Source organism: Periophthalmus magnuspinnatus, chromosome 20 (genome assembly GCF_009829125.3).
Source record: "Periophthalmus magnuspinnatus isolate fPerMag1 chromosome 20, fPerMag1.2.pri, whole genome shotgun sequence".
Classification (NCBI taxonomy): Eukaryota; Metazoa; Chordata; class Actinopteri; order Gobiiformes; family Gobiidae; genus Periophthalmus; species Periophthalmus magnuspinnatus.
In genome coordinates this window covers 26,440,039-26,512,127 of record NC_047145.1, presented here as the reverse complement: position 1 = coordinate 26,512,127, position 72,089 = coordinate 26,440,039, and positions in this window count along the sequence as shown.

Below are 72,089 nucleotides of genomic sequence, written 5' to 3'. Positions count from 1 at the left end.
AGAGGAGAGAAGCACAGAGAGAAGAGGAGAGAGGAGCACAGAGAGGAGAGGAGCGAGGAGCACAGAGAGAAGAGGAGAGAGAAGCACAGAGAGGAGAGGAGCACTGAGAAAAGAGGAGAGAGGAGCACAGAGAGGAGAGGAGCACAGAGAAAAGAGGAGAGAGGAGCACAGAGAGAAGAGAGGAGAGGAGCAGAGAGAGAAGAGGAGAGAGGAGCACAGAGAGAAGGGAGGAGAGGAGCAGGGAGAGAAGAGGAGAGAGGAGCACAGAGAAAAGAGAGGAGAGGAGCAGAGAGAGAAGAGAGGAGAGGAGCACAGAGAGAAGAGGAGAGAGGAAAGAGGAGCACAGAGAGAAGAAAGGAGAGGAGCACAGAGAGAAGAAAGGAGAGGAGCAGAGAGAGAGAAGAGAGGAGAGGAGCACAGAGAGGAGAGGAGAACAGAGAGAGACACCAGTGCTAAAGCCTCACATGTTTCCAATGTAGGCACAGTGCTGAGCACCCGGTGTGTGCGGGGCGCTCAGTGTGAGCTCGCTCAGAAAATAATTGCTGTGGCTCTTTTGCTCTGTGTCAAAGTGTATAGGTGTTGTCCTAGGTGTTGGTTATAGGTGTTTGTTGTCCTTTACTACTACTTTTACTACTAATACTAATACTACTACTACTTCTTTTTCATGTTCGTTTCTATCGGCACTATGGTTTAGGCACTATGTACTAATACCACTATTGTTTCAACTTAGTTGTTTGCAGTTTGCTTCTGAAACACTTGTTCAATTCCATGCAGTAGTTGCCATGCAACAACACCTAAAAGTACCACAAAACAAGTATTCATAGTAGTAGTATTTGTGTCCTGACTGAAAGCAGAATCCTTATATCTGAGTGAACATAAGGCAGTGTACTGTTCTCTGACTCAGCTCAGTCTGTTGCTGAGGAGGCACTCTGCACTTCTGACTTTGTGCTTTTGAGCCAAACCATTGGAACGGCAATTCAACCCACATCTGCTGCTTTGGGCCGATTTAAGTGAAGAGTATCCATGCAGGTTTTTAATACGAACCAATGAGGCAAGAATTACACATGGGACATAACAGTGCTGCTGTTTTATATCTGAAGAGTTAGTTGTAGTTTTTGGCTCAATATTATGGATGGGCCAATATGAATTTATTTTTAATTTTTTTTTGAGGCGATACCAGTAATCAATATTTGGGACTGGTAGCCAACATTAAGATATTCCAAAGCAAGGCTCACAAATGTTAAAGGCACAGTGCATAACTTTCTGGAGGTGGCATGAAATAGAAACATTCTCTATTAAGATGAATACATTTTATGCCATACCTTAGAACATTATAATCAAAGGAACAACATTTCCGTGGAAACAAGCAGGAGGAGGTCCTTTTCCACATCAAATTGGGGTTTGTGGAAATGTACTGTAAGCCCGCTCAGAGTAAGAACCATGGACTGTATATATAAATAGACATAGCTACCTGCTAGCCACCACATTCCAGAAAGGAAGTGATCATGGGTATGAGTCCCACTCTACCGACTCTGGCTCCAATTCACTTTCTATTGAAAAACTGTGTCCCCTCTCTCTAACTGCTGCTGTCAGACTCATCATTTTGGTCTTAACATGTTTGTATTAACCTGCTCTACGTGATCCTGGGGTTTTTATTTCACTTTTGTGTCTGTTGCTCAAGACATGAGCATTAATAACAGACAAATCAGAGGCTTTCTTTCCCTGAGGTTACTCCTGCTAACATTAGCAACAGGTTTGATTGACAGTGTCACTAAGTGTCCATTCCCTGCTAAATCAGCGGTGCAGGCAGGAAGGAGGCGATACCTTCAACAGCCTCTCTCTGGACTGGCTCTTTGGTTGCTATGATACTCACGGTCAGAATTCCTAATATGTAACTCTGCTCCAAATCGGCCCCTATAACTGCTAGCCTCGATGCGCTTCATTTGACTGGAGCTGAACGTTGTGAGTGACATCACACTCACTAAGTCCACTTCTACAGTAAGGACACCAAAATTTAAAAAAGTACATGCTTTAATTAAAATTTATTCTCTTAAAAAGTCTCTTGCTCTTCACTCAAAAACCTTTTGTCCAGTTGACTGACTGAAATTTTCTTTTACTACAAACCCATAGTGATATGAGATAAAAACCCACTTATACTGGAACAGATGTATGGCCCGTTCCCACTACATACATTTAATTACATCAGCTTATAATCACTGTCTTGGATAACGGTTTCAAAGTGCATATATTTTTTCATTATATCTTTACTTGGTGCTCACATAACTACAATATCACTTCTAAAAAAAGTCCTATCAAAGTACCATCTGCGCCCCGACTCCTCATTACCATCTAAATGTGTACATTCAAATGGAGCTGTAATTCTCACTGTAATGTTAATCTATGTTTGAATTCACAGATGTGGAGATTATATTTACTCAGATGCTGAAACACAAGCTAGCAACATCATTCAAAGAGGTTAGCAAACTGGCTACGCTAAGTTGCTAAAGGCTATTTGCATAACATTTGGTGACATCGAGGCACATTTTCATGCCGCTGATTTTGAAGATTATGTACTGTTCTCATTCACGACATTTGAAAAGCTTAAGACTTGCCTGGGCCATAGATCCGGCTCGTAATGGGCTTTTGATGGTCTAAGTATGCAAATATTTACATAGCACTAGCAAGCGTTTGTCTACAGGGTTTGATGTGTAATCCGTACATGTTTTATTCTGTAGATATGATCTGAGAGCCGTGTTGAACAATGACATGACCTGATTTGACTTTTAAAAGAGCATTCAGTGTCGGCCAGAGGATTAGGGACAGGCGTTCATACAGTTTATGCAAATGAGACGAGTTCATGTCAGAGCACCATGCTGCTTCGCAAACTGTGGGACGCACAACCCTGTAGTTGGACTTTACTTTATTTTGGAAATTCTTTCATTCGTTTTTTTGACAAATGTATGTCCATGGTGGTTCTCAAGTGTAGTCACCTGCCCCTGCTAATAGGCTACTAAAGAAAAAAACGGTAACTTTTTTCTAGAAGTGTAATAAATAAATACAGTGAATTAAATGGTAAATGGTCACATTTGTATATTTTCTACCTTCAAGTCACTCAAAGCACTTTACATCAAGAAACCACTCACCCATTCACACACACACATTCACACACCAGAGTACACAGACACTGGGGGCAGAGTGGCTTGCTCAAGGACACAACAACAGCATTCATCTGTGGGAGCTGGAATTGCACCATCAATCTGTATGTCAGTGGACAAACTCTCTACCAACTGAGCTACTGTTGCCTGTAACAACATGTATGTCATAAATGAAATACAGTTGTCCCTCGCTATCTCGCGGTTCACCTTTCGTGACCTCGTGGATTTTGTTTTGTTTTGTTTGTTTTTTTGTGCAATTTTGCATGCTTATTTTACAGTGTATGTCGCACATTGTGTTCTGCGTCCTGATTGGCTAAGGGACTGTAGACCATTCTCAATCAGTTTCCTCCGTGCCGTGTCCCCTGTACAGTACAGAATGTGTTCAGACAAATTTACATAATTGTTGGATTGACACTACAGCGGAGCGGCACCAGGACGAAGAGGCACGGTCAGAGGAACTGTGAAATACACGTGAGTCACTATCAATTAATTAAACAAGAGAGAAATGTGAGAAAATGTTAATGCCTGTGTGAAGTGTGTGGTCAGGGGTTTTGCAGCTGCAAAACATATATAATAATTGTAAAAAAATTAAACCTGACTACTTCACAGATTTCGCCTATTGCAGGTTGGTTTTAGAATGTAACCCCACAATATATGAGCGAAAACTGTACTTATTGTTTTTGTTAATAATGCCCAGAATTAAATCCTGATGAACTAGTCAACTATAGACCTATCTCTAATCAGCTCTGTTGTTGTTCTCATAAAATCTTATAAATGATACCATCATTTACCTTTTTGAAGTGTCCTGAGCAAACAAATCCACAAACAGAAAGCAAAACTATTATGCAACTTAAAGAACCAGACAGTGGAGGGACAGTGGCTCAGTTGGTAGAGCGTCCACTGATCATAAGGTTCATGGTTTGAAACTCTCTCCTGACATAAGCATCACTGGTTGAGCAGTCCATTGACCCACAGGTTGGTGGTGCGAATCTAGCTCCCACACATTAATGCTGTTGTTGTGTCCTTGGGCAAGACACTTAACCAACCTTGCCTCCAGTGTCTGTGTACACTGGTGTGTGAATGTGTGCGTGAATGTGTGTGTGAATGTGTGTGTGAATGGCTGGTGTGTGAGTGAGTGGTTCCTTGATGTAAAGAGCTTTGAGTCTTGAGTGACCATTTACCATTTGCCAGACTCACCACATAATACCATGTGGGTGTGAGTTGGTAATGTATCTATATCTATATATTGTGCTGCTTTGTGACTTAGCGGCAGAGCTACAGCACATATGCAGACCATCTCAGTTCAAAGTTATCATTTCCCGCTTGGAGAGAAAAACAAAGTCTACATTGAAAAGTTTATACTAGTTTCTGGTCGTATCTTTTCTACCTTCCAAACCATGTCGTTCTGTCTCTTATTGGCTCTCCGCCGCTGCTCCAATGTCATGCAGTACATTATGATGAGTGCATTTTGGAGGGACATTACCCCTCATTCATCAATGCCCCTCCCCCCCGTCACAGTCTTCACCGGGGGCCAGTCTCACCGGGACATGAGCCAATGCGAGGTTTGTCTTCACTCTATGGACCTATGCAGAAATATGACACTCCATTTATTTCCCATCATGCACCAGGGCAGTCCCACATGATTAAGAGACCCTTGTCCACTGACCCAGGACTGGCTGGTTTTTGGATCTGTTTGGACAGTGAGGACAGTAGAGCATCTAATGAATCAACTGATTTTTATGACATTTTAAAGAGGGGGTAGTTTACTTCTAGGGGGTATTAAAGAGGGGGTGTTTTACTTCTATGGGGTATTAAAGAGGCGGTATCTACTTCTATGAGGTATTAAAGAGGAGGTATCTACTTCTAGGGGGTATTAAAGAGGAGGTATTTTACTTCTAAAAGAGGGGGTGTTTTACTTCTACGGGTATTGGGGGGGGGTTACTTCTACGGGGTATTAAAGAGGGGGTATTTTACTTCTACGGGGTATTAAAGAGGGGGTGTTTTACTTCTATGGGGTATTAAAGAGGCGGGATCTACTTCTATGGGGTATTAAAGAGGAGGTATTTTACTTCTAAAAGAGGGGGTGTTTTACTTCTACGGGTATGGGGGGGGTTACTTCTACAGGGTATTAAAGAGGGGGTATTTTACTTCTATGGGGTATTAAAGAGGTGGTGTTTTACTTCTATGGGGTATTAAAGATGGGGTATTTTACTTCTAAAAGAGGGGGTGTTTTACTTACAGGGGTATTAGGGGGTTACTTCTATGGAATATTAAAGAGAGGGTATTTTACTTCTACGGGGTATTAAAGAGGGGGTGTTTTACTTCTATGGGGTATTAAAGAGGCGGAATCTACTTTTAGGCGGTATTAAAGAGGAGGTATTTTACTTCTAAAAGAGGGAGTGTTTTACTTCTACGGGTATTGGGGGGGGTACTCCTATGGGGTATTAAAGAGGTGGTGTTTTACTTCTATGGGGTATTAAAGATGGGGTATTTTACTTGTAAAAGAGGGGGTGTTTTACTTCTAAGGGTATTGGGGGAGGTTACTTCTACGGGGTATTAAAGAGGGGGTATTTTACTTCTACGGGGTATTAAAGAGGCGGTATAAACTTCTATGAGGTATTAAAGAGGGGGTATCTACTTTTAGGGGGCATTAAAGAGGAGGTATTTTACTTCTAAAAGAGGGAGTGTTTTACTTCTACGGGTATTGGGGGGGTACTTCTATGGGGTATTAAAGAGGTGGTGTTTTACTTCTATGGGGTATTAAAGATGGGGTATTTTACTTCTATGGGGTATTAACTATAACGCATAACATATTTAGATCGCCATGTTTACCTTTTATTGTTTTGAAAATGCTATATCGCTGAAAACAATCTGTCAGCATGTTTTATACATTTCACTTTCGCTTTTGTTAAAATAATTATTTATTTATTTAGTGAAACTTATAATTTTACCAGTTGTACACAGGCAACTGTTACCTATCAAACATAATGTCATGATAATGCTAACAGTAACTAGCATGCTAACAGCACGCTTACTGATTCTCAGACAATAAATGGCTTTAAAATTAGCACACTTTAAAACAGGCTTTAAAACAGCACACAGTGGACATATTTTGACCTCAAGAGCTGCTTATACAATACATCTGTTGTAAGGAAAGACACATTTAGCTCAAATACATGTAGAAAAATCGAGTACAGGCCCTTGAAATATAAAACATGACATGAAAGCAAAAGAAAACTACCTTTAAAATGAACAGCTTAATCCTAATGGAACGGGGCAGGACTTGTAGCCGCCAACACCAGTGGAATTGGAGTTACACTTTTGGCTCTGCTTATGAGAAAGATGCGCTCTATTTGTTATGCAGCCAAGTGTAGTGAAAACTCTGACACTGCTCCCCTCTGCAGCGATGTACTCCTGTGTACTCTTACAAATACATGCAGTACTTAGCCAGGTGGGTCTGCTGCTGCCAGGGAGGAAGAGATAAGGGACAGAGGGGAAACGGAACATATTACAGAGGAAGATGTAGTATAAAATGAGGATATAAACAGGACTAAATCATATCTGAAAAGCACATTCACATGGTGGTTTGGTTTGATCCTGATCTAGTCCAGGTTCAGTTCTGAGTTTGGTCCCACTTTGACGTTCCGACGGCCCGGTCGCCTTTACGTTACAACTTTACAGCAATGTACGTGTATTTCTGCGTCACCCACACAAACAGTCTACACATCAAATGAAAGCTACGGCATTCATCTTTCTGAATATGTAAACCATTTACACCTGTAATCACCACAGTGCTGACAGTAAAGACGTTTTTACAGAGAAGTCAGAAATGTGAATTTGGACATCACTTACCTTTGAGCGCTCTGGTTCTGTCAAACATCAACATATTCACACAAAGTTGGTCTCATTCATTCCGTAAAAGTCCAGAGAATATAATCCAGTCAAGAAATTATGTCCATAAAGGAAGTTAGCTCCCCCATGTCCAATCTGCTGCAGGAAAGTTTGCATTTCTTTTGTCGATTTCAAGCATAATAAAGTTCTGACAGCGCCAACTTTGTTCCTCAGTGCAAAACAAACTTGTTCGCTTGTGATTGACACCAAAGTTGGCCAATAAGGTGGGGGCTGTGGGTTACTGGAGCCGTGGACAGTGAATGAGAGCTACAGATGACTGAAAGAGTACGCCCCCACACTCTTTTTATAGTTATTGACCTCAAATTTGAAATGTAGGTGGTCAACAATCTTGTCAGTTGAGATATAGTGTATTTTTGTCCCCAGCTCCCTACTACAGCTTTCTACACCTTCATTTTCACAAAAAAAATTTAGGCAATGATAAAAATTTAGGATGAGAATTTTTTTTTTTTTTCATGTGTGTTCCAAAGTGTATAAATGCTCAGCAGACAACACCTGTGGGTAATACTATAGGGTGTTACCTTTACAAAGACCCCAAACTTGTGTATTTACTACTGAGGGTTCAATAATGGTGATCATTTTAATTTGGAGAGGTCAGAACAAAGGCAATTTCACCAGAATGACCCGGAATGTTAAGGGGTTAAATCTTAACTTAATCTTAATCAATGTAAGTAATAAAAATAAATAAATAAATAAATAAATAAATAAATAAATAAACAATAAACAAATAAATAAATATATACATAAATAAATAAAAATAAATAAACTTTGAAGACAAAACCAGCAGCACACTACCTAGTTCGCTGTGTCTCTTTTATTGAAATCGGAATACAATTATTATTATTATTATTATTATTATTATTATTATTATTATTATTATTATTATTATTATTATTATTATTATTATTATTATTATTATTAATTTATTTATTTAATGTAGAATACTTCAGGTTGTGGTGTTGTTTTAATATTTATTCTGCCTCAAAGTTAGCATTAGCATTGCGACGCAAGTATTTGTTTTACTTGTGTAGTAAAATGCTGTCTTCTATCATGACAAGTGAATTATATATGAGGCGATTCTATATTTGAAATGGAAAATAACCAGGACAAAACCACAACCACAGTAGGAAATCTGGGTATGAGACAAGACTAAACCATGTTTGAAACTATACTAGACCAGGGCTAAACCAGGACTAAATTGGGACGAAACATTATCTAAAGGTGATGCACTGCTCTGCACTGTACAATGAGTGTAGTCATTCAGATATATGCAGTACTCAGCCAGGTGGCTCTGCTGCTGTCACGGAGGAGGAGATAAGGGACAGAGGGAACATGGGAAATATCACAGACAAAGGTATGGCATTTAAATAAAAAGGACCAGGCCACTACTGAATAAGGAGTAAACTGGGGGAATATGTGAAAAAGGCTCTATTCACAAATGTTTGATCCTGATTTAGTCCTGATGTAGTCTTGGTTTGGTTTGTGGTTCAGTCCTGGCCTATTCCTGGTTCAGTTCTGGGTTTTGGTCCTATTTTGATTATGTTCAAATTGTTTTGTGTGAAAGTGTGAATGCAGCGTAAGGGATTAAATAAGAAAAAAAAAAATCTGAAATGGGACTAAACCAGGACCAAACCAGGACCAAACCAGGACTAGACATTAACTGAAGGAGATGTGGTCCTCTGCACTTTGAGTGTAACCATTGAGAAATCCATGCAGTGCTCAGTCAGGTGACTCGCTGCTGTCAGGAGGAGGAGATAAGGGAGAGGACATTTCAAACTCAACATGTTTGGAAGCTCTACAGTGTATTCCATATAGACATTTGTGTAACTAACAGGAAAAAAAACAAACAAACTACAAAACAAAAACATGGGCTTGTTCATATGTCTGATGCAGGAATAAACCAGGCTTAAAACAGGACTAAACATGAGGCATATTATAGAGTTAAAACAGAACTGCACCACATTAAAACTAGGACAAAATCTGCATTCAACTGCATGCCCTTTTTATGATACCAGGATATTCTGCATCATGTTAGATTTAAGAAAGGTATTACTTGGTCATTAGCATGTGTGCTAATTTCAAAGATGAGAATCACAGGTACCAAAAAATACCACAATACCTCTTAGAACTCACATGAAAGGGCCTGTACATGTGTGTTTTCTTTGTGTTTGAACGGAATTCATCTTGTCCCAGTACAGATATATTGTATAAGCAGCTCTTGAGGTCAAAATAACTCCTCTGTACACAGTCTGCATCTAGCTGTAAGACGTTTTATTGTCCAATCATTAATAAGTGTGTGTTTGCATGCTAGTTTTTAGCTTGCCCATGATGAAAAAACTCCTCTCTGGTCTCTGAAATTTGTGAAAAGTTCTTATAAACTCATCATTGTGAATAATTAGGATGTTCCGAATGCAAAAGGTGAGGAGTAACTTTGGATCACTGCAAATGTTAAATTTTAAATGAACAAGTTCTGTTTTTCACATTTTTAAGCCAGTAAAATCAGGTAGAGTGCCTTTAATGTAAGACAGTAGACTTCACAGGAGGGAGAGAAACGAGTTGATGGACAGAGCAAAGAGGAAAAAATGTGCCAATGTGACACAAGCTAAACTCAACAACGTCATGTAAAAAACTGAACGAAAAATCAAAACACAAATCAAAGAAGTTTTCAGAAAGTTCCTGTCTTTGAAACTGAGAAGAATTCAACTTTTTCGACATTAAAACCATTATTTCACCTGCTCCAGCTGTGGAGATACGAGGCAGCTCGTCAGAAGAAGAGAGAAGCTAGCAAAACAAGGCCATAATGTGTTTCAAATATGCTTTATTAAATGTCAATATCAAATTTCACACACAATCATTTTTCATGTTATTTTTCTGTTTCACTGTTTTTTTTCCAGATTTTATTGTTAACTCAAAATGATTAAAACTTGTATCTCTATTGGTGGAGCAGTATTGAAATATGAACCAGAGGGTTGTTTGTTCGAGCCCCACCTCAGCATATAGAGTTGTTTAGGGATGACGCCACTTCCGGTTTCAAACATAGACTGTATAAAGAAGTGGATTATGGGAGTGTGAAGTCGCCCACAGCGTTCGACTCCAGTCAAATGAAGCTCATCATCATAACCAAAAAGCCAATCCAGAGCGAGGCTGTTGAATGTAACACCCCTTTCTGCCCACACCACTGGTTTAGCAGAGAGAGCTTAGTAACGTCACTCAAACCTGTTGCTAACACTAGCAGGAGTGACCTTGGGGAAAGAAGGGGCCTGATTTGGCTGTTATTAATGTTCATATCTTGAGTGCATATGTCGATTTACAGACACAATGACAAATTAAAAACCCCACGATCATGTAAAGCGGGTTAATACAAACATTTTAAGATCGAAATGACAAGTCTGACAGCAGCAGTTACAGAGAGAGGGGCCACAGTTTTTCAATGTAAAGTGAATTGGATTCGATGAAGCTAGAAGCTCGCCCACGATCACTTCCCAATTGGAACGCGGCAGCTAGCAGGTCAGCTACGTCCATTTATATCACAGTCTATAGTTCCAACTGGATGATTTTTAGCATTTCTAGCTTTTTTATAACACTGCATTGTACTGCCTTTAGCTTTGATTATTGATTCACTGTGGCATTGTTTTGATAAGCTTCTACAATGTCACAAGATTTATTTCCATCCAGTGTTGCATTTTTCAACATCTTGCATTGATGATGGTAGAGTCTGACCATTGCACAAAGCCTTCTCCAGCACATCCCAAAGATTCTCAATGGGGTTAAGGTCTGGACTCTGTGGTGGCCAATCCATGTGTGAAAATGATGTCTCATGCTCCTGAACCACTCTCACAATTTGAGCCTGATGAATCCTGTCATTGTCATCTTGGAATATGCCCGTGCCATCAGGGAAGAAAAAATCCATTGATGGAATAACCTGGTCATTCAGTATATTTAGGTGTCAGCTGACCTCATTCTTTGAGCACAGACTGTTGCTGAACCTAGACCTGACCAACTGGAGGAGGCTCATACCTTTTTGCTTACTTAAATCCAGGTTTTTCGTTGGCCAGGCAGTGTATTTTGCTACAGTTCTGCCTGTCTTGGACACGTGAGTGATATCACACTTACTCTACTCTATAGTGTCTTTGTTTCTGGTTAAGAGAAATCACTTTATTAATAATACTCATTCTAATCACAATAATGAAAGGAAGGGCATCCAGCACAAAAATCTTCTGGCAAATATTTACCATAGTTTATGTTAGTTAAATGGGAGTTTGCAGAAAAAATGTTGAGAAGAAAAGTACACAAAAAAATAAAAATAAAAATACAGGAAGTAGTGCTAAGTTCTTAAACCAAATCCTTCAACCCATGTCAACAACTCTCATCAGTCTCATCCAAAATGCAGTTAGGCACAAGGAAGACATTTTTCCTGACAGTTTAAACCATCATTTAACTAAATAAAGGTGTTGTCATGTATTTTCATTTGTCAAATAATCACTATTGTGTTAACTAGACAAGCTTATTGACATTATGTTTGCTAGGGAACTGGAATTACCTCTACATATGTTATATCTGCTGCCCATGTCCATCTGGGAACTTCAATTATAAACTTAACCAAAATTGTCAAAATCTTAAATAAAATTGTGTTTACTACAATTTGAGATGTGTGGTCCAACCCATCATGAGGACTTTAACCACCGGGGGAATCTATCACATTCATCATTTGTGGATTTTGCTTTTTGGATTTTGAATACAAAGCCTCTGCCCCCATTTGAGAAGAAAACAGCACATTCTACAATCTGAAAACAACCAATATTTCATCTTTTTCACTTGGATTGTTGAGAAATTGTAAAACTTGCTCTTTGGCCGCTATCCTCTGTTTTATTTTTCGTCCTTTACAAAGTGTTACCCACTCTCCAGCGTTGCCCTGCCTGCCTTCCCAGCAGACACCCACTGCACAAATTGGTCATTTTAACCCTTTTACGCCTCTCTCCATTTTCAGTGACGACTTCATCGAGAACGCGTTCCTGGGTTTGGAAAATTCTCTTTCGGAGGCACTACATGGTTGACCCTTGTTGGTGCCCTCCATCAGTGGAACAGCAGAGGGAGGACACAGAGAGAGGAGGTTCAAAGGGCTGGGATGAGAGTCGGAGAAGAGATTACACACTCAGAGGAGAGAACATCTTTGTAACTCTAGAACTATTTTTTATGTGGGAATGTTGAATGGAAACTCTTTGGCGGAATTATGGCATGAAACATATTTAAAGCCAATGGCAGAGTAAACAGTGCATGATGTAAGTGGCTTGGATCACTATAGTCACATTGCACAGACACTGGGGCTAAGGTGGGTTAAGGGTCAGTGGATCTAACCGCTCAACCAATGATATTTATGCTGAGAGCAGGATTAGAACCACTAACTTTCAGATCAATGAAGAAACGCTCTACTAACTGAACTGCTCTTACGCCATCTTTATCATTATTTCTTTGAGATTGGCTCCACAAATTCACCATACAGTTGAAACCAGAAGTTTACAACACTGTATAAAAAAACACATAGATTTTTTTTGTCACTGTCTGACATGAAATCAGATTAAACCTTTCCTGTTTTAGGTCAATTAGTATTACCAGAATTATTTCTATTTGCTAAATGCCAGAATAATGATAGAAAGATATTTAGACAATTTTTCATGACTTTCTTCAGTCAGAAGTTTATATACAGTAAGATCACTATGCATTTACACAATTTGGCAAAACCCAGATGATGATGTCATGTCTTTGGAAGGTTTTGATAGGTTTAGTGACAATATTTGAGTTAACTAGAAACATACCTGTGGAGGCACACCTATAACACTCTGCTTCTTTGTGTAACATCATGGGAAAGTAAAAAGAAATCAGGGAAGATATCAGGAAGAGAATTGTGGACTTGCACAAGTTTGGTTCATCTTCGGGTGCAATTTCCAGATGCCTGAAGTTGCCACGTTCATCTGTTCAAACAATTATGCACAAGTATAAAGACCATGGGAATCTACAGCCATCACAACGCTCAGGAAGGAGACGGGTCCAGTGTCCCAGAGATTAATGTGTTTTGGTCCGAAATGTGCAGATCAACCCAAGAACAAAAGTTAAAGACCTTGTGAAAATGAGTGAAGATGAGGAGTGTGTCATTATTCAGAGTGAAACGAGGACTGTACCAACATGGACTGAAAGGCCACTCTGCAGGAAGAAGACATTACTCCAAAAGAAACATAAAAAGCCAGATAAATAAATCTGATGGTTAAACAGTTGATGGTTATTTATACGGTCAGAGAAGACATTCAACTTTGTGTCAGTTTTAGTTTCATGTGGATAGATCCAGTAATTACAGCGATATGAACCATAAACCAGGTCCACACATCTGTATCTGACACTTAAACAGAGAACTCCACCTGAGGACTCTCACCTGTCTCAGCTCAGTTTTAAATGTTCAGTATCCTAGAATGTTCTGATGTCATGTGAATATTAATAAGAGGTACCATCCACACCTATGCACAAAAGTCATTTGGCCCACCTTTTATTTTGAGTTATAATAGACATAGACCACCGAGGGTTCAGTCATCAAACCTTCACAGCTGTGTCTCCACGGGTCAGGCTAGGGAAATATAAAAGACATAATTATCTTGTACCTTCTGATGGAGTTAGACTTATCGCTATGGCGACGAGGGAGCAGGGGTAGTATCTGTGATGTTATGTGTTTAATAGAAGTCCACTTATTCATGGCAGTGGTCAGATCGACTGTGTGGGCTCCTGCAGAGAGGATTAAATGGAGATCAGGTCAGACGAGGTTCAGAGGAGATGGAACGACCAAGAGCCAGGAACAAGCAGGAGAAATAAGCCGTATTGTTCATTAGACAGAGCAGACAGCTGTGTAGTGAAGACCTGTTCTGCAAAATGGACTTCTCAGAACTTTTAATCATGTAATAATTGTTGCTGTATTATCACATGTATCGCAAACTGTCAGAAAAAATGTGTTCCTTGTGCATAAACTTTCGATTTTCTTTTAGAACTCACAGTTACTTCTGGTATTTGAGTATTTTTTCCTCACAAAGTGGCACTTAAAGCTACAATCCGCAAATTTATTATTAAGTGAAACCTGTTCCCCCCTCCCTTCTCGTGACTCCTCCCCCTCCCCTCACCTGTCCTTTGTACAGGCCTACCTGTGCTCTCTGGTTTTCCTCTGTCAGGACAAAGTTGGCACACTCTTAGACAGCAGCAACATAGACAGCATCTAGTGGTGGTATGCGAGAATACAACGGGGGAAGGTTGACCAGCGTAATTACAGATAGTAGACTAGACTAGAATAGTAGACTTTTGTAAACCTATGGTAAATATTTAGCACAGGTACTAACTCACCAAACCAAGAATTAACAAAAATATATAAAGCTGTCACATTCACTTTAAACTTGACTACAGTGTTTAAGCCTACAGATTGAACTAAACCCCATGAGTGTGTGACAGATTAGACCACAGCCTGTTCTTAAAGTGTTTTTGGCAAAGGCTTAGACTTAAACCTGATATTTAGCAGACTAATACAGGGATAGAAGCCGCTATTGTCACATTATGGTACTAAACAGGTCCCACTGGAGGAATAGACATTTAACACTGGATTTAGCTACCAAAATGTCTCATTCAGAATGTAAGTTTTAGCTAGTATTTATCTTATTGTGGGCTATTTCACAAATATCATAAAGTAATATGTATTTAACAGTTTAGGAGAAGATGAGTTTTCACTGTATTTGTGAGCACAGCAGCATGCTAGCTAGCTCTCTGTGTCTCAGAGTTAACAGTCACGTTTATTAAAATCGGAAAACATAGAATAAACAACTTATTGAAATTCAAATGAAATAAAGTAAAGGCAACCCAATTATTTTTATTTTTAGAATACTTCAGTTTGTGGTGGTGTTTTAATATTTATTATGCGTCAAAGTTAGCATTAGCGTTATCACTGAAACAAACAAAGATGTCTCTTTCTAAACACAGAGGTGTCTCTGGTGAAGTATTCATTTTATGTGTGTAGTGTTTAACATGTTGTCATTGACATCCACCCGCAGCTCCCTGTCCACTGTCTGACCCTAACCCCCTAACCTCTGACCCCTGACCCACCTGCAGCTTCCAGTCCACTGTCTGACCCTAACCCCCTAACCTGTGACCCCTGACCCACCTGCAGCTCCCTGTCCACTGCCTTATATTTTAATATTTATTCGTTTTAGCAAGACTCTGCAAAACTTCACAGATATAAAACTGGACAGGAAGTAGTGACGCTAACAGTGAGGTCGTTGGGTGCTGTTGTGCACAGAGCCTATTAAAACACCAGACAGATGATAGTTAAAGGACTACATAACTTTTCTTATGCTTGTCTTTGATGTTATTGTTTCGCTTAGATTATTCCACACAATTGCATTTAACTTATCAATCTCTGTGGAGACAATCAATGCCACCAGGCAGTTAAAGGTCAGATCTATGGAGAAAAGAGTATGCTCACACTATTTAATACAGATGGGAGCAGCTAAAATAAATATTGTTATAATGCGAATTTGTGTTGTTGCACAGTGAGGTCTTGGGTCTAGTCTCTGATAGAAATGATCACGTCACAAAGTCACAAAGTACAATGTAATTTGTAGGGAAATCTGTCTCTTGGCCCATCTCAGAGTATGACATCATCACAGTCTAGTATCTGAAAAACACCAATAAATGCAAAAAAGGGTGAAGTTTCATATAACTCTACTTCCGGGTTGGACAGTAGATATGACAGGTACAACAGAAAAACAGCAATGCAGGATTACTCAGACATGTGTGAATGAAATAAAACACCACTCCAGATATGTTTGTAATGTAATGTAACAACATTATAACATGGCTTAAAGCTCACAAGAGTCACTTTACCTAGCAACCATAATGTTATGAGCCATAATGTACCTAACAACCATGATGTTATAAGCCATAGCACTTTACCTAGCAACCATAATTTTACAAGCCATAATGTACCAAGCAACCATATTGTTATGACCCTTTACTTAGCAACCATAATTTACCATAATCTTATGAGCCATAATGTACCTAGCAACCATAATGTTACGAGCCAAAACACCTCCATATATAAATTTATTTTAATATTATATCATGCATTAGAAATAATTACTTATTCAACACATATGCGGTTTTGCCCATGCACAGAAGGGCAGAGGATGTGTTTTGATAGCCTAAAAATACTAATATTTAAGCAAAAAAAATCCATAATGTACATTGTGTTTCTGTCGTGTCATGTTCATTTGTTAACTTACACTTGTGGTTATATACTTCCCTTTGTCTTGACTGTGTCCTGTGTTTAAACTCACAGTTCATTTGTGAGTGTGGGCCTTTTATGACCTGTACAAATAACAGCGTTTGCTAGCGGCCATAACTTCCCCGTCTCTCCTCTGGTTTTTCATATAAAACAAAAGCGTTGCCACACTTTGTATCAGCACTTAAAATATGATATCGATCCCGCCGTATATCCACACGCTGGCCTCTTTATTGGCTCTGCGCTCCGGGTTTTGAAAAATGCCTTGAACCTTTTATGCCGCAGATTAAAATGGATTGCTTTTAATAATATCTTCAATAACAGCTATTTCTTTCCTAATGGCCACTTCCTTCCACTGCAGGAGAAGTCAGAGTACATTTGACAAGGCATTCACTAACGCCTGCGTGGCTTGAAAGTTTAAAATGGAACTTTCATATTATGCAAAATTTACTTTTTTGAGCTTCCAACCATATAACATTTTCCCTCATCAGAAGCATACCTGAAGTTGCATTTTCTTTCATTCATGCTTGTTTCATTACACCATTAATGCAAAATGTCATCTTCTCTGAGCACTCAAAAATGCTCAGTTTGCATTTTGTCCGTTTAGTTATGTCATAGATAAAACTCTGAAATTCTTTGCAGTTTTTAAGCCCATAAACTTGCGAAGCTCATTCTGCAGGTCAAATTGTGTTCACAACAACATTGATATTGTATCACCAAATACAGTTTTCTTCAATAAAGTTATGTGTCACAGGACTAAGGTCTTGGGTTCAATGCTTGGACTTGGTTGGAGTTTGAACCCCCTGTGTGTTTTTGCATATCCTGTACTTTACCTTAGAGGTTTATCATTTGGATGCAATGTTAAATGTCAATGTAATGAGACATCAATGTTTCTGGTTTAGACCTGCTTGAGTCTTCGTTCATCTGGTTTAGTCCTTTTATTCTCAATTAGTTGTGGATTAGTCCTGGTTGATACCTGGGTTAGATGTGGTTTAGTCCTTTTATCCTGATTCTGTCTTCCTGGTAGATTCCTGGTAGATGTTTAGTCCCGGTTTAGTCCTGGTTTATATATGAAAGAGTCCTGGTTTCATTTTCCTGCCACAGGATTGAATTGCTTGCATTATCATAGAGATCGACCAAAGTTTTCAATTTTGATCTTTTCGATTTTTCAGCCCTAGTTTAAAAACATATTAATATATTATAATAATTAATACACTTCAAAGTGTGCACGTCATTAAGCCCTCTGATAGCAATTTCATAATCAAATTGCCATCAGAGTGGCAATTTATGGCAATTTTATTAACAAATTGCAATCAAACTTATATCATAGTTGTTTTATGTCAAAGGATGAGAAACACCAAAGCCAAGTTGTCTTTGTCAAAAAACAGTTTAAAAAGCCAGAATGATTCCTGAGTTCCCCTACCTTCTTAATAAACAGTTTACTCTCTGCTTACATTTCTAGTGTTTTCCGAGGCTTTTTCTGAGACAGTGGCCACAATTTGGGGTTAGCTTAGCGCAGAGGTTAGCACAGGAGCTAAATGAACTGCAGGAGCTTTCCAAACACAAACATTATTAGAGTCATGATCTGGCCTGGCCCCAGACTGCAGCAAAAACAAACAATACCGAGGATCTGTTAGGACGCTCTGACAATGCACATAGAGAAGTCCACACGAAGTGTGTAAAAAGCTGTTTATAAAGGTGGATTTGAAAGTGGAGCAGGTGCAGAGTCCGTTGGGTGTCCTTTGGTGTTTTGGGAGAGTAAGATTTTCTCAAACACATTATATATGTCTCCATGGAGATATTATAGCTTTTCTGATCTATGTCATAATGATGTTTCCTCATTGTTGTGTTTTATTCATTCATTTAACACACAAACTCTGGATATTTAACTTGAGTTCTTCTCTCAAACTGAAAACACTCTGTTCCACCTTGTGATGTCATGTGGTAAATACAGGAAGTTATTGACTGTTTCTCCATACACCTCCACTAGAATCATTTGGATAATTTCAGCCCTGGAATTACCAATTTTGGTTGGTGGTGAGATTCCAGCTCCCACAGATGAATGCTGTCGTTGTGTCCTTAGGAAAGACATTTCACTCACCTCCTCCCCAGTGTGTCTGTACACTGGTGTGTGAATGTATGTGTGAATGTGTGAGTGGTTCTTTGTTGTAAAGAGCTTTGAGAGCCTTGAAGGTGGAAAAGGATTATGTGTGATGTGACCATTTACATTGTGACCAAGATGCAACAGAACAGCAGAAATGCAGGATTACTCAAACATGTGTGAATGAAATAAAACACAACTCTAGTTGTGGCTATGTTTGTGATGCGGTAACAATATTATAACATGGCTTAAAGCTCACAGGAGTCACTTTTGTGTAATATAGGACCTTTAATGCTAAAGTACATTTATGTCAAATCTTTTCAAGCCCTGAACTTTTTAAATTCTTCATAATACTGTCAGAGGATCACTGTCTCATCCAACCACTAAAATTGTGGTTTCAGCCATACTTCTGATATGTGGAATCAAAATGCTTTCCCTCAGTCCTCAAATAAAAACCAGCCAGAGCAGCTGTTTTGACACGGTTCCATTAAAGGGCGAGCCAAAGCCCCTCACACCACTGTGGAGCGACAAACAGCCTCTGACTCTGCAGCTACATGTCGTCTGTCAGATCTGCACAAGTCACTGCTACTGAGACTCTGCTCATCGTGTCCCCACTGGAAATAATAAACAACACTTTCCATTTGGATCAGACTCTGAGACTTTAGATACTGCACTCTCCCACATAGTCCTGTTTTAGTTCTGGTTCAGCGCCTGTTTAGTCCTGGTTGTTCTGATTCTAGTGCTGCATGATTTAGACTTGGTTTATTTGTTGTTGTTGTTCTGGTTTACTCCCACAGGATTTTGACCTTATTAGACCTGGTTCAGTCCTGATTTAATCCTGGTTTAGTTCCTCTAATTCTGATTCTTTCTTTATTCTTGTTTTCTTGTTTAGTCCTGCTGAGATGTAGTCCTGGTTTATATCTGTCTTTAGATTAGTCTTTGTTTCATTTTACTCTGGATTTAGTCTTTTTATTCTGGATTAATCCTGTTTGGGACATAGGTTTAGTCCTGGTTTAGTCCTTTTATCTATCTTCTGTGCTGGCTTTTGTCTCGTTTTGTCGTTTAGTTCTGTTATAGAGCTGAAGTAGTCTATTCTTAGCTGACTTAGCACAAGCAGGTGAGGAGCACAAACTTGTCTGAGACAAAAGAGATCATATTGGACCCAGATCTGTGTGGGTCCTAAGCCGTTCACACCAGGAGTGGGGCATAGAGTAGGTCACATGCAGTACTTAGGTGTGCACTTTGACTCTGATGTGTCTGCTCAAAAATCACCCACCTTCAGTTACATGGAGCTAATAAAAAGGTTATGCTTATGTTTTATAGAACATGTATGAAATCTATTTTACATTCTGGTCAACCTGGTCACCTGTCAGTCAGGCTTAAATCACAGATTTTTATCTTGACTAATAGGGTAAGGCCCCTAGATCACTTCAGCACATTTTTGAGGAGACTGAAACTGGGCCTGAAGGAGGCAGTGACCCAACCTAGGCTCTTCAGTCAGTTTGAGCTGATGCCTCAGGCAGAAGGTTTGGAGACGCAAACTGTAAACTGAACAGATTCACACTATTATTACTAGATTCACATCATTTTGTGTCATTAGCCATTAATCTGCTAAACTCAGGGAACACAATTAAAAGATAAAAGGAAATCATAGACAACTGACAATGCAGGTATCTCTTGAACACATGCTTAGGGAGTGTGCAATCAAAACTGCACATAGACTTAAAGAATGTGCAGTTACTAAGAGAACACAAGACTGAAGTGTTAGCCTGTATAGAGTGACTTAAAGGTCCCTGATGGTGTATCGCTCGTGGTTATTCTTGATTTATTTATGTTCAGTGCTGGATGTTGTTTGTTTTGGGCTTATGTTGCTGTGCTGTCTATTCTTTGTGTTAAAGCCTGTGATTCCCTGAAACATCTCTTCCATGTCAGACAATAAAGGGTTATCTTATCTTAATCCTAGCTCTGGTTTACTCCTGGTTTAGTTTAGTTAGCTCCTTAGAGTTTGTTTAGACCTGGTTAAGGTTTACTCCTGGTACTGTCATAGTCCTGGTCTAGTCCTGGGTCTGACATAGTCCTAGTTTAGACAACCTTTTGTCCTAGATTAGTTCTGGTTTAGCCCTGGTTTAGACCTATTTTCATCTTTACATTCTCATTAAATTGAAAGCTAGGATCAAGTCCTCTCAGCCCTCTTTGGTGCAGACGTAGCTATAGCATGTCTAATCCAAATGGCCTCTTTGTTTTATTACAAATGATCGGCTGTAATCTGTACCATAAATACAGCAGCAGTGTGGAGCATGTTCATTATTAGGCCTGATTTTGCGTGTCCATTTCAAAGATCATGTATTGATTCTGAGAGGTTTAACTCGAGGTTTGTGTGAGCGAACATGGACTAATTTAGCCCAGTTAATTCTCACAATGCAACAAAATTAAAGTGTAATTTCACAGCCTTCAGTGTGGGGCAGACATCATTAGATGGAAATGGTTGACACTATAGGGCATGGGCGCGATGTTTCAGAATAGGGCTTAGGGGTGTATAGGGGGGGTGTATTTGAGCAAACTATGTCCTGCTCCAGTACAGATATATTTTTTAAGCATGCCAAAATAAGTCAGCTGTGTCATTAAATCTTTTTACTGTCCCATAAACAGGAAGTATGCATTAGCATGATTGTTGTTAGCGTTATTGTGAAGGCAAAACTTTGCCGTGGCTTCTGAAAGTTGTGAAAAACGTATAAACTCATTATGGTGAATAATTAGGGTGCTCAGAATGCATAAGATGAGGTATAACTTTGAACCACTCCAAACCGTTTGCAGTTCTGTCTAGTTCTGTCTTTCACGTTTTAAGTTTTAAAATGAGGGTGCCTTTAAATAGCCAGAAATCACATCTGCTCTCAGTGACATTTGCATATGTATTTTCAATGACCTTCTGCCGTCTTTACCCAGTTCAGCCGAAAAGGCCAAAGAAATGCTAACCGCTAGCACTAGATTAAGCCCATACATCTGTGTCTGACACCCTTTTCACTGTTTGCACTAATCCTCTGTATGTAACCAATCTGACGTGGGGACGTATTTGTTCAGAACATCCATTACACGGCTGACACTGGTGTAATCCATTTGAAAGTGAACCTTTTCTAAACTTCTCCTCTGCCTCTTGTATCTGAGCAGAGCAGACGAGCGCTCACATGGATCTGTTTGAACTGGGTAGACATTTTGAGTCTAAGGCTGTAAACGTAAAACTAACAGAGGGCGCTGTTTGATGCAGGATTAGGTCTCGTGTGCTTGGAAGCCTTGCTGCAGGACACAGGCTGCACAGATTTACAAATATATAATACTACAACAATGATAGTTTATTTACCTCAAAAGTGTTCACTAGTGAGATTGAATTTTCTGCATAAAAGTCATAGTAAAGTATCTGTGTAATCTCTCAGTCATCCAGGTTTGTCCCACAGAAAAAGAAAAAGAAAATCAACTGGACAGAACATTGAAAGAGTGAAGACATTTGGCTGCTCATCCAATCTTCAGTTCTGGTCAGATTACTGCTGGACACTTATATCTGTCTGAAGGGATGGGCTAAATACACAGAAACTGTAAACAGCTATTGTTTACAGTTTCTGTTTGTTGGCTAGGTCTATTGTGTTACCCTAAGTGTGCACTGTACCTGAGTCCTAATTAGCATAGCCATTCAAGCCCCTAATGAGTGATTTCACGACTATTAGCATCCTGGCTAACCCTTTGTCTTGCTTTGGCTTCTGAGGATGGCGTTATAGATGTGGGAAAGATGATGTCTAAGCCCCCCATTTCTGTTCAGAGATGGATTGTCTTTCCTAACAAAAATAGCTTCTTTTGTCATGAGTGTGGATATTTCTTACACTGGATATCCCATAGACTTATACAGCCCCCACATCAACAAAGTCTATTCTGCAAATCTCATCAAAGCTCTTAGTCCTGTCTCGAGCACTTATTTTTCCAGGTACGATCAAGCTAGCATCTTCCTACGCTAGCTAATTCATGATAGCACAAATTTGAGTCACTTTTAAACATTAAACATCACACTGACACAGCTCCTCTGCTCTGTCAACAACAAGAAGCCGCTCACAGTCCTCCTCTCCCTTATACACCTCCTCTCACAGTCCTCCATTCCCTCATACACCTCCTCTCCCAGTCCTCCTCTCCCTCGCAATGGTTCTCTCCCTCACAGTCCTCCTTTCTCTCATACACCTCCTCTCCCTCACAGCCCTCCTCTCCTTCATAGTCCTCCTCTCTCTCATACACCTTCTCTCCCTCACAGTGCTCCTTTCCCTCCCAGTCCTCCTCTCCCTCATTTACCTCCTCTCCCTCACAGTCCTCCTCTCCCTCATACACCTCCTCTCCCTCGCAATGGTCCTCTCCCTCACAGTCCCTCACACCCCTCCTCTCCCTCATAGTCCTCCTCTCCCTCATACACCTCCTCTCCCTCACAGGCCTCCTCTCCCTCACAGTCCTCCTCTCCCTCATACACCTCCTCTCCCTCACAGTCCTCATTTCCCTCATACACCTCCTCTCCCTCACAGGCCTCCTCTCCCTCACAGTCCTCCTCTCCCTCATACACCTCCTCTCCCTCACAGTCTTCTTCTCCCTCCCAGTTCTCTTCTCCCTCACACTCCTCCTGTCCCTCCCAGTCCTCCTCTCTCTCATACACCTCCTCCCCCTCCCAGTCCTCCTCTCCCTCACAGTCTTCCTCTCCCTCCCAGTCCTCCTCTCCCTCACAGTCTTCCTCTCCCTCCCAGTCCTCCTCTCCCTCCCAGTCCTCCTCTCCCTCACACTCCTTCTGTCCCTCTCAGTCCTCCTCTCCCTCATACACCTCCTCTCACTCGCGGTGCTCCTCTCCCTCGCAGACCTCCTCTTCCTCACAGTGCTCCTCTCTCATGGGCTTTGGAGATTTGCCAAACACGTTCCACGATGCCATCTTCAAAACCCACAAGAAATGATTGGACACTTTACCAGTCCAAAGTCCAATTTCAACTTTCTCTGTATGTTTGTGTAACGACTTATGCAAATATGATCAAGTTCAAATTAATTATAATGAGACTATAACAAAAGCGCCACGGCTAATTAACGCTAGTGTTTTGCTTTGAAAAATGTGCAGCGCTGACCTCCCTGTTGCATAGGAAACAAAGACAGAAAATTAGAATATGCAAAATGAAATGTATTTATGGAAGTCTCCAAAGCGTGTGCCCTTGATCCCAGAGGACTGCATCGTGTAGGCTTCAAAGTACAATAAAAAAATGGATACTGTAATTTTAATTCATCGTGCTGCCTTCAGGGACCTGAGAAGCGTAGGAAATGCGGGTCTATGTTATATATTTGTCAAGTGAGTTGTCAAAAGTCATTTACATGTTGAAGTTGCAAAATGGTATTGAAAGTCTAAAAATAGTTGTTCCCAAGTATGTAATGTAGGTTAGGAACGATTAGATACAAAAAAAAAAAAAAAGATTTATTATAATATTGTGAATTTGAATTAATGAGACAAACTCCTCTATTTATGTCCTCTATGACTGCTGCTATTTCTGCACATTTATTTGTATATGTTTTAATACATTCCCATTGTTTCCGTCTATAATTAAGTGTGGTAAGGGAAGCAATCAGGGACAAAAATAATCTTTTAATGTCCTTACTGTCTTGAGTCATTTGTTAAATCGAGGGCATAATTGGCACAACCAACAAACATTAGACCTCCGACCAGAAGTAGAAGGATAACACTTGTTTTGTGTCCTTGAGCAAGACATTTCAACTCCATTGCTCTCTTTAGTAGCTGTAATGTTGTCTTGGGAAGGGCATCCAATGTAAAAACTTGAAGAACTGTGCAACAACACTTCAGAGAGTCCTTTAATTACTATTATTCCTTTCAAAATTCAGAAACTTCTTTTGAGCCCATTTTGTCAGTTCACATTTACTCTGTACAGGCTTCAGTTAAGCTTGTCGCCATGGAAACAGCATTGCTTTCCCTGTAATGTTCCAAAGTATGCAGTCAAATGTATCTCTCTCTCTCTCTCTCTATTATTATATATATATATATATATATATATATATATATATATATATATATATATATATATATATATATATATATATATATATATATATATATATATATATATATTAGAGATTTGGCCTGTAACATGTAGCAAAGCATGTATATATGCAAGGCTCATTGTACAAATTGTTTTCCTAATGCATTACTTAAATTTATATTTAGTGTATTAAATTTGAGTTAAATAAACACAGCAGAAAAACTCACATTCAGTTTTATCAAGTGCCAAAAGATCAACAACTTGTTGAAGTTTAAATTGAAGAAGGTTTACCCTTACCTATTTTAATATGATTTGATCACATTTGGTGGGCCGGATGAATAAACTCAAAAGGCTGTATGTGGCTCCCGTGCCGTAGTTTGACCATGTCTGGCCTAGTAGCGTCACTCGCTTGTCATGGTTAAGTGCAAAGTTTAATGCCATACTGTGAGATATTCCAATGTTGTGACATCTCTACGGAGACAAAGACAAGCACATAGCAAAATATGGGTAAGGCATTCGACTTTCAGAGACCAAAGCTGAGTTTTGCCATGGCACTAAAGCTATTAACAACTAGCAAGCTAAGACGCACTTTCTGATTCTTGGATTTTCACTCAAATACATTGGAAAAAATCAGGCTCAGGCCCTTTAATTAAAGCCATTTCACTTCCTTGACATTTTTGTTGCTCCGTTTCTCCTCGAACAATAAACTTGATAAACGATTAGTGCTTAACCATCAGGTGTTCCCATTAGGAGCTACAGCACAACGGGAATTCTGATCACGGATGCACGGACACGAAGCGTCGCGGAGCATTAAGACCAAGGGAAGGCTCCAAAGGTGAGGCCGGTGCCATGGAGTTAACAGCCACAATTATCCATCAGCCTGTAAATGAGACAACCAGGGTTAAAGCGGTCTATACAACACGGCAGGGACAGGGACATGAATGGGATAAGTGCTGGGTTTCAGACGACCTCACAAAAGACTAATCATATTTAAAGCCGCACCTTGCAACTTTCTGATCCCAGAAATAGATAACAAAAAATAAAATAAAAGCATGTTCTTGTTGTGTTATTTAATTATTTTTTGTTGTTTTTTCACTGCACTAAAAATATATATAAAGTGCACTATTACATGGCATAAAACATCTATTTCCAGAAAGTTACTGTGACTTTAAGAACTTTAAAAACACAGAGAGATTGAGGTAGCTCTCACACTTTCCCACAAAAGTTTTTTGTTTTTTTTCTTGTTACATATTGGCTCTTGGTACTTTGCTTAGCATTGCATTGTCAAGGCTTCTCTGGTTTCCCTCGAACATTAAATTTATTTTTGCTTCTGTTGGTTTTCTTCAGCCGCTCAGAGTGTGTGGAGTGCGTGGAGTTTCAAGGTTTCTGCAGCCATGTTCATCCTGTTTTTTATCTATTATTCTGGTTATTCAACATGTTTGGAGTCTGCAATAAAGTCTCGTATTGGGCTCCAGAGGCTCTGGGATGTCAGCAAAGAGTAACTCAACATGGCCACCAGCACTGTACTGATGTTTACTATGAAAAACAACTGGTTCATTTTAAATGATTTACCTTATGCATTCAGAGCATACTAATTATTCACCACGATGAGTTTATTAGCACTTCTCACAACTTTCAGAAGCCAGAGTGGAGTTTTGTCATCACGGTAATGCCAAGAACAACTAGCTAGCACTTCCTGCGCTTTATAATTAGACACAGACAGCACGCAGTGATCTCATTTTGACCTCAGGAGCAGCTTATTCAGTATATCTGTACTGGGGCAAGACAAGTTTTGCTCAAAGACATGGGGGATAATATCTGGTACAGCCACTTTATGTATTCTAAAATCATTGATACAGCAATGATATCTCCATGGAAACAAGCAGACAGGAAAAGTTATATAGTGCATCTTTAACTGTGCTTCCAACTCATTGTAAAGTTTCAAAAATGAAAACTATTAACAGCTACATAATTTGCATTATAAAACACTACATCTCCATGATCCACCCAGTGGATCTTACAGCTGTGCACTGATCAAAGCCCAAAACAACATGGAGCTTTTTCTCTGAATTTAAATAAAGTATTTAAGACCCGCTGTTTTCTACTTCCTAGCGTTCTTGATATAGCGATCCTTCACACTCCATCATATGCACAGTATGTAGCCTGGCCACCTGCCGAGCCCAGCAGCTGAGGCGTAGTAAATGAAACGTATGGAGCTTCTAATTCCAATAATGATTTTATATTTAGACGCACGCAACCTTGAGGTATATATCACGCAACACTGGATTCTTTCTTTCATAAAATAATATAATTACACAACGCAAAGGCGATGGTCTTTGCAGATGATGAGATTCAGATGCAAGACCTGATTGGATTTCAGACCTTTGTAGAATCCCAGAGTCCTCAGGTGGAGTTGTGTAACTGATGCAGATGTGTGGACCTGGTTTATGGTTCATATCTCTGTAATCACTGGACTTATCCACATGAAACTAAAACTGGCACAAAGTTCAACATCTTCTCTGTCAGCATAAATAAACAAAAGTGAAAAGTTTTGTTTTTTTTCAGAAAGTGGTGATAATATTCAGTCATAAAGATGCGATTTTTGTCAGTTGAAAGGACTCTCAGTTCAAGGTTTGTGGATCTTAAGTGAATACAGTGACAGAGACCCCTTCCCTCCATTTGAAATTATGACATTATTATATTATTATTATGACAAAGTGAACTGAAACTGTTGCTGAGATTCAGATGACATCACCACATCCTGTAGGCCAATATTATTCAACACAGGTGGAGGCAGCTAAAGTGAATATGGTTAAATGTTTTTTGTTGTCATACAGTGAATTCTTGAGTCTGGTCACTCATAGAAATGATCATTTATGAATATTATTTTTTAAATATTTCATGACAAAGTACAATGGAATCAGTAAGGAAAACTGTGTCTTGCCCCTTATCTGAGAGTCTGACATCATCACAGTCTATAATCTGAAAACACCAATAGAGTTGTGAAGTGATGATGCCACTTCCGGGTCCAACTGACAATTTTATGGCTGATTTCTAGCTTTGATTTTGTTCCTTATTCATCAAACAAGAGACAAATACCTTTCAAAAGTGTATGCTTAACCTCAAACTGTATCAAATATGTAAGTAATGTAGTAAAAATTTAGAATAACACAGGATTACACAGGTGTGTATCTCTTACTAACTGACAGTCATTGCTAACGCTAATTTAGCCTAGCCCAGATTCTTACCTCAACCTTGTACACATCCTGTCATACTTAAAACCTTAAAACAACTTGCAACCCTTTTACATCACCAGATGTGTCATCACTAAAAAAAAGAAATCACGTAACAATCCCATTGGTGGGTATCTGATGACATCACAAAAGGGCTATCAATTCAATTCATTTTATTTTTGTAATGCCCAACATCACAACAACAGTTGTCTCGAAGGGCGTTCATGTTTTGGTTGATGGGGGAAACCAGAGTACCCAGAGAAAACCCATCCAGACATGGGGAGAAACATGCAAAACTCCACACAGAACCAAACCTTCTTGCTGTGAGGCATGAGTGTTGCCACTCAGCCACCATGCTGCCTATCAGATTTAAAGCTACACAGTGTAACATTCTGGAGGTGGCTCGTCATCTGCAAATGAAATGAGATGAGAGTTGATTGGACTCTGATCTACTATTTGCTTTGTTTATCCTTTCAATACGTGGCTGTGGTCATGTGACATCAGACCATCGTAGAATCCCAGAATCCTCAGGTGGAGTTCTCTGTGTAAGTGTCAGATGCAGATGTGTGGACCTGGCTTATGGTTCATATCTCTGTATTTACTGGACCTGTGCATATGAAACTAAAACTGACACCAAGTTCAATGTGACATCACAAAATGACATCACCATACTTAAAGCTACACAATGTAACTTTCAGGGGGTGGCTAGCATCTGCAAATAAAACATACGTTGCATCGAATCAGTAATCATTTGATGATGATTTCAATGCATGCAATCTTGAGGTATAGCATGTGACAGCGGATTCTATCTTTCATGAAATAACATAATTATACCAATGCAAATGAGCTGGGCGATGCAGAAGATGAGATTTGGAGATGAGACTTGATTGGATTTCATCATCTATTATTTGCTAAGCTTTGTTTACCCTTTCAATACGCAGAGGACTTAGCCGGTCTTGGTTAGCTCCCTCGCCATCTGGCCATCTTGTGATTCTTTGGGCGAATCAAACTGCGAATGTAGTCTTGTTGGAGGAGTTCACGTCCCTGGATAGTGCAGAGATTTTCATTTAAGATCAGAATCAAAAGTCTAGTTCATTAGCAACGATGTGATGTGGGGACATAGTAGCAGTGGTGCATTTGAGAGCAGTGGGTTTTTGAAGTTGTAATGATGAGGACTGTGTCAGAAAACTCGGAGGAAGCCAGGAGCTGGAGAGAGTCCAAGAAAAGCGACTGGTTCAAGTGTGTGGAACATTTGGGCTCATGGCAAACAATGGCAGGCAGTCCACACATGGGACCGAGAGACTGCAGTACAATTAGCATTACATATTAACGGAGATGAGGCTAGCATTCAGGGCTATATGAACGCTGGCTTCCTTTGACTTTTTTGTTCTGGGAATTATCAAAACAACACACCAGTTCCCGAATCTACAGTGAAGTGCATATTGCCGTGTAACTTATGGGTTTGTATTGGTTGATCACTCATTCCTTGAAAATTTGAAATGGTCTGTGCAGGCTTAAATTGACTTTATAGGAACTGTGTATAAGATTTAGATTTTAAATCCCATAGACATGATGTATCTGTGTCCCCAGATATGAACAGGCCTGTCACGATTTTGAAGAACGATATATCGCTAAAGAGAAACATCATGGTGAGCGATAATATTGAAACTACTTAACGTCACAGACACAACGCAAGATAATTCCAGCCAACCTATTTTCAGATATACTGTAAAAGGCCTGAGGTGCCACAAGTAACACAGATTACACACAGTTCCTTTAAGTCACGTGAGACTAAACCTTAGCCACATATTTCCTCATCCTCCATTCATCTCCCATAACTGGCCCCATACATCAGTATAGATCCTGGTGGTAAATGGAAGCATTAAAGTACAGGGCGCCTTTGGTTACTGCATGTGGACAGACCTGCGGGTCACCCAAGACTTCAGCATTGGCTAACATTACCTTTAAATGTGTGCTTAAACGAATAGCTGTGTATGAGTGATATAGTGCATGTCGGTGCTGTGTATGTTCCCAAGATAATTTGAGGCATTTAGAGCCAGGAACATTAGGTCTTTCAAAGCTTTTGTCTATTTCAGGAAACTGTACATAGCACTGTTCCATCTCTGTTCATACATGTAATCAGCAGCATTTCTTTTATTTAATAGCCCTGCGTGTCATTTTGAATCACATTGTAATTTGTTTCCCATCAGCAGTGAGGTATATAGTTTCCAGTGTATGCGGGGAGGAATAATGGTAAGATTGCCTGGGCTTTGTTTTTTCGAGTGGGTTAAAGGCTTCATATTTTGCAAAATTGACTCTTGACCTTTTAGCCATGTTATAATGCTGTTACCACATACCAGGCAGTTAAACATACCTGGAGTTGTTTCTTTCCACCTTGTGATGTGATGTAGTGGTAGTTTTCAAGTTAAGAGCTCCTTGCACTGGAATCATCCAAATGATTCTAGTGAAGTTGTATGGAGTTTAAAAACACTGGATCACTTCCTGTATCACCACTGATTCTGAGAGAAGAACTCAGCCTAAATCTGCATTGTGTTCTGTGTCCTGATTGGCTAAGGGACTGTAGACCATTGTCCATCAGTCTCCTCTGTGCCGTGTCTCCTGTCCAGTAAAGAATTTGTTCAGACAAATGTACATGTTTGATCGCAGTGTGACTCTGAAGTGCTGTATGTTTTTGCAAGTTTTGTTCCCGACAAAACGCACAATGTCGATCAAAACACTTTGGACTTAAATGTTTCTCTGCATGGAGAGGCACCTCTGAGGATACCGCTGGAGCAGAGGCACGTGAACAGCACATTTAAAGTGATCATCAAGGAAGAAGGATATATGAAGGTTTGAACTTTGAGAGTGTTTAGAGAGAGAGAGAGAGAAATGTGAGAAAATGTTAATGCCTGTCAGAGAAGTGTATAAAGTGTGTGATGAGGGGTTTTACAGCCTTCAAACATATATAATAATTGTATAAAATAAAGCTGACTACGTCACAGATTTCACCTATTGCATTTCACCTACCTATTATAGGTTAGTTTTAGAACATAACCCCCACGATAAACCAGATACCACTGTATAGGTCCTTTAAAGAAGGGGTATAATGCAAGACCCACAACCTCAGTCACCCATGCTCCCACACAGCAATTCTCAATAAATATACAAAAACATGATACAAAACAATACACTACAACTTCACAAACCTTACACAATGTGCAACTAATGAAACTAATGTGCAGTAGTTTCATTAGCAAAATGGGAGTATACCAATTATTCACCACAATTTATAAAAACTTTTCTGAGCAACTGTCAGAGGCCAGAGCGGAGTTTTGCCGTCTCTGTAAAGATAACGACAACTAGCATGCAGATTGTGATTATTGGACAATAAAATGCTGACTTCAAAAGCTGCCTATACAATATATCGGTACTGGGGCAGGACACATTTTGCTCAAATACATGTGGAAAACATCAGGTACAGAGCCTTCTGCAAATTTGTACATCAGTTCCGGTGTTAACTGTTGTAATTGTGGAGATTATTATGAACAGATTAGATTATAAAAGGCTATGCTACATCACTCAGGACTGTACTGTGATGAGCTATTATCTGTGTAAACATGTCGCATGCTGTGTTACATGTTAAGTCCATGTAAATGTGTAAATCATGCTGCTATTTCCCAACAGCTCAAGTTTATCAAATCAGATGTGATGAATTCATGACGGAGTGTCAACAGCGCAGACGTGACTCTACAGGTGGGGCGGCCATTTGCATTTTCAAACCTCAGAAAAGTGACAACACATTTGTGGGATGATGATGACACCTGCATGTACTGTGAATCTAATGTGAACAACTGTGACTCGTTCTGTCAGGTTATATGGAATTATATGTTTGTAGTCAAATACGTGGGGAAAAATTGAGGAGAAAAGTGCAAAAATACAGAAAGAAGTTTAAACTTTCATTTAACAAAATAAAGGTGTTGTCATATCTGCTGCCAATGTCTAACCAGGAAGCAAAATTATAAACTGTTATGAAATTTAAAGGGCCCATATTACTCTATTTTTTGATCTTTGTTATATTTATTCATCACAAAGAGACCTGAAGTTGTGTTGTTTCATTCACACATGTTTAATTTAGGATATGTAGACAAATAATAGTTACTCAGGGTTACACATGTGTGCATGAAACAAAACACAACTCCAGGTCTATTTTTGAGGAGGCAACAACATAAACATGACTTAAAGCTCAAAAGAGTAAATTTTGTCTGACATAGGACCTTAAAAAAAACTAGGCAAGACTTGTTTTAAAATCTTAAATACTCATCAAATATTACACTTGTCTATTTTTTCATATTTGTATTTTCACATTTAAGTGGGCTGACACTGACACCTGCACGTACTATGAATCTGCTGTGAAAAACTGAATACACTATGTTTGTCGTAGCGGTGGGTGTAGCAGACCAAAGACGTGCAGGACTCGGGACAGGTTTACAGTGTTTTATTTACAGTTAGTGAAAGGTTCAGTATTAATAGTTCATGTAACACACACAGGGAGCGGGGAGCAGGAGGCGAACCAGACGGGAGCGGTGCCGAGTGGGGACGGGAAACCAGGACCGAGACGAGGACAGGTTCAGGGTGAGACCAGAGCACGCCAGGCAGAGATGTCCAGAGCGGGCACGAAGACAGCCAGGGCCGGAGCATGACGGGACCAGGAGCAGGGCCAGGGAAGATCCAGCAGGGATAGTCCAGAGAGCGGAAGATAGGGCAGGGTGAGACCAGAGCGCGCCAGGCAGAGATGTCCAGGGTGGGCACGAAGACAGCCAGGGCCGGAGACGGGAAGCAAGCCGGAGACCAAGACAGGACAGGAGGAAGGCAGTGAGGAGGACTGTACCGGGGCTGGAGCGCGGAGGCAGGAGCAGGGACGAGCGAGAGCAGGAATCTGGAAGGTAGCAGAAATCCGGTAAGTAACGGGCGGACAGGCAACACCAATACAAAGCTAGACTGAGGCATATACGTTGACACGCGGACGGTCTGGCACCGAGTGTCTGAAGCTCGTCCATCTTAAGCTCTGCAGCAGGTGGAGGTGATTGCGCTGATGCACTCCAGGTGCGCGCGGGAGGAGCCAGCAACTCCGCCCCGCTCCGGACTCAGGCAGGTGCAGGAGGGGGAGAACACACAGGGAGACACAGGAGAGGCAGATAATACGTGCCTCGTGACAATGGTACATGGCATTATATAGTCAAACATATTTCTGTCAATTGTGAGGGGTCTACTCTCCACAGATCTGACTTGTAATGTGGTCTAAACGTGTCACCTACTTGTCGCCATGAACTTTGATAAGTTCAGTGCTGCATTACAGGCAAAACAACAACATCTGCGTGGAGACAAGCAAGTCCAGAGAAGTGACATAGTGTACCTTGAAGCTTGTCTGTCGTCATGGAGACCTGTCATTCTGCATTTTCAAACTTCACCAGACAAAGTGAGTGGGATGACGCTGACACCTGCACATACTGTGAATGTGAACAACTGTGAGTACATTATGGTATTATCCGTATTTAGCCAAACAAATATAGATAAAGGATTGATTATGAGCTACACAGTTTAAAGCTGTACTGTGTCATTTTTGGTGGGAAGTCTGCCATTGTCTCCATGGAGATGTTATTTCTTTGCTTTGCATGCTTAACAGTGTAGCATTAAACTTGCATAGAATGTTCCACCGTGTAGCAATAACTTGTCTATCATCAGCGCCTCAGTATAAAGGTGCACTATGTAACTTTTCTGCTGGACAGTTCACCATCTGCTTGTGGTTATTGCCTGTTATTGCTTTGTCTGGAATGTTCCACAGTATGATGTTAAACTTCTGTATCTCCATGGCGAACAGGCAACACCACCAGGCCAAATTACGAGAAGGATCTGCGGAGAGGCGAATTTGGATTACTACATTTTAAACACAACCGGAGAATTTTAAAGGTACATTATGTAACTTTCCTGGTAAGGGGTCTGCCACGAGTTCATCTCCATGTTATTGCTTTGTCTGGAATGTTGCACAGTATGGCATTAAAATTATTCATTTTGCATTAACACCATTACAGATGTTTTTACTGGTCAAAACTACCTTGAAAACATGCATTCTTACTATGAGTGGGGTTGCCTCTCCACAGATCTGATCTGTAACTTGGCCAATAACCTTTGAGACAAACAGATGACAGACCGTCCACTAGAAAGGTTTAAAGCTTTAAATAGCCACTGTATCTGCTTAATAACGTCTGAACGGTCCAGTTTTACACTTGACTTGTGTCTTTTCACATTCGCTGAAGGTGCAGTGCATCTGAAGGTGATCTTTTGTTCTTTTAGTTAGAGGGAAGATACACACGTCCTCACTGTGTCAGATCTGATGGATCTGGACAAAGTTATGTCCTAGTTTAAAAACAAGAGGTCTGGAGGTCCAAGGGAGAGAGAGGAAGGGGAGGAGGAAGAGAGAGAAGGAGGAGGAAGAGAGAGAAGGGAGAGTGAGAAAAAAGACAGAAGGGAGGGAAGAGGAAGAGAAGGGAGAGGGTGGTTGGCCTGGAGGGATGCAGCTGTGAGCGGCCTACCCCAGGGGACAGAGCTCCTCACGGGGCAGTGCAGGACCAACCCCTCCACCCCTGTCATACTGTGGAGGCTTTAAAACAGATGGACATGACAGTTAGCTGGTGCAGAAATAGTGGTACAATCCCAGCTTTGACCAAGTATCATTGTGCCACAGGGCAAGACACTTCCACATCCAGCTTCCTCAGGTGAATACTTAACAGGTTGCAGTGGTCCTTAGTTCTTTCTCACCTAACTTATGCATTCTGAGCGTCATGATTATTCACCACAATGAGTTTATATGCATTTTTAACAACTTTATGAAACCAGAGTTTTGCAGTCACAAGTAAAACTAACAACCAGCATGCTAACGCGCACTTCCCGATTCTCAGACAATAAAACACTTTATAGTTTGATAAGAGCACACAGTAGACTTATTTTGACCTCCAGAGCGGTTTATGCAGTATATCTGTACTGGGGCAGGACACATTGTGCTCAAATCCATGGCCTTTAATGTGCACTTTGTTATTATTGAATATAAAGTTGGCAAAACAATTTTCATCCATCCACAAAAATATCTCTTGTTAAATAACTGTCTTTCCACTCGACTACATTTCAATATTGGCGCAGGTCCGGCGGTCTCTGAGAGCCACGATGTGCAAATGAATCCACTCTGAACCCGGCTCTTTGTATTCTGATAAACACTCCAGTGGGGCTGTCACCTTAACATTTGCGTGGACGGTTTTGCAGTGTCGTCGCTGTGGTGAGTGTTCCCATGTCGACGATTAAACGCGAGCTAGCAAACAGGCACTTAGCTAGGACGTGGTTAGCTTAGGTGCTTTTAAGAGGTGCCGAGCTTGTGTAGGCGCAGAGCATTTTAATTTACCAGCACTCACCCACGTCCTGTTTATGACGAACAAGTGTTATTACTTTCAGTATCAGACAAGAAACCAAGAATGTCACTTTCATAAGTACTATTTTCTTATCTATTTGGATTTTCATTTGAAGGTCCCTATAGCCAAATATTTGACCTGTACAACCCAGGACTTGTGTAGCATATAATGTTTTATATCATGTGACCCTCCAATGCAACTACCCAATTCATCTGTGCCTCAAATTAGGGCTGGGCTACTTGGTGATATGAGTAAAATGTAAAAATTCCTCATATTTTTATCACACTTTTTTTTCATTTGATTGTAATTTGAGCATTCCCAATACCCCTATGACAAAAATATATCCAGGATCGTGACGTCGCCCAGTATGGCGGAGCCGGGGCCCCACCCTGGAGCCAGGCCTGGGGTTTGTGCTCAAATGTGAGCGCCTGGTGGCCAGGCCTTTACCCACTGGCCCTGATTGGGCTCAGCCCGAAAGGACGACGTGGGTCGGCCATCCTGTGAGCTCACCATGGAATGTCACCTTGCTGGGGGGAAAGCAGCCTGAGGTTGAGATGTACCAGCTAGATACAGTCAGGCTCACCTCCACGCACAGCTCATTGCCCCACAGCTAAGCCATCACGTTTTGGAGTTCACACCGGTGAACGAGATGGTGGTGTCCCTGTGCCTTCGGGTCGGGGACAGGTCTCTCACTGTTGTGTCGGTCTGCGGGCCGAACAGTTCAGAGTACCCAGCCTTCTTGGAGTCTCTGGGAGGGGTACTAGACAGTGTACCTACTGGGGACTCCATTGTTCCACTGGGGAACTTCAACACCCACGTGGGCGACACCAGTGACACCTGCAGGGATGTGATCGGGAAGAACGGCCTCCCTGAACCCGAGCTGTGTTCTGTTATTGGACTTCTGTGCTAGTCACTGTCCATAACAAACATCATGTTTAAACACAAGGGTGTGCATCAGTGCACATGGCACCAGGACACCTCAAGTTGGAGGTCGATGCTCAACTGTGTCGCTGTGTCATCTGACTGTAACAAACAGCCAAGTTTGTTACTAGATTAATAGCACCTTTCACTACATGCACTTTAAATTGCACATACATTTTAATAGCACACAGCACTTTAAGCATTATTTGCACTGTAAAAAAAGAATTGCACAAAATGATTTAAAAATGTTTATTTAATTTGTCTGATTTTACCCAGTTTTAGATCTGGGCACAGAGGCATTTTCATTGAAGCTGCGTGTCCTGGAGGGGAAAGAGGACAAAATTAACAGCTAATTAATACATGGGATATGTGCAATATTAGTGCAATGTTTGTTGAGAATGTTTTGAAGTGTTGGTGTGTTCTGTAATTTGTAGTGTTTTTAGTGAAAGTGTTTTAAAATGTCTTAACTTACCACCTCCTTGTCCTTGTGTCCAGGTGTCAAAGAGATCCCCAGGGAAACAAGCTCCCTTAAAAAGGTTCCGGGGCAGGACCAAGGTGGGGGAGGTGTAGGGGAGACATGTTGGGCATTTTTAAATGGTTAATGGGTTTTAAGTACATTTGGTGTTTGGTTTTAGGGTTTATGTATTTTAATATGTATAATGTTGATTTGGGCTATGGGTTTATTGGGTTGTATGGAGGTTTGAGTTTTAAAGAGCTAAGGCTAGTTTTTAAATACCCCTAGTAATTAATAGTAGTATAGTCCAGTTAGAGGAACAGGATAAAAGGCGCCTGCAACCATCAAACCATGTTCTGCTGCTGGAGATGATGCTGCTCCTCTGACCTCCATTTGCACAATGCACCTGGCACTTTAATAATTGATGGGAGAAAGAAATAAAAAAATTGTGGACCACACCCGTGCTGCTGTCTTCTGTCACACCTCCTACCGCTAACGGCCAGCCTACGTTACACTGACCTTTGGCTGCGTGTCTTGGACAGAGAGTGGCAGAGCTGTCAACTGATCACCACCTGGTTGTTAGTTGGATCCGTAAGCCGGACAGATCTGGAAGGCCCAAGCGTATCATGAGGGTCTGTTGGGAACATCTGGTGGAAGCCTCTGTCAGCAGGGTCTTCAACTCACGCCTCCGGTAGAACTTCTCCCATATCCCAGGGGAGGTTGGAGACATAGATTCCGAGTGGGCCATGTTCTCTATCTCCATTGTTGATGTACATAGCTGTGGTCGCAAGGTCTCTGGTGCCTGTTGCGGAGGCAATCCCCGAACCCGGTGGTGGACACCGGAAGTAAGGGATACCATCAGGCTGAAGAAGGAGTCCTATCAGGCCCTGCTGGCTTGTGGGGCTCCTGAAGCAGCCAACAGGTACCGGCAGACCAAGCGTGCTGCAGCCCGTGCAGTCGCAGAGGATCTCCTCAATCCCACTGTCACGTCTTCCGAGGAGGAAGCAGAGTTTGAGGACTCAGATGCAGACTCGTCCATCACCCTGGCTGAAGTCACTGATAGTCACTGAAGAGGTGGTTAGCAAGCTCCTCGGTGGCAAGGCTCCGGGGTGGATGATGTCCGTTCTGAGTATCTTAAATCTCTGGATGTTGTGGGGCAACATCGCGTGGCGGTCGGGGACAGTACCTATAGAATCGCAGACTGAGGTGGTGGTCCCTCTGTTTAAGAAGGGAGACAGGAGGGTATGTTCCCACTACAGGGGAATCACACTCCGCAGCCTTCCCAGTAAGTTCTATTTCAGGGTGCTGGAGAAGAGAATCTGACTGATAGTCGAACCTTGGATCCAGGAAGAGCAGTGTGGTTTTCATCCCGGTCGCAGAAGACTGGACCAGCTCTCTCAATTTACTGGTCAATCTATGTTCCTACCCTCACCTATGGTCATGAGCTTTTGGTAATGACCGAAAGGACAAGATCGCGGATACAAGCGGTCGAAATGAGTTTCTTCCGCAGGGTGGCTGGGTGCACCCTTAGAGATAGGGTGAGGAGCTCAGTCACACAGGAGGAGCTCGGAGTAGAGCCGCTGCTCCTCCACTGTGAGAGAAGCCGGTTGAGGTGGCTCGGGCCACCTCATTGAAGATGCTTCCTGGACGCCTCCCTATGGAGGTGTTCCAGGCACGTCCCACCAGGAGGAGGCTCCAGGGAAGACCCAGGACACGCTGGAGGGACTATGTGTCTCTCGACTGACCTGGGCATGCCTTGGGATCCTCCCGGAAGAGTTGGAGGAAGTGTGTGGAGAGGGAAGTCTGGGCCTCCCTGCTGCAACTGCTGCCTCCGCGACCTGGTCCTGGATAAAGCGGAAGAAAATGGAATGGAATTTGTCTTATTAAAACTAATACAGTTCAGTCTTTTCCTGACAGAGGATTGACTGTAGACTTCTCCATTAAAAAGACCAAGGCCGATTTTGACATTTTCTTAGGCATAAATGGTATATGGCTTTACCCTATGGAATTCCGTAACTGTTCCCTAGCGACCATGCTATGTTGTACACTGGGCCAAAACTCTCCAAGTGTTACAGAAATTAATATTTGACAAATACAAACATAAGAAAGCACCTTTATTTTGTTGAAATCCTGTTTAAAGTGTCAAAAAAAAAGCTTTTTGTCTAAATTGTGCCGAACTTTTGGAATTCTCCCAGTATGATGTTATCAATAAGGGACATGCTAAAACACAACACTCTACTCCCTGTAATTTTTAACATATTTTTCAACTTTTCTTTGCAAGATGCTTCTTAGCTGGTGTAAAACTAAATCAAAATGAGAGAATCATCCAAACCTGTCACAGGCAGGTTAATCTCAACGTCAGTTCAAATGTGAGCCATTGCACAGGTCTTCAGAGCCTGGGCATAGCGCAACCTGCAGCCAAATGCTCTGTTGTTGGACTCCCGCTCGAGTCACTTAAGACTAGTCCTGATCGAGGCCAAGTTCAGTCCAAGTCCAGTCCTTTGGTCTCGCAGTTAAAGCCATCGTCCGAATCCTCATCTAAAACTGTGTGAGTTTTCTAAAACATCATTTAAAAATGTGTTTATAAAAGAAAAAAATACTAAGGTCTGCAATAGAAGGACATGAGGTATATAACTACCTAAGTGGCAAAAAGAGCATTTTGATGTGTGAATCTGATGAGCAACCTCAACTCAGAGCTGTGGAGCAGCTGTCTGACAGTAAAACAAACACATTTTGAAGTTTGATCACAGTGCAGACTGTTGTTGTGCCATTGTGCAAGACCTTTCCCCCATTATGGTGCGATTTGTTGTGGACAGAGAGACTGGTGCCACAAATTGGCTGTCACGCCTTTGTCAGTCAGCCCTAGGGCAGCCATGACAACAGAAAAAGCACCTCACATGCTACGGCAATCTCTCTCAAAGTGGAAGCAGATTATGGACAGAAGACACATCTCCTGATGAATCCTGAGTCTGGATTTAAGTATAGTAACAGTGTCATTTACACCACCCTCTTGTCTTCACCTCCTTTAATATTTGATGGAGACATGATGTCCCATGTTCAAAGTGGGCTTAATGTTAAATATTCATGTCAGACATACGGCCACATACGTCTCAGTGAGAGATGTGCCGTCTGCTCCAGATGTCTGCTCCTGGATCAGACAAACTGCTCTGTGGGATTTGGTTTATGGCCAGTCCTGCTTTAAACAAACACAATATAGACTAATGAATGTACATGTGATATCTGCTCCTGACAGGTCAGCAAGGAAGAAATGGTTAAATAAACCTCACATGAGTCTCTCATTTGGGTTGCCAGTTTCACTACTGTAATCCAGTTGGTTTAAACCTATAAAGACTCTCTGCAGCCAGTCATTTCTCAATAATATCCAGAACTGACTGAATGTAAATAAGTTAGTAAACCGTTTGTTCTTAGTGAAAGAACTTCCATAAGATGTTACGGTGACTTAGAGAACAAAAGTTTGAATGACATCATATAGTAGACTTCAGTCCTCAGCACAAAGTGCAAATGAATCTCACACATAGCTTTACTTTTTTGACCCAAGTCATCATTTTCCATCACCTCTACACTTGGTCACATGCAACAATAATTTTAAATTTTACATATTTTAAATCCAAGTCCACAGTAAGGCATAGCTTCTATCTCCAAGGAAAATGTCCCAATATAGGGTTTTAACTTTCTATTTCCATCAAATCATGTGCCACTTCCAGAAAGTTACATGGTGTTGCTAAGTGCGCTTCAGGTAAGTTTAAAGCTACCATCTGTAATTAGACTGGCCGACCAACAGGAAACACATTTCACATGATGTCTACTGGTGAAAAAATTGAAATAAATTTGTAGATGGTAGTTTTAAAATCATACTGTGGAACATTCGAGGCAAAGGAACAGAGACAAGCGGGTGAAGGACCCTCACTGCATAAAATGCATAGTGCAGCTTTAAAGGTTCTATAGTACACAAAATTGACTGTTGTAGCTTTAAACCATGTTATAATGTTGTTCCCTCCTCAAAAACAGACCTGGAGTTGTGTTTTCTTTCATTCACACATGTTTGATTAACACTTTATTATTAGTCTCTCTACATCTCCTAGGCTCAAAATGCTCTGTTTCACTTTGTGATGTCATGAAGTGGTAGTTTTCAAGTTAGCAGCTCCTTTTATCTTTAGTTCAGTAGAGATGGGCAATTCCATGGCTGAAACCATGAATGATCCTAGTGAAGGTGTATGGAGTTTAAAAACACAGCAGAGCACTTCCTGTATTACCACATGATGACATCACAAGGTGGAACAAAGTGTTTTCAGTTTGAGAGAAGAACTCAGGCTAAATATGCAGGGTTTGTGTGTTAAACATGTGCGAATGAAACAACACAACTCCAGGGCTGTTTGTGATAAGGAATCATTAGAACAGATCAGAAAAGTGTGTGATACGGCTCTTTAAACATAATTATACTCCAGACTGATCTAACATTATGACATTGTAACATTATAGACATGAGCGCAGATCTGCAGCTGCTGATCTGAGTCCCATAAGAGACTGTCACTTCTGATACACACACACTTTGAATCAAACACTGGCGTTTTCCTCAGAGATTCAGACGAGCGCTCATCATCTCTGCTCTTGTCTTTCACTGCTGATATTTCAATAATAACTTTTATGTACTTTATGTACTTTGGCAGATGGTGGTATCGGTCCATCTTGTTTAAATGAGGCTAAAACATGAACCAAAACTGATAAAATGGTTTTGATTGACAAAGATCATCATAACAGCTTGGAAACAGCTTATAACACTATAATTCACAAATGTCATGTCTTTTGACCAAATATATAAAAGAAATCTCCCCTTCTGGACAGTAAAAATGGTTGAGTTACTTACACATGAAAGTCAAATGAATCCAGTTGTTGAGCCTTAAAAGTGTACACACGCACTCCTTCAAAGTAATTATAATATTTTAAATCATTACTCAAATGGATTTATAATTTACAATGTTTATAAAGTTTTCATTTTAAAAGTAACCATAGCAACATTCTTCAGGACGGCGTGTATTACACAAACTGATTCTTGTATCTTTAAATCATGTAAGACTGTTGTTACTCACATGTTTGAGTAACACTTTATTATTAGTCTGTCTACATCTCCAAAGCTCAAAATGCTCTGTTCCACCTTGTGATGTCATGGAGTGGTAGTTTTCAAGTTTACCTTTAGTTCAGTAGAGATTGGTAATTCCAGGACTGAAATCATCCAAATGATTCTAGTGAAGGTGTATGGAATTTAAAAGCACAGTGGCACACTTCCCGTATTACCACATGACATCACAATGTGGAATGTGTGAATGAAACAAAACACAACTCCAGGTCTGTTTGTGATGAGGAAAGAACATTAGAACAGATCAGTAAATATAATAATATGTATGTAATATGGACCTTTAATGATACTTCTTTTTGTAAACTAATGTCTGTCTTATACTTGTTCTGATACAGCTCTAGATCATTCTAAAGATATTCAGGAAAGGTTCATTTGTGTCCTGCGATTATGACTTTTGTAGTATCGATACCTGCTAAAATGAGTATCTAGTTTCAATACCGGTTTTAGTTTGTTTTGTATCTGATTTTTGATACATTTGACAAGCGTATACTTGCTTGTCTCCATGAAGATTTTATTACTTTGCATGGCATGTTACACAAAATGGCATTAAAGTTATCGATCTCCATGGAGACGAGCAGGTGAGGTGTTTTCCCCTCATACATGTGTTCATTTGTGTTTCGGTGTCACTCTGGCTGTTAGCTCAGAGTATCGATCGTGATACAGTGGTGTGTTTAGCGTTGCCAGGTGAGGATGCTGCCATGGCTGTGTTAACCTCACACCTCTGTACATTAGGACGGGCGGCTGATCCATACCTGACACACGACGTATTAGAACCAATCATTTTAACAGCAAAGGGACCAAAGAGAGAAGGCCTTTGTTTTACCACTAGCAGCTCACATCATAATAGAGCTGTCACCTACTGTTATACTGACATGTACTATCGCCTTCAAATGTGAACTTTACATTTTTGATGGTGGATTTAGTTCAAGTTAAAGGAGCAGTATGTATGCTCTGCTCTTACTATGCCCTTCCCAAAAATAAAAAAAAGCCTGTGTGCCCAGAGCGTTGAGCTGCAGATAGACACACATTCAGGTGTGTCTCATTGTCAGTGTATGGACAGGCCTCATGTGAAAGAACATCCAGAATTCACTCACTGAGCTGCAGAGGCTGCACTAGCACTAGCTCATGATTGGCTGCAGCTGCTGGAGTTTAGGTAGAGACCATTCAGATCGGAGAGAGGCATTTTAGGTTTAAAACTATTGGATTTCAGTATTGAAACAAGCAGTACAAATGAGCCATATTCTGCATTCTGACTGGATCATCTGATTGGAACCAAAACACCAAATTATAGCAACTTGTCCATCATGTCCAATGTTTGTTTTTTTTTTGTAATTGGCTCTGTGCATAACAGTATCCACAACAGTTAGCGTCTTTACATCCTGTCCAGTTTTATCTCTATGAGGTTTTTGCAAAGTTATCTTAAAATGAATAATTATGTTAAGATCAGACAGTGGACAGGGAGCTGCGGGAGGGTTAGGGGTCAGAGGTTAGGGGGTTAGGGTCAGACAGTGGACAGGGAGCTGCAGGTGGATGTCACTGACACATGTTAAACACTACACAAATAAAATTAAATTAATACTTCACCTGAGACACACCTGTGTTTAGAAAGAGACATGTTTGTGTCGCAATGCTAATGCTAATGCTAACTTTGAGGCATAATAAATATAAACTGAAGTATTCTACATTTTAAAACATTTAAGTAGTCTTTAGTTGAATTAATACCTGGCATGCTGCTGTACATGGAGCCTATTAAGAAGCTATATTTGATTTGAACACATTTATCTGGAGGTCAGGTTTATACAAATTAGAATCAAAATCTTACATAGAGTCTCTTTAAAGAAGCTATATTATGCTTTAACTTGTCTCCATGAAGACAAGCACTGACACCACAAGGTAACATTACAGGTCAAATCTGTGGACAGTAAGAATGCATGTTTTTGAAGGTTTTTCTCAATAACACATTCATAACATCTCCATGGAAAGCAGTAGGCGACAGGACCTCTGTTAGAAAAGTTCCATAGAGCACCTGATGTTATAAAGTGTCATTTTTATTGAGACTTTGTGGAGTTTTGTTCAGAAATGTTCCTTGGAGCTGACAAATGTTGAGTTACGTTGATTAAAACATGTTACTGCCCAATATTGCAGCATTAGAAGCCTTTTTGAAGGGCAAGAGTTGAACCACACATTTGTCCCTCATGGCTCTCTGTAATGTCACGGCTGATTGGTGTAGCTCCTGTTTTTATACCAACAAATCCCACAAAACAGGCACATGCAGTCCTTCTGATTAATGTTTATGGAAGCTACGCTATTAGCTAAATGTCAACTGCCGCTAACATCATTTTAATGGCTTTCAAACATCTGATCCGCGCGTTTTTGGGTCAATGAGAAAATGAGTCACAAAAACAGGAAAAAATAACAACCCCTGCCTCCCCGTTGCTTTCTATGGGGCAGGTTTCATAATGTGATCTGAAGCCAAACTGGAGCAGATGCCCAACCTCACAACCTGTATGCGAAATGTTTGACACTGAATCGTTTAAATGTGCTAGTGAAAAATGTGTGGTTTGTGCTGAGGGATGTTAGGAAATGAATTCACTGACATAAATTCTCTTTTATTGTGGAATTTTGAAATACTCAGTCCAATCTTAAAGCTACAGTGTGTAACTTTCTGGAGGTGGCACCTACTTCATTCCCTGGAAATAGAAAATTTGAAATGATACTTCATTGAGATAAGCTTCATTCCAAACTGTGGAAGATTAGAGCCAAAGGAACAACTTTTACTGTATTTTCTGTATTATAAGTCGCTCCTGCGTATAAGTCGCAGTAGCCAAAAAATAAAAAGTCAGGTTTGTGGAGATGCAAGCCCACTCACAGTAAAGATGCATGTCATTCTATGTTTTTCAGTGCAGAAAAAAAAAAAAAAAAAAAAAAAACTTTATTATTTTAATCTATGTATTGGCCAAAAAATTACACACTATGGCTTTCATAAATGAAGCAAAAAAAAAAAAAAAAAAAAAAAAAAAATTGGTCTAAACATTTGCAAATGACTTATTTGGATGAGAGTTATGAGGAAATAATTGCCACGGACAGACAGTTTATCCAATCAGAGATGCTGCTGGATGAGAACCATCTGGACACAGCTGCTTGTGACTATCCTACACAATCTCTGTCATGGTTCAGAGTGACAGAAGGAACTCATTTATTTTTCCCTGAATACTTCAAACTTCATAGTTGTTTTTTTTTTTTTTTCCTGTAAGTGTACATATTTAGTAGTAGTAGCAGTACTAGTAGTAGCAGTACTAGTAGTAGTAGTAGTAGTAGTAGTAGCAGTAGTAGTAGCAGTAGTAGTAGTGCCTTTTGAAATGCTCTTTTGACATAAACATTATTGATAGAACAGTCAGATCTCCACGTTGTCAGTGCAATTCCAGCTCCCACAGATGAATGCTGTCCCTGTGTCCTTTGGCAAGACACTTAACTCACCTTGCCCCAGTGTCTGTGTACACTGGTTTATAAGTTTGTGTGTGAATGGGTGGGATCTAAAGTTCTCTGAGTGTCCTGAAAGTGGTAAAGTGCTATATAAAAATGTGATGACTTATTGGTAGTAGTAGTAGTAGAAGCAGTAGTAGTAGTAGTAGTAGTAGTAGTAGTAGTAGTAGTTATTGCTATTTTGCATTTCTGGGACAACATCAGCCTTAATAATGACTCCAACATTTGTGAATGAACCATGAATTCATGAATTCAGTTTCAGTACATTTCCAGCTCTTGTTGTGAACCAGCTGATAACAGAGGGAGAAGAGAGGGTAAAACAGCTTGGACTCTCCTGGTGCAGGACTACACGATGAGGTCAGCATAAAGAGAGGCAGAAACAATGTAATAGGCGATTTCATGGATCATAGAAGGAGGAAATGAAGTCGTAACACTGTCAGGGCCCCATTACCATAACAGTGCTCTCCTCTGTGATGGGGCAAGGGCCGACACACGGGACTCCTGGGGTACATGCTTTTAATATGGGACACAAGATATGTAATGTGCCTGTTGGATCCATTGTCATCTCCTTTTGTTATGATCCTATATGGGCTGAAAGTGCATTTTTACCTTCATATCAAAGAGCAAAACACATTTAGTTGCATGTTAAAGTTGAATGATGTAACATGCCCAACCAGCAGCATGGACAGCTGACAGGGACCAGACAGGATTTCAGGCCATGAGATCTCACAAGATGAAACTGCAACACATTTGTGCTCACTTGTGGACTTATTATTTTTATTGTTTTCTCCCATTTACTGGTCATGATAAATTGGCACATTTATATATAGCACTTTTCCACCTTCAGTGCACTCAAAGCACTTTACAAGGAACCACTCACATTCACACACACAGTCACACACACTCACATACCAGTGTACACAGACACTGGAGGCGCAGATGGTTAAGTGTGTTGCCCAAGGACACAACGACATCATTCATCTGTGGGAGCTGGAATCGTACCGCCAACCTGTGAGTAAGTGGATCTGACTGCTCAACCAATGATGTTTATATCAAGATCGGAATTCAAACCCCCAACGTTTGGATCAGTGGACAAACTCAGCTAACGTTGCCACACATTTACTCACTTTTGGCCTGAACCTAAAAGGATTAACTGCTGCTGAGTTACACCTTTTGAGAAACCTTGATGGGCCTTTTTTTTTCTTCTGTAAAGAAAATAAAAAGATAATAAAAAATGCAGCTACAACAGCAAAGAATTTGAAATAAATAAAGAAAATGGCACAATGTATTTGTTTTAAGTTATGTCCAAAAGTGTTTTGGGTTAAGCCCCTGGGAAGACCTAGGACCACTAAAGAAAAGGTTTTGCTTTCCAAATACCACCAGGTCTAAACCAGATCTATAACAGGACTATTTCAGGTCTATAACAGGACTAAACCAGGTCTATAAAAGGACTAAATCAGGTCTATAACAGGACTATTTCAGGTCTATAACAGGACAAAACCAGGTCTATAAAAGGACTAAATCAGGTCTATAACAGGACTATTCCAGGTTTAATCCAGGGATAAACCAGGTTTATAACAGGACAATTCCAGGTCTATAACAGGTTTAATCTGGGACTAAACCAGGCCTATAACAGGATTATTTCAGGTCTATAACAGAAATATTTCAGGTTTATAACAGGACTAAACCAGGTCTATAAAAGGACTTTTCCAGGTCTAATCCAGGGATAAACCAGGTCTATATCAGGACTATTCCAGGTCTAATCCAGGAATAAAGTGGAGGAAATCTGCCCCTCTCTACTTGGACATCTGCCTCAGATTTCATATAAAAAGGACTGTGAAGAATCTTTCCACATAGCACTTGTGATTTTTGGCTTTTAAATGACAGGATGCCAGTTTGTTGTTTACCTGGACCCATATTGATCACACTATTATAAATGATCAGGTCTGTGAAATTTATTTTATGGAGAGTTATTATAAAGCAAAATAACTACAACAGACCTGACCTTTGACCCCATTTATGAGAGAGATCACCACATTTGAATCTGCCTAAACACGTTATAAGAACATTTTGTCCATAAGTGAAGAGACTGTAGCTGTGTGCAAAGAGCAGAGGAGGTTTCAGGGGCGGCACATGTGATGAAGCAGCTCTATCGATTTGCATTGGTCCATTCTGGGGCTGCAGGCCTAATAAAACCAGATAAGACATAGACTTACATACGCGCGCACACACATACACACACACATATACACACATGCACACACAGGCTCACACATTAGTTCTGCTGCTGCTGATTAAAGACTTCGATTTATGGTAAACAGTGATTCTGATGCTAAACAAATGTTCGGAGACAACGAGCTACAGGGAGACATGGGGAAAGGTCTGTATGTGTTTACAGAGGCTGTTATGAAGCTCATCGACTGCAGGACGAGTGCTGCTTCTGTAGAATTTAAGGCCAATTCATACTTGATAAGAATCTAGTAGTTTTCTCTAGCACCTGGAGCTGTAAGAACAAGAACACAACCCCCCTGTGCCCCCTCCCTCCTTATCAACTATGAACTGGCCTTTTTCTTCATCACAGACAAACCTAGAGTTGTGTTTTGTTTCATTCACACTTGTTTAACTCACAAACCCTGCATAGTTTGGCTGAGTTCTTCTCTCAGACTGAAAACACTCTGTTCCACCTTGTGATGTCATCATGTGGTAATACAGGAAGTGCTCCACTGTGTTTTTAAACTCCATACAACTTCACTAGAATGAACAGGACAATATCAGCCCTAAAATGCCAATCTCTACTGAAATAAAGGTGAAAGGAGCTGTTAACTTGAAAACTACCACTACCATGAAACAAGGACAACTCCAGGTATGTTTTTGAAGTGGTAACAGCATTGGACCATGACTTAAAGCTCATAAGAGTCAGTTTTGCGTAATATAAGACCTTTAAATTTACCATTTGTCTTAGTTTCTTAACATGGGTTGCAAAGTACACCAGTTCAGTTTTGTTTGCTTGTTTTGTTTGTGTTTTGTTTTATGTTTTTAGGTCCTTACTTAAGCCACATTCCAAAAATCTCAGTGGGACTAAAAACTAAAATAATGAACACGCTAAAAATAAATTGAAATGGTAAAGATTCAAAGTTGCTCATAGCTGGATTCCTTTGAAAAGAAAAAAAAAAAAAAAGTCTTTGAGCCTATTCACCTATTCCCAATCAAATAATTACTAAAACATTGATACAGATTGTAATACACTGTAGTCCTAGAAGCATTGGGTTAAAAAGGGCTGTGGAAATCACAATATGTCAGTGTCCTTCTTTCCCGAGGTCACTCCAATTAGCATTAGCAATACGACTGATTGACAGTGTTGCTAAGCGTCTGCTCCCTGCTAAACCAGCGGGGAGGGACATCGCCTTAAACAGCCTCTTTCTGGATTGGCTCTTTGGTTACTGTGATATTCGCAGTAATATGCAACTTGGCTCCAGATTCACCCATATAACTGCTTCAGCGAGCCTCATTTGGCTGGAGCCGAACGCTACGGTTGACATCACACTCTTTTATTCCACTTCTTTGTACAGACTATGACTACGGCCCGTGGTGTCAATATCGTCTTTGCATTTGAGCTCTGGCGTCTGATACTCAAGACACGCTGCATGAACCTGCAAGTCCCCCATAGACTTGGCGTGTAAACCCAACGCCCCTGTCGCCGCCATCTGAATGCAGCATAACATATACTTACACATATATACATTTCCAAACCAGTGTTTGTGACAGACTTGGAAAACACAAACTTTATAGAAAACGCTCTCTGCAGGTGTCAAGGTAAAAGATACAAGCTATTAGTTTTGTGTCCAGGCTTTGAAATAACATGTAACCCTTCTGCATTCAAAACAGCCTGCATCTGTATCCATTTCATTGTTAGTAAAAGTTGCGTTATCTTTCTAAATCGTCCCTTTCTTCAAAGTTTGTTTTGCTTGTGTAACAGTGCACAGGCCGATGTGATAAGGCTGTGGATATAAAGTCCTGTTTACTTTCAGTCTGAAGAAAAGTGTAATATACAGAGAGACACGAGGCAGTGCTGTTAAAACCATGTGTGAACTTCCAAACTTTCCATTGTAATGAAAAACAGCACAAAAACAAAGCATTTCAAAGAGCCAGGACTATAGAAATAAAGCCTAAGGACAAAAGACACGTCTAAAACATAACAAGCAAGGAACAAAAGCAGGGGAGTTTTACGGGCATTAAAGCAGGACTGAAACTAAACCAACGCTTTGCTCCTAAACACTAAACCAAACCAATGCTTTGCTTCTAAACACTAAACCAAACCAACGTTTTGCTTCTAAACACTAAACCTACTAAACATTTTTAGTGTAAACTAGATGAATATTATTACCTGAGATCCAGAAAACACACCAATGATTTATGAAGATGTGAGGCTGGTCACTGTTGAGATGGGTGTGACTGACAGATGGATTAGCCAATCAGGGACAAGCATGGTCCGTCCATATAAAAAAATGTGTCTGCTTATGAAAACGAAAGAAAGGGGGGAAAAAAATCACAGGGGACTGAAAAACATGGTGGATTTCAGCAGAATCAGTGAGCTTGGTTGAAAATGATGCATGACCAATGAGCTCCTTAGTTTCACATGTGTCACAGAAATAAACAAATCTGACTGGAGGATCATGTGTGCCAGGTAACACATATGTAGATTTGTAGTCTAAACTGTTAGAAAACGTGTAGAGCAGTGATCATCAATAGGCATAAAGTATGGTCAATGGTAAATTCACACACACATTAATACACCTGTGTACGCAGACACTGGGGGCGAGGTGGGTCAGCGGATCTGACCACTCTGCCAATGTTTTAGTCCTGTATTAGTCCTGTTTTAGTCTTGTTTTAGTCCTGGTTTAGTCCTGGTTTAGTCCTGGTTTAGTCCTGGTTTAGTCCTGGTTTAGTCCTGATGTAGTCCTGTTTTTAGTCTTGTTTTACTCCTGCTTTAGTCTTGATTTAGACTTGTTTTTGTCCTGTTTTAGACCTGTTTTGGTCCCATTTTAGTCCAGTTTTAGTCCCATTTTAGTCCAGTTTTAGTCCCATTTTTAGTCCTGTTTTAGTCCTGTTTTAGACGTGTTTTAGACCTGTCTTAGTCCTGTTTTAGTCCTGTTTTTTAGTAATGTTGTTTCTCTCATTTCTTTCACTGACAGAAGGCCTAAACAGGAGTTTTTTTGCTGTTGAATTGTTCCACTTGAGCTTAGTTTGTGGACATTATATTATATTATTATAACATAAAATGAAATTAAGTGTGGTTTAGTACTCTGTTCTTGAACCAAGTGTGTTCCCCAGTGTCTTCAAAACAGCAGTCATAACACCAATTCACAAATCTGGTTTAAAAATGAAATAAGCAACTCCAGGCCTATTAGTATATTACCTGTAGTAACATCCTGGAGAGAACAATTAAAGAACAGTTAACAGAGCTTTTAAACGATATAATCTCTTGCATCCAATGCAATTTGGCTTCAGCCATGATCTTTCCACTGAAGCTGCCTGCTGCTACCTCGCAGACAGCATTAGAGCAAGCCTGGACAGAGGGGGCACACTGGGGGCTGTGTTTTTAAACCTACAAAAGGCCTTCGACACAGAAAACCACTTTGTCCTGTCCCAGCTCTCTTAGTACTATCTTTCCAGTAATGCATTGCACTGGGTCAAATTGTACCTCTCTGATCAGGTACAGTGTGTAAGAATAAACAATGTTCAATGTCCTCTTTGCAGCTCTGCACAACAGGGGTTCCACAAATGTCAATTCTGGGACCCCTGTTGTTCAACATTTATATCAATGACCTCCCAGAAGTGTGCAAAAATGTAGACATCATCATGTTACACAGAGGATGCTGTCATCTACACACGTGGAAGGGTGAGTGGCCACCACATTATCCTTCACGTCTGACACTAAACATTTGATATAAACAGTTTATATGTATTTTACCAAAACTAATAAAATCAAAGACATGCCAAACAAAGATGCCTGTGCTTTTCTTTCAACTGGATTTAACAAAAGTTTGTTTTCTTGGCTACATCAGCAAGCTACTTAGTCCATCGTTTTTGTTCCCTCATCAAAAACATGCCTAAAGAGGTTTTAAATGTCATCCTATTTTAGTCCTGCTTTAATCTTGCTTTGAGTAGTTGTGTAGTGAACCCTCCTTATGGTTAGCAGTATAATCTGTACAAGGCTCCACCCACAAACCTACATCACCCATGCTCCCACATGACAATTCTCCATAAATAAACAAAAACATGATAGAATCACTACACAACAATACATTATTTTTTGGACAAATATAGCATTTTCAAAACAATAAAAGGTAGAATGTGATCTAGATGTTATGTGTTACAGTTAATGCCACATAGAAGTAAAATAGCCATTCTTTGATAACAAATCCGATTTTGATAGGTTTCATAATGTGTTTGAAAAAGGCAGCGGCAGTAGCAGTGGCATAAATGCTATGGTTTATTTCTTGATTTCTCGCTCTTGTAGCAAGTTGTCTGCTCTGTGCCCATCCACTGGACCAGGGAGGTTATAATTACGAGCCTCAGATGGAGAATGTAAATGTGACTCAGACATGAACAGTCCATGGGTAATATGTCTCAGTGCTTCAGCGGTTTCACGTTTATTTGTTCTGAAACATGTCATTAAGAGTCCATGGAAACAAGCTTTAGCTACATTGCCAGTTCAAAGCTAATTGGCCAAATAACTACAGGCATGGATAATGTTTCGTATGAGAAAAATCATCATGTCATAACAACCGAAAACCAGGCAACACTGTGGTGATCTTGGGTGGAGTTGGTCCTCCTGGGCTTCCCCATATCGGTAGGAAATGAAATGGTCAAAATGTGGATATTCACCTTATTCCAGAAGTTGCCGTAGGCGCCGCCATCGTCTTTGGGGTTGTATTATTTTCCATGAGGCTTCACAGTAAACCAGTTCTACAGGAACTACAGAGCCGTTTTAAAGCCTCCACAGAATCACTGCAGTGTTGACTTGATGGTGACATAAACACTGAACATTTTGAATATATTGATGAATTTTATTTTTGGTTCTTTACAAAACATTTCCTTCATTAATTACAACCAAAAAAGGATTGGACTGAAGCCATGTGCTTATGTAAGCCCATCCTGACCAACACATAACTCCACAATACAGTAACAACACACAATTTATTTACTTAAATCAATATTTTAAACACAGATGTCTTGGCTCATATAAAACCTACTACAATGTATATGTATGAATGAATTCATGTTTTAAAGTTTTTTTTTTAGTTTTTTGGTTTTTTTTAGACAGAGTTTTAATTCTTTAATTTAATTCATTCAGTTATAATTCATCAATGAGATCATTCCTCAAACACAGATCTTTGCCTCACATTATTTCTTATTTTATCATATTCAAACTGAAGCAAACCTCTTAAGTTATAACGACTACTTCTTAATTTAAAGAAGGACTGAACTCCTACGGGAATATCCTTGTTCACAACACAAAATAGAATTGTCAAAACTTTTAACTTAACTATATCCGTAAATTTTAGTGGCAAAACTTCTCACAGATTCTCCTTTGATGAATGGGATTCCTGCATTACCAGAAGTGCCACCACAAAAGCACAGTTTAGTTGCTCATTGTCTATTTATTGACAATGACACACATTTTTTCTTCCCTGACGGCACGGGCATATTCCAAGATGACAACGCCAGAGTGGTAAGACAGCTGTTGAGGCCTGTGCGGCAGGTGCGCTTACCTGGTTTCCCGCTGTGCGGTCTGGTGGACTATATAAGCGCTCCCTTTCTCATTGCTCCCCCTTTAGCCCACACGCATTTCTGGGTCCCAGTGTAGGCAGCTCTGTTCTCCATGCCCAAAGCCGCCGTCTGAGTGCAGCTCAGCACCGCTTCACTTTCGCAACACGCTGAACTTCGTTGTGCGTTCACATGCGCCTTCGTCTTTGTGCACGTCGCTGTGTGCCCTCATCTGCAGTGACAGGTAATGCCCCGTGGGACGTCTTCATTCATAAAATCCCCAAATTCTTACGCATCTGTCCTTTGTAGTCCCTCTGCTCGCTTGTACTCGCTGTACCAGGTCCATTACGCACAGTGGTGCATTTTCATCAATAGAAAAAAGTAAACGCATCCCAAATGTAATTTCAACTCAAAGCATGAGTCCTCTAACTATTAGTTTGGTTGTGTAGCTGACATTGTGCCAAGGACGACACGAGACATCGTTTCAAACTCCAGAAAGTGAGCTGCGTAAAGCGAACTTCCAGCCATCAACCCAGGGACTGTGTGCTCACCCTACTCAATCAGCGGTGCCATCAGTGGTCAGCAGTGGCACAGGGCACGCTGCCTCTTTTGCTTTGCTTTCGCCTTGCCCCACTTTGCTTTGTCGTTCTGCTTTGCTTTGCTTTGTCGTTCTGTTTTGTCTTTCGCCTTTCGTTTTATTTTGCCTTTTGCTTTGCCTTGTTTTGCCTTGGACTGGTCACACCTGAGCTCTGTGTGTCGAGCGGTATTTGGCCCTGTACATGGTCTGGCAGGCAGTGGGTAAACCTTTAACAAACTGAATGAATGTGTATGGGTGGACTCCGATTTTATATATTGTAGTTATTGTTACTGGAATTAAAACACTGTTTCCTTTTAATATGTAAAATAAACATGATGTAAATTAAACGGAACCTGGCTCTTCATCTTGATATACTCACCTGTGTGCCTTTTATATCAAGGGTCTAGTCCGCAGAATTGGGGTGGTGTTGTTGCAACACTTGGAGATCTTGGTAAAAAAAAAATAATGAAACACTGGATGGAAATAAATCTAGTGACATTGTAGAAGCTTATCAAAACAATGCCACAGTGAATGTGTGCTGTAATCAAAGCTAAAGGCGGAACAACAAAATATGAGTGTGGGACCTTTTTTTTCAGGTGGCGACTTTTTTTTTGGCCAGGCAGTGTATGTCTGATAAAGTTAGCCTAAATGTGCATCCACCCAGAGCCTGTCTTCTCTGTGGCCTGGATTCAGACACAGCTCTCAATGGAAAAACTAATTACCAGGGACACGAAGCATCAACATCCAATCGGCTTTCTCCAAGACAACTACACCATTCCGGCTCCGCTCCTCTGCGATCTGGGGTGACACTAGATTACTCCTGACAGCAAACACACAAATACATCATTACACTGCAGCTTATGGCCGATACCGCACACTAAATTATTCATACATTGACAGACTGGAAGTGTCCCAAACTAATCTGTGGAAAAGCTTTGGTAACAGCGCTGGCTTGGAGAGATGTGGTGACAGTTTTCTGGGTTTTCATCAAAGTTGGCCTGATCTGAACTGGTTGTGTGTTAGGCTTTGGAAGTCCTGCAGGTCATTTATTTTTGTATACTTGAATATTTTTCATACAGTTGTTACGCAGCGTTTTAGCATTAGAATTGCCTCTCTGTCTAGTGACACTGAGATGCAGGGGCTCTGATTCTGACTGGTTCGTTCTTAAGACTCTGAAGACGATGTGGAGAGCAGTAATCCACATGTTTCTTTTTGAGTTTTGTTCATATTTCGAGAGTGGGATGAGATGAGAGGAGGCTGAGGGAACTTGGAGACATACGTTATAGCTGATGTCATAACGTGTTGAAATGGGTATAGTTTATAATGACGGTTCTGGCCATTTACAAACGGTAAACATTCCAAACTTGTCACATTGTTGGTGTGTTGATGTCACATGAATATGTCTCTCCAAATGAGCATTACGACAAATGAGCAGTACATCCAGAATGCTGCTGCTCGAGTCCTAACTAGAACCAAGAAGTACTTCACACATGTGTCCTGCGCTCAGGTCTAGAACCAGGAAGTACTTCACACGTGCATCCTGTGCTCAGGTCTCTGGCTCCTGTGGCTCAGAGAATAGACTTTAAAGCAGCTCTGTGTGAACAAGTCTCTCCATGAACCAGCACCAAAGAACATCTCCCACATGTTAGAGCCACATGAACCATCTCACACTCTGAGGACTAAACCAGGGCTAAACCAGGGATAAACCAGGGCTAAACCAGGACAAAACCAGATCTAAACCAGGACTAAACCAGGACTAAACCAGGACTAAACCAAGACTAAACCAGGTCGAAACTAGGACTAAACCAGCTCTAAACCAATACTAAACGTGGGAATCAACTTTAAATCCAGGCTCAAATCAGTTCTTTTTAGCTGTACAAATGACTGAAAGGGTTTTATTCTGCACTTACCTACTTTAATGTTAATTTTATGATGATAATTTGGGATTATTTATGTTTTGATTTGTTGTATTGCAATTCTAATGTCTTTCTTATACTGTAGAGCACTTTGAATTACTTGGTGTACAAATTATGCTGTACAAATAAATAAACCAGTGCATTCCACTCAGCTATTATAGCGCTAACTGCCCCAGAATGGAACCAGCAACCAACTAATGCTGTTTTAATCTGGACACCTTCAAAAGTCAGATGGCAAAACTATAACATTAGAACCCAATTTTCTTTGTGAATGGAGCTTTCTGGTGCTCACATGTAACCTGCAGGATGGACAAAACATACCCAACTCCAGGGAGGTGGATAAGTTTCATGTCATACTGTGGAATATTATAGACAAAAGAAACAATATGTCTATGGGAACAAGCAGGAGGAGACCCTTCTCCAGGCCAAATAATAGTCAGGTTTGTGGAGATGCAAGCCCTCCCACAGGAAGGACTCATGTTTGTTTTCTTTCTTTTTTTTTCACTTTTTTCAGTGCCAAATAAAACAATGAAAACATATTTTTAGCTAAATTGATGCATCATTTTAGTTTCATTTTTAATTGATTCTAAAATAAAATTGATTTTTATGAAAAAGAAAACAGACTGAAGGGAAATCAGAAGTATGGCACTGCCTGTGGGCAGGGTTACACTAGTGATGTCATGTGTCCGCTCTGTGAGAACTCTATGAGCCCAGGGGCAGGACAGAGCGCTGCTGTCTCACAAAGACCCTTCTGGTTTTATACACTGAACTCCTGAGGAACTGACATATGAAATATAAAGCCATCCAAGTGGAGCGTCGCCTCGCCCATAGCAGCTATGTTCGTGAGTGCACGGCTGGGTAAAGTGCCATTTAACCTGTCCATACCAGAAAGAGCCAAATGACAGGAACAGAGACAGAAGCAGGCACAGGAGCAGAGACAGGAGCAGAGACAGGAAGAGAGACAGGAGTAGAGACAGGGGCAGAGACAGGGGCAGAGACAGGAAGAGAGACAGGAGTAGAGACAGGGGCAGAAAGAAAGAGAGACAGAACCAGAGACAGGAGCACAGACAGGGGCAGAGACAGGAGCTGAGACAGGGGCAGAGACAGGAAGAGAGATAGGAACAGAGACGAGGAGCAGAGACAAGGAGCAGAGACAGGAACACAGACAGGGGCAGAGACAGAAAGAGAGACAGGAGCAGAGACAAGGAGCAGAGACAGAAAGAGAGACAGGAGCACAGACAGGAGCAGAGACAGGAGCTGAGGTAGGAGCAGAGACATGAGTGGAGACAGAAAGAGAAACAGGAGCAGAGACAGGAGCACAGACAGGAGCAGAGACAGGAGCTGAGACAGGGACAGACACAGGAGCAGAGAGAGGAGCAGAGACATGAGCAGAGACATGAGTGGAGACAGAAAGAGAGACAGGAGCAGAGACAGGAGCAGAGAGGCTCCACCTGCAGCTCTGAAGATGGATGAGACGTCATTGACCCCAAACAACTCCATCAACTCAAAGGTCAAAGAACAAAACAAGTCCAGCTACAAGAGCAAGTGTCAATTTGTACAACATAATATCAAATAATATCAACACACAATATACAGAACACACAACATACAACATACAGAGCACACAGAAAACACAACATACGGAACACACAACACACAGAACACACAACATACAACATACACCACACACAAAACACACAACATACAGAACACACAACATACACTGCACATAGAACACACAACATACAACATACAGAACATACAACATACAACTTACAGAACACACCAAACACACAACATACAGAACACACAACATGCAACATACAGAACATACAACACACAAAACAGAACATACAGAACACACAAACATTTATGTGACAGACTTCTTCAACAAACACCAACATGTCCTGCGTTTACAAAAGGCAGTCTTCCTGCAAATGAACACAATCCCATTAAAATATTAATCTAATATTAAAGCTTTTAAGACAATTTGCATTTTATTTCCAAAAGTTGTTCAGCAAAATAGCACAGTGCACCTTTAAAGGAACCTGAATCACAGAGACTGAACCCGCTGAGACACATCCAGGTGTGTCTCGTTGTCAGTTTATGGACAGGCCTCATGTGGAAGAACCTCCAGAATTCACTCCCTGAGCTGCAGAGGCTGCACTAGCACTGACTCATGATTGGCTGCAGGAGCTGGGGTTTAGGACCATTTAGATCAGAAAGAGGCAGTTTAGGTTTAAAACAACTGAATTTCAGCATTGAAACTGACAACACAAATGAGAAACTTATATGAGGCTCTCTGATTGGATAATCATTTTGGGACCAAAACACCAAATTATAACAAACAACTTGGCTTCATGTTTTTGTAATTAAGAATAATTAATCAACACATTTGTATCTGTTTCAAATCAAATATAAATTGTCTATAGTTGATTTCAACAGGTCTGCCTTGTATCTGGGGACACATATAGATCATTACTATGGAATTTAACATCAAAATCTCATATTGTTATTTTAACAAAGCCACAGATCCCCCCCCAAACCAACACTGTCAGAGCAGGTCACCTTAACCTCTACAGCCAGCAGACGAGCAAAGTGCTGAGTGACGCACGCATTTTAATCAACCAAAGAAAACCAAAGCCATAAAAAAGTGCACGTCAAAGGCTATATCCAAAATCAGTGAAATAACCTCTCAGGCAGGATGGTCCCGCTGCTTCAGCCCAAGCCTGAAATTACCCGTCGCCGTGGGTTACGAGAGGCACATGAGTCATTCAGCGCAGTGGGAGCATCCTTCACTACAGCCTGATGGATGTGCCAACACAGTTACACAAACCTGCTGCTCTGCTCGGCCTTTCACTGCCAAAAAGCACAACTGGACTTTTGAAACATCGAGGAGTAAAGCAGTTTAAAAGATGCTAAAAATAATAGCTTCCACCTTCCCTGGGATCCAGAGTACACACTTCTCCAATACTTTACACAGATGTGAGTCTGGTCACTGGTGAATCTCCCAGAATTCAGGTGGGTGTGATTGACAGATAGATTAGCCAATCAGGGACACGCATGGTCCATTCATATCAAAACAAATATGGCTGCTTACGAGGAAAACAGAACAGCCAAAAATATAAAAATGGACAGAAAAACATGGCAGATTTCTGAAGAATCAATGAGTGACTAGACTGTGTTCATCTGAGGGGAGAGAAATTATAGTTTGTTCAAAATTTTAGACAGTATGGGATTCTGGTCTATTTCAAACCTACAAATACTTTAAGACAGAAACTGGTCCACCCAAAGGACAAAACCCTGAGCCACAAACAAAGTAATGTGGTCTACTCCATTCATTGTAGTGAAGAGTGCAGTGAGCGTTACATTGGAGAAACTAAACAGCAACTCCATAAGAGAATGTACCAACACCGTCATGAGAGCTCCTCTGGACAACAGTCTACTGTGCATCTCCATCGCAAAGATACTAACCACTCCTTTGAAAATAGTGAGGTTCAGATCTTAGCCAGACAAAAGAAATGGTTTGAGAGGGGAGTTAAAGAAGCTATTTGTGTTAGGAAAGACAATCCTTCCTTAAACAGACATATTTCCTCACCGATCTACTCAGACCCTCAGACCCAAACAAAGAGAACAATAGCAGCGTTGTTAAGAGCTGAATACGGTTGTTTAAGATGAAACTGGAGACAACAGCTGTTTACAGTTTCACTGTAGTTAGCTCCTCCTTTCAGACAGATATAAGGCAGTGGCCACCAGCAATCTGACCAGAACTGAAGCAGCCAAACATCTTCACTCCCACAACAATTTGTCCAGTTGACAGATTTTATTTCGTCTTTTGCTTTTAAAATGATGGGTGACCAATGAGCTCTTTTGTTTCACAAATATGTCACTGAAATAAACAAATCTGATTGGATGATCATGTTTAGTTCTGACTTGAGACACAACAGAGGGAGTGGTGATCATACTGATATCCCCCTGTATAAACAAACACAGAGAGATCTTTCCATGCAAGTTTTCTGTACCATGATGGCAAAACACTGCACTGATCTCTGAGAGTTGTGAAAAGTGCTTATAAACTCATCATGGTGAAAAATTAGGATGTTCAGAATGCATATGGTCAGTGAGGAATAACTTTGGACCACTGCAAACTGTTTTAAATAAACTAGTTCTGTTGTCACGCTTTTATGGTGGAAAAAAAGAGCATTTTTAAATCAGTTTCAGTGCACTTAAACCCATACTGTGGAACATTCCAGGTAAAAATTTCACATCCAAACAGCAGAACAGTGACCGGGATGGATTCCTAAAACATGATTTCATTTGAGTAATTACGGTGAGGAGCCCTGCAGGTAGCCATTAGACCTAAAGAGCAAGGCATTCATCACCAAAGCCCAAGATGAGATCATCAATTCAGCTGGAGTAGTGTTTTTTAGCACGTCATTGTTCATTGTGTCACATCTGTAAAGACCAGTCCAGAAACATTTGATTTACTGCAGTTTTTGTATGAAAATATAGGAAGTAAAATGTGTCCAGGTCTGCGTCTTCTCTCCACAGCCCCCGATATCGAAGCATCTGAATGTACAGGAGACATTAAACAAAAACCATCAGCTTTAGAGATTTACCCTCTTGTTGTATTTAATGTGATTCATGCATGTTTGAGGTATCTGTATTCTCCTACAGTCAAGACGCTCTAGAGAATCCAGTTTACCCCTACCCCCTAAACATGCACACTGCTCTGTACTCACACCCTTCTTTGATTTGTTTTAAATGCTGATATATGTAGTATTTAGCAGTTTCACAAAGTCATATTAGCACATATAAAAAATAATCCCCCACTTGCTACCATGCTCTGTATCTATCCATAGGTGGCGCCGTCATAATGTTTCGGCAGAGTGGCACTTTATTATGGTTACATTTACAGACGTGCTGAAAAGGAGTAGGAGGAAATCCAGTTTTCAACCAGAAGTCAGCTGACTTGTTTCTTTTATTAAGTTGTTTTAGAAGAATACAGTGGTTCCTGGGATATGGCAGGGGTTACGTTCTAAAAATAACCCGCAATAGGCAAAATCCACAAAGTAGTCATCTTTTTTTTTACAATTATTCCATATGTTTTAAGGCTGCAAAGCCCCTCACCACACACTTTATACACTTTTCTCAGACAGGCATTAACATTTCTCACATTTCTCTCGTTTAAACACTCTCAGAGTTCAGACCTTCGTATATTATATTCCTCTTCCTCAATGATCACTTTAAATATGTTGTTCACGTGTCTCTGCTCCAGCGGAATCCACAGAGGCAGCTCTGTGCAGAGAAACACTTAAGTCCACAGTGTTTCTGAAATTTCTCAGTGCAGAACGTTTCTTCGAGGAGACAGGCATGTAGGAGACTGATTGACAATGCTCTACAGTCCCTTAGCCAATCAGGACGCAGAACACAATGCAGGTTCATACTCTGTAAAAAAAGGCATGCAACAAAAAAAATCAGCGAAACAGCGAGACTTCGAAAGGTGAACCACGATATAGTAAGGGACTGTATTGTAATTTAAAATCTGCAAATCATAACATCCACAGGTGTCATAGATTATAACGATACAGCACACACAAGGTCATTTTGGCTCATGTATAAAGAACAGGAGAGGCTGTTGTTGCCAAGATAAAAGTTCAGCTCTGTACATGATTTTTTTTTTTTTTCTCGTCCCAGTACAGATATCAGCAGCTCTTGAGGTCAAAATAAGTCTGCTGCATGTTCTCTCCATTTAATTAGAACAGGTTTTGTTGTCAGAGAACCAGGACGTTGAACGGTTAGCACGGCTAGTTGTTGTAAGGGTTACCGCAATGCTTCTAAACATCATTAAGTGCTTTTAAACTCATCAATGCATAAGGTCAGTGAGGAATAACTTTTGACCACAGCAAAATACCACAGCAAATGAACTAGTTCTGTTTTTCATGCTTTTAGACAGTACAAATGCACCTTTAATGCTAGTAGTAATAGTATCAGTTGCATTGAGTTGACAAAATAAAATGTAGTAAATGGACGTTATTTTTAGTTTAATGTCAGTATCATTAACAGTACAGATGGATGAATGGACCCTTTTGCCATGGCGACTGTACCAACCACCAGCCGCCATGCCAGTCTACAGCATTTTAAATCTATGAACCCAAACGTCACATTTTCAGCTCTGGACACTACTTCTGTAAACTGTGAGTGACAGGTGCATGAATTTCCTCCTTTACCCAGAATGCACCTGACCTCAGGCTATCCGTTCATCCACACACAGCCGTGTCTGATGCCCATATGCACTTTTGTCTGTTAGCTCTCCTTTCTCTTTCTCTTCTATCTCTTTGCTTTCATTTCCCTCTCTCTCTCTTGTCTGTCTCTCTTCCTCTCTCTCATCTCTTTCTCCTGCTGTATTCTATCTCTTAATTTTCTCTCTCTCACTGCTCTCTCTGCTGTCTCTCTCCCTCTGTAACTGCTCTATACCTCTTTCTCCCCTCCCTTTCCTCTTTTCTTTCTCAATCTCTGTGAACCATACCTCTTTGTTTCTCTCCCTATCCCCTCTTTCTCTTCTCCCTCTCTCTCTCATTGCCATAGACGGCATATATAAATGGACATAGCTAACCTGTGTTCCAAATAGGAAGTGATCATGGACATGCTTTCGACTCCATCAACTCTGGTTCCAGTTCACTTTACACTGTCCCCTCTCTCTGTAACTGCTGCTGTCAGACTCATCATTTTGGTCTTAAAATGTTTGAATTAACCTGCTCTACATGATCCTGGGGTTTTTATTTCACTATTTTGTCCTTAACCTGTGTCCTTCTTTCTCCAATGTCGCTCCTGCTAGTGTTAGCAGCAGGTTTGATTGACAGCATTGCTAAGAAATTGCCCCTGTTAAACCATCAATAGGAAGTCAATGGGAAGGAGCGTTACCTTCAACAGCCTCACTCTGGATTGGCTCTTTGGTTGCTATGATACTCTCGGCCGGAATTCCAAACATGGAACTTTGCTTCAAATGCGCCCCTTTAACTGCTAGACTCGATGAGCTTTTGCATTTGGAGCTGAATGCAATGCAATACACACTCAATTAGTCCACTGCTATAACTTTACCTGTTGTATTTTTTTAAACCATGCAAGGTACCGTTTGTTTCAATATTTGTAGACCCCTTCTGTTTAGTTTACCCTTAACATCCCTGTTCATTAAATTACTTCTTAATTTACCATTTTCCATCTTGGTTTCTTCTGTTACTTCCCTGTCCCCACACGAGCTCATAACACTTCTTTTCTTATCCTCTCTCTTTCTTTCTCTCTCATTGCTCTCCCCTCCCTCTCCTCTCTCTTCGTTCTCCATCTCTTTCACCCTGCTCTCTCTCTCTTTCGCACATTGCACCATACCTCGTTCTCTCTCTCCCTATCCTCTCTCCCCCCCTCTTCTTTCTCTCCAGATGTACCCTCCCTCCCGCTCCCTGCATCACCTTTGTACCGCTCTGGTCTGTGTACATATCTTTTATATGAAGCACTCTGCACATTTGGGTTTTTCTGTTGCGAAAGCCTTCCAAAAACATAAAGCTCTGGATCTATTGTTGAAGAACATCACAAGTGCAGGAGCCATTGTCCTGTGCTCAGCCTGTGACGTGGTTTTGCCAACAATATAATGCAATACAAAAAAAAAAATGAAATTGACAGGTGCAAGCTGGTGTACTGTCATGCAGATGGGGTTTATGTCTGTGTTTAGGAGTAAAACCTTTAAGCAGTTTCCAGGATGTTAACTTTCATCTCAGCCTTAATATTTCACACTTTGCAGCACGCCTGGATGATGTTTTTTTCCCAGCGGATTGATCACATTTCTGTTTACATTTCTTCCCTGTCAATATTAACCTGGTTTCTTATCTGTTCTAATGCAGTTTCCTCATCACAAACAGACCTGGAGTTATGTTTTGTTTCATTCACACATGTTTAACACACAAACCCATATTTAGGCTGTTTTTCTCTCAAACACCATGGTATGTCATCATGTGGAACATACAGGAAGCGCTCCACTGTGTTTTTAAACTTTATACACCTTCACTAGAATCATTTGAATGATTTCAGCCCTGGAATTGTGAATCTCTGCTGAACTAAAGGTAAAAGGAGCTGTTAACTTGAAAACTACCACTTCATGACATCACAAGGTGGAACAGAGCATTTGGAGCTTTGGAGATGTAGACAGACTAATAATAAAGTGTTGCTCAAACATGTGTGAATAAAACAAAACACACCTCCAGGTCTGTTTTTGTAGAGGGAACAACATTATAACTTAAAACTTACAAGAGTCAATTTTTGTGTAATATAGGCCCTTTAAAAAAAACAAATATATACAGCTAAGGAATAACTTTGGATCACTGGAAAATGTTTAGACTGAACTAGTTATGTATATGTGGTACATGTTGAAGTTTATCGTTTCACTTCTTGGTTTGCCCTGAGCAGTGGATGTGACACATTGACACAACTGCTGCTCTGCTGTTGTCCATGTTGCGCTGTTGTTGTTTTTTGTTATTGTTGCTGTTGTTGCTTTGTTGTGGTTGCTGTTGCTCTGTTGTTGTTGTAGTTGTTGCTGTTATTGTTGTATTGCTGGTGGTGTTGTTGCTCTGTTGTTGTTGTTGCTGTTGTTACTGATTAAAGCTTCACTTTAATCAGTGCAATTTCACATAAAAAGGGTGACGTTTCTTCCTCCAAAGTCTGAAGTCTGCTCCAAACCACAGTCTTGTACTGACAGAGGATTGGCTGTACATTAAAACCATCCAAACTGATGACACACCATGTGTAACAAATGCATCTTGATTAGATTCAATTACAACGATATTGCTTTAAAGAACTTGGAGGTATTAACTGTACCACATACGATATTGAGATCACCATGTTTCCTTTTATTCTTTAGAAAATGCTATATTCACCCAAAACAGTGGATTAACATGTTTAATAAGTTTCACTTTCATTTTTGATGCTCTGGGTCCCCCTTCTTTTTATGCTTAGTCCCTCCCCCTTCAGAGCATCATCACAACACATTCAGCTGCATCCTGCTAATGAAACTACTGCACATCACTTCAGGTTTGTCAGGTTGTTTTTAATACAAGTTTTTCTTTTTTTTTCTTTTTTTTTTTTAAAGTTTTGGATGAGACTTGTCATGTGGGAGTGTGGGTGACATAGGCTTGTGTGCGAACCATGAGGAGGGTTTGAATAGAGGGAGATATTCCTCAAAATATGTATGGGTGACATCTAAAACCTCTTCAGGCATGTTTTTGATGAGGAAACAACGTTATAACATTATAACAACAAAAAAAACTCTGTTTTGCATGATACTCCCTCTTAAACTATAAAAGAGGGGAATGAGTGAATGAAACAAAACACAACTCCAGTAATAGTTTAGATTTGGCAGTATTATAACATGAAAAAGTGTGAATTCTGCATAATATAGCAGCTTTAAAGAACCAAATGGTTGGATGGAGGCTGCAGTGGGCTCTGACTGCGCCTCCCAACAGCGCTGCCAGGGGTTAGACGCTGCTTATCATCCAGGTGGAGCAGGTCATAAAAAATGCCTTTTGATTTGAACAGTGTTTGACAGTTCATCTTGCTGCTTGTGCTGGACTGATGTAAGGCTGCAGTAGTGCTGTCACGTTACTAAAATTTCAAGCTCATTTTGATTGATACCTGATACTAATTACATACCAATACAGTGGTCCTTAGTTTATCGTGGGGGTTATGTTCTAAAGATAACCCACAATAGACGAAATCCGCAAAGTCAGCTTTATATTTACAATTGTTATTGTTATATATATATATATATATATATATATATATATATATATATATATATATATATATATATATATATATATATATATATATATATATATATATATATATATATATATATATATATATATATATATATACACATTTTTTTTATTATTATTATTTAAGGCTGTAAAACCCCTCACCACACACTTTATACACTTTTCTCACACAGGCATTAACATTTTCTCACATTTCTCTCTTGTTTAAACACTCTCAAAGTTCAAACCTTCGTATATTATATCCTCCTTCCTTGATGATCTCTTTAAATGTGTTGTTCATGTGTCTCTGCTCCAGTGGTATCCACAGAGGCACCTCTCCGTGCAGAGAAACACTTAAGTCCAAAGTGTTTCTGAAATTTGTCAGTGCAGAACGTTTCATCGACACTGTGGGTTTTGTCTGGGAGAAAACTTGCAAATATACAGCACTTCAGAGTCACACTGCGACACAATTATGTAAACATGCAAAATTGCACACAAAAAATCCGAAAAAACAGCGAGACCACGAAAGGTGAGCAACGATATAGTGAAGGACCACTGTATGATAAAAAAAAACAAAAACACTCTTTCTTTAGACAATAGAATGTGATTTTCCACATCAAATGTTTCATACTTTGTTTTCTCTTCCCATGTGTTATATGTGTGTAATCCCTCAGTGTGCAGTAGGTTCATAGTGGTCCATGTGTGTATACTAGTCTATGTGTCTTATACTTGTGAAACATACAGAGACACATCATTATAAACATATTCAAGAAAGGTTCTTTTCTATCCTGTCAAAGGGACTTTTTCAGTATTGATACCTGTTGAAATGAGTATCTAGTTTCGATACTGGTTTTAGTATCGATTCATATCTGATTCTCGATACTTTTGATAGCCCTCGTCTGCAGTTCACGCTGGGTCTTACATCATTCTCTCCTCTGCAGTCTTAGCCGTAAGACTTTAGGGAGGTTTAATATGAATTGACAGGGACATGTGTAGCTCAGGGAGGGTCGATCATTTTACTCAAGATGACATTGCCGTAAGTGAGCTCGTCAAGGGAAAAGCGTCTTTGTTTGAGGGCTTTAGCTTTAATTAGTTTGATATTGTCAATATAATAAATACTACTTCAAGCTATTTTAAAGACATAAAAAAGTTTACTTTAAAGGTGCATTATGAAAGTTTTTGGCGGATCCCCTGTGAAATAATTTTCTTTATGTTATTGCTTTGACTGGAATGTTCCACAGTATTGTATTGAACTTTATTTCTCCATGGAGACAAGCAGATGATACCACCAGACCCTGGAGGACTAAAGGGGGAGGAGTGAGGGGGAGATATAAGGAACAGTGTGATTGGTCTAACAGGTTTACGCATTTCAAAGTCCGTCCCTGTAGACAGGCGTTTTTAATCAAAAACACCTGGGGCAGTCCTGCGTGATGTCACATAGTACTTGAAATTGTAGCCGCCGCTGAAGCCAGGACACATTTTAAAACACTTTTGACCAGAAAGTTGCAATTTTACATGGTTTGTACTAACACTGGCAAACAATGTCTTGGAATAGTCATGTAGTAGTACAGGGACAATGTGAGTTCTCTCCACAAGGAAAAGTTACACAATGCACCTTTTAAATACATGTAGTACTTTTATCAACATGTATTATTATTATTATTATTATTATTATTATTATTATTGCGCTAGCACATAAGGTACGCTGTGTAGTATTTGAAGCAAAAGTCAGTCTCTGCATTTGACCCACCATTCAGTGCCACATGGGCTAAAGTTCTCAGGAAAACATAGCTGGAGGATGATCTTGTGCCGTTTTAGATTGATGTAAAGCTGCACCTGGAGGTACCATTGTGGTATCGGAATTGGTATTGAATATTGGGTCTATTCCTTAGTATCAGAAGTTTGAAATGTTAGTATCATTTCATTTCTGTTGCTTATTGATGTCGTTAAAACTGCATAAAAAGCTGCAAGTACATCACACATTATATTGTTATTACCTTGCATTTGTTGAAGCTATAGAAAATCTTGTCTCTGCAGTGACTTAAGCCGTCCAACTCCTGTTAGAGTGACTACTGTTGGTGTAAACCACTCTGTGACAGTAACACTGTATTTATGAGCAGGTTTTAATTTGTGCCTCTTTCCTTTGGTGAAATTAATTGAAAATGGTAGTGCTGAGAGTGCAGCATTGTTACCGGACTGATAAAGGCGTTATTCGATCCATCTTCTATCCACTGTATATATAAATGGTCATAGCTAACCTGCTAGCTGGCACGTTCCACTAAGCGCCTGCTCCCTGTTAAATCAGTGGTGTGGACAGGAAGAGGCGTTACCTTCAACAGTCTCACTCCAGATTGGCTCTTTGGTTTCCATGATACTCGCCCTCAAAATTCCAAATATGAAACTCTGCTCCAGATTGTCCCCTATAACTGCTAGCCTCGATGAGCTTCATTTGGAGCTGAATGGTGTAGTGGCGTCACACTCACTTAGTCCACTCTTTATACAGTCTATAGGTTCTACCTCTCCTTGTGTTATGTGTATATAAAGTGGATTGGACAGGTCAGGCTTCATTTCTCTAAAACACGGTTAAGGTTGGTTCTAGTTTGATCATTTTTAAAGTTTATCATTTTACTTCCTGGTTGGACATGGGCAGGAGGTAGAGGTAATCTTTGTACACAGCAGCACATTAGCTAGCTCACTGTGTCTCAGTGCTAACCGTCACTTTTATTAAATTGTAAAACATAAAATAAACAACCTATTAAAATAAAAAATGTGTTAAAATAAAGACTACCCTGTTGTTTCCTCTGGTAAAGATTTAATTTTACCTGTATAGTCTTTTAAATATATAAAGATGTAACTTTTCTGGAATACAGTCCTGCCATTTGCTTGTCTCCATGGAGATGTTATTGCTTTGCCTGGAATATTTCACAGTACACTCCCATGTACTCAATTACATAACTTTGCTTGAAAAATTGAACTATTGCTTGAAAAATGTGCATTCTTCCTTACTCCACTTATCTTTACTCCATGAGATAGCTTAATGCCATACACTGGAACCTTCCAAGCAATAAAATTTCCATGGAGAAAGCAAGTTGTGTACCCTCCTCCAGAAATGTTACATAGTGCACCTTTAATGTTTCTATATAACACCAAACAATGAGGTAATAATAATCTGGAAGCATGGAGGGAGTGTATTCAGGCCTCGCAGGGCGTAGTGCCTGTCAAAGTCAGCGGGGCCGCTCTAATAGGCGGTCTACATGACTCAGCACATATTCGTCCTGGACTCCATTACACGCGGCATCCGGGATCACAGTGACCCCTCTCCCTCCATGCCGCAGGGGGGTCGTCCTTCTGCGGTGGAGCTGGCATTTTTTCAACAAACCACTCACAATACAAAATCAAGTCTCAGAATGAAGGAGGGATGGCAGTTTGGACAATGAGGAGGATGAGGGGGAGATGAAGAAAGGAGGAGGAGATGTGGAGAGGAGAAGAGGAGATTGGAGCAGAGAGGGGGAGGAGATGAGGAGGAGGAGAGGAGTGGGTTAATGAACAGTGGCATTACTGACAAAGAAAGGACAGAAAATACTGATGGAGTTGCCAATAGTGTGTCAGCAGTGTTTCGCAAACTGTGGGGCTGGTACAGATTTCATTTAGACTGAAAAAGAGTAATGCTCTTGGGCTCTTGCTCCTCCTGCTGCTCCTGCTCCTCCTACTTAAAATGGTACAGTTTAGGCAAGATTAAGCCCCGGATACATTCCAATGAGAGATGTGCTTAAGATACATCCTTCAGTGTCTCTGGGTTAAACCTGTATTTGACCCATCTTTCAGTGTCTCTGGGTTAAACCTGTATTTGACCCATCCTTCAGTGTCTCTGGGTTAAACCTGTATTTGACCCATCCTTCAGTGTCTCTGGGTTAAACCTGTATTTGACCCATCCTTCAGTGTCTCTGGGTTAAACCTGTCAGGAGCAGTGGGACCATGTCCTGATCTTGTCTTGTGTCAGTCAGGACGACCTCAGCTGGAGGATTTGATCTGTTGTGCATGTTTTGGGTTGATGGGGGAAACTGGAGTGCCCAGAGAAAACCCACCCAGACACAGGCAGAACATGCAAACACCACACAGACAGACCCATGAGTCAAACCCGGAACCTTGTTGCTGTGAGGAGAGTGCTGGTGAATCAGCGTCCATACCACCCTGTTGTGTTTTTTTTTTTTTTTTTTTGTTTGTTTGTTTGTTTTTTCAAAACATTTTAGCACCTTTTCAGTTACTACCAAGATTATATAATTTTCCAAGCTGGAAAGCACAATATTTTTAATTCCATACTGCGGAACATTTCAGGCAATGCCATAATGTCTCCAAGGAGACAATCAGCACCCTCACCAGAAAAGTTACATAGTGCATACACACTTTAATACTTTATAAAGATGTGAGTCTGGTCACCAGTGAACCTGTCCGTTTTCAAATGGGAGTGATTGACAGGTGGATTAGCCATTCAGAGACACACGTGGTTCGTCCGTATTGGCAATAATAAAGGAAAACAATACCACAGAGGGCTGAAAAACATGGGGGATTTCTACAAAATCACAGAGCAGCACTCAACTCTGTTCATCTGAGGAGAGAGAAATTACATTTTAATTATAAATCACACGTGACCAATGAGATCCTTTGTTTTGCACGTGTCACTGGAAAATGGATCTGATAGGATGATCACATTTGACTGGGCCTGAGGCACAACGGAGGACATGGGGACCAGACTGGTATTAATCAGTCTGGATTTGCCAGGCAAGATATATACATCAGTCGACCCCATTTTCACTTCACACCTTGAAGCCATCTGCGTTTAACTGACTCCACTTCTCATCATCACCAATATTTTCTTTTCTTTTTTACCCAGGAGGCTTTGCAAGAAAGGCCTCCGTAACCCTTTCCGTTACCGCGAGCGACGAAGGTAAAGGTGATTTCTGAAACGTGTCGGGCTGAAATGAATGAACCGCGATGGAGGAAGAGAGACTGCAATTAGCCGGTTTCTGCAGCTAATCCCCTCCAGACAAGCCCCATCAGTCATGCTCTTAATCCTTTGTTTCCCTGGAAGATAACTACGCTTCAGGGACTTAACATTTTCTTAATAAGTCATCCTCCTATAGAATGGACATGCGGGCGCAAGATTGGGCAGAATTATCCTCGTTGTATGACATTGGATTGATAAGAGAGGGATTGTGATAGCAGAGCAAAGTTAGCTGTGGAGGAAGTGTGTTTTGGTCAAATGAAACAATAATGAGACAGGAAAGGTCAGGCGTCTGTCTGTCAGAGCCGCATTTAAGACACAAGTTTGAATCCTCAGACGAGGATGGCAGGATGCTCCCATGGTACAGAGGAAAAAGTCATGTTAAAAGTAAACATATAGTTTGTTTATGTGTGTTTGATTATCCCACGTATGATCAGATTTTTGCATCCTGAGTTTTTGCGTGTCCATGTAAACACAGTATCTTGATTTCAGTTTCCTGGATAAAACAGTACCCTGTTTATGAGAAACCAGGACACTGTCACTGGGATATTCTGACAATATTCAGGATACTGTGGCATGTAGATGCAGTATCCTGATTTCTCTTTGCTGGTACTGTGCTGAGCATGTGCCAACTGAAGTAACAAATATGGTAAGAGCAGCAAGGTTCCCAAAACAACTCAACCAGAACTTTAAAAAATAATAGTAATTGTTTTATATGAACAAAATAAAAGCTGTCTATTTCAGCACAACCACCTTTCAACACCTTTATTTTAAAGTAGATCTTTGTTATTAGAAACAGACTTAAAAGTCTTAATTTAGCAAGGTTACCAAAACGTTTAGCTCCTTGTCATATCTGTGTCATGGTTGCCATAGTAACTCCTCTAAATATCCAGGATACTCTGATTGTGCATGTGTACAGAGATATGACTACCCTGGTTAATCTGAGCGCATGGAAACATCATATCCACAATACGGCTCATAACGGGGATATATCTCATAACCTGGATACGGCTCATAACCAGGATACGGCTCATAACCAGAATACAGGATATGGCTCATAACCGGGATACGGCTCATAACCAGAATACAGCATATGGCTCATAACCGGGATACGGCTCATAACCAGAATACAGGATATGGCTCATAACCGGGATACGGCTCATAACCAGAATACAGCATATGGCTCATAACCGGGATACGGCTCATAACCAGAATACAGGATATGGCTCATAACCACGATAAGGCTCATAACCAGAATACGGGATACGGCTCATAACCGGGATACAGCTCATAACCAGAATACAGGATACGGCTCATAACCGGGATACGGCTCATAACTGGGATACGGCTCATAACTGGGATACGGCTCATAACCTGTACCTGTTTTTTTCCCATTTGAGTAAAATGTGTCTTCCCCCAGTACAGATATGTTAGATTAGCAGCTCAAGTCCACTGTGTGTTGCATCAAGTTATAAAGCATTTCATTGTCTGATAACCAGGAAGTGCCATGTTAGCATGCTAGTTGTTGTCAGAATTTCCACAATGCAATGATTGATAACAGATGAATTAGGAAAGTGAGAGAGAATACTTTTTGAGCATGTAAATCTAAAAGGACCCGACAGCTACAGATATTAATACAGCCTCTTTAAATATTTATGTTTTTTGATATAATTTACCATCAATATTTGATATGGTATGCATTTATTTGTACACTGAAGGTAAACAGTCCACTGACTAAAACAAAACTCATACCACTAAGAAAATAAGTGGGTTTTAGAGTAGCCCCAGTTCAAAGCCTGGTC